General features: G+C 40.0%; 1 protein-coding gene across 7 annotated transcripts; it reads left to right on the top strand.

The window, feature by feature from the left end:
* Positions 1-29,080: 29,080 nt before the first annotated feature.
* LOC143021505 (serine/threonine-protein kinase TNNI3K-like) lies at positions 29,081-65,981 on the top strand. 7 transcript variants are annotated; one of them, XM_076179075.1, is made up of 17 exons: positions 29,081-29,111; positions 30,495-30,657; positions 30,973-31,351; positions 36,430-36,639; positions 36,986-37,118; positions 39,906-40,050; positions 42,515-42,695; positions 43,161-43,289; positions 46,405-46,588; positions 51,134-51,249; positions 51,495-51,656; positions 52,445-52,642; positions 52,780-52,896; positions 55,870-55,994; positions 56,177-56,279; positions 59,807-60,011; positions 64,648-65,981. In XM_076179075.1, exons 2-17 carry the CDS (start codon positions 30,509-30,511, stop codon positions 64,842-64,844), a joined length of 2,733 nt encoding a protein of 910 aa, XP_076035190.1. In that variant the 5' UTR covers positions 29,081-29,111; positions 30,495-30,508; the 3' UTR covers positions 64,845-65,981. The 7 variants fall into 7 exon arrangements, with proteins under 7 accessions (XP_076035190.1, XP_076035193.1, XP_076035192.1 ...); XM_076179078.1 differs by lacking the exons at positions 29,081-29,111; positions 56,177-56,279 and adding exons at positions 29,122-29,415; positions 58,940-58,985; XM_076179077.1 differs by lacking the exon at positions 29,081-29,111 and adding an exon at positions 29,122-29,415 and having other exon boundaries at positions 59,807-59,984.
* The last annotated feature ends 6,108 nt before the right edge of the window (positions 65,982-72,089 follow it).

Below are 72,089 nucleotides of genomic sequence, written 5' to 3'. Positions count from 1 at the left end.
GTTAATATTCGGGATTGAGGAAGTTGGTGACAGAGTTTGGGAGAGTGTGATGAGATGTACAAAGGGTGAAAGTGGCAGTACACTGGAAGTGAGCATTAAGGAAGAGAGACTGGAGGAAGTGGATAGTTTTAGATACTTGTGTGCGAATGTGGCAAGAAAGGGAGGAGTGGAGGTGGAGGTAGAATGTAGATTGAGAGAAGCGAGTAAATGCCTTGGTGGATTAAAAAGTGTAATGAGAAATAGACATTTGGGAATGGATGCTAAGAGGAGATTGTATATAGGAGTGATTGTGCCAACAGCACTGTATGGGGCAGAAACATGGAACATAAGAGAGGGAGAGAGAAGGAGTTTGAATGTGTTTGAGAAGAGGTGTCTGAGAAGTATGACAGGGGTTACTAGGATGGATAGAGTGAGAAATAAGGAGGTGAGGAGGAGAACGGGGGTGGTAAGGAAGTAGGGAGATGGAGTGGATGAAAGAGTATTGGGATGGTTTGGACGCATGGAAAGAATGAGTGAAGAAAGACTAGTACAAGAGATATGGAACCCAGATGTGGAGGGAGTGAACATGAGGGGGCGCCTTAGGATGAGATGGATGGATGGGGTGAAAGGGGTTTTGGGGAAGAGGGGAATGTCTGTTGAGGAAGGACGGGAAAGGACAGAAGACAGGGGTGAATGGAAAATGGTTATATATAGATAATGTTGTGATGCATGAGGTGGAATGGGTGGGAGGATGGTGGTGAGGAGTATGTGCGAGAAAAAATTGACGCAGCCCGAAGGGATTTCTCCCCGTATTCTCCTTTTCTGCATGAGGGGACGGAGAGGGGGGGTCGCTGATTTAATGAAGTGGCCTTGCTGTGGATGTGCTGTGCCTTGCGACACTGCTTCTGACCCAGGGCAGTGGACAAGATACAGGGATGACACGTCATCCAGGAGGTGCCAAGATAAGAGGGAGGGTAGAGGGTGGAGGGAAGTGGAGTGTAATTGGGGATGGAATGGCTGGGAATGATTCTTATGCCTTTGTTTTTTGGCTACCTCCCTTGTAAGGGGGAAAAGCCCTTGGTATATGTATGTACCTTTGTAAATCAGTTTGCACTATAACATATATTTTGACATAGATGCATTGATTACTCAAATTCTATCTCTAGCAGCTCCTAGTGATTACCACTTTCCCCAGCTGTCCGAGCTCATAGGACAATGATTACTCCAACTTCGATTATCTTCCTCACCAGAAAGGGGCTATCACACTGGACTTCCACGGGTTTCACTAGCGCCGACAGTTGAGTTCGTTTGAGTAAAAACGACTTCGGTTACAATATCTTAGGTTTCAAATCTCCAAATATAAAATTATTTATCCGTCATATATAGCAAAGCTAAATGATGAACTAAAAAACTGTAAACCTGTATGAATGTTAGACACACTGTTGAAATGTTCTCAGAGAAGTCTAGATTTCCGTAAGCGAAGTCATATTCTAGTTATTCATATAAAAGTTGGAGGTAGGATGTGGGAGGAAAAATATCCCAGTGTGATAACCCTTTAACACAAAATAAGCCTGTCTTTACAGTAAAATGATTTATATATCTTACTACGTATTCCAGACTATTCTATTCTGCTGAGTGCCGAACCAGGGCAGAAAGAGTTCTTCATCTCCAGTGACCTGAGTATACTAGACAAGGGCTTGGGCCATAACTAGGCGTCATCTAGATTGCTCTCCTCACTAGTTTCCATAATCTTAACTTAATGCGGATCGGATGAAATTACATAACCCTCTGATATGTACCACAGAATACCAACCCTAACAAATTGGAAATTTGACACATTTACATAGATTTGCCTTTGACATCTATAAAATGATATACGAAGAGGATAACTTCCATATGCATGTGAATGAGGAAAGAGGGGTGGTCAGATGAGCTCTTGCTTGAAATGTCTTGGATAAACGTGTTCATCCGATCTTAAGATGTTACAGACATCTTGGAAAACGCTGAGACGGAGAATGTCAACAACCTCGCTTTCCTACGATTCCATGCAGACAGAACATAAACAGCGGGAAGAATTTGCAAACGACAACAGGATCTCCAGTTCTCGGGAGATGTAACACGACTGAGGTCAGTGTTTTCCTTATCCATGTCAACAGAGGATCTCTCTCTCTCTCTCTCTCTCTCTCTCTCTCTCTCTCTCTCTCTCTCTCTCTCTCTCTCTCTCTCTCTCTCTCACTCTCTCTCTTCCTCTCTTTCCACTCATTTACATACACGCACACACACACACACACACACGCACATGCACGCACGTACACACACAAACAAATTAGATGGAGATGTAGCCCAAGTTGGAAAAATATATGAATCCAAATCTAAGTATGATAAATGGAAAACAAAAATACAGACCAATATGAAGCCATACATGAATTTGAAATTGTCATAAAATGGAGGGTAAGAGAAAGGAATTTAGGAGCGCTGCTTCTTTACTTTATACTACAATTACGAACCCACACACACACGCGCGCGCGCATGCGCACACACACACACACACACACACACACACACACACACACACACACACACACACACACACACACACACACACACACACACACACACACACACACAGAGTTCGTAGAGTCCCGGACTGTCTCTACGGCGGTCCGGGTTCGAATCCTGCCCAGGGCTGAAATAATTTCAGTATCGCTGCGCTTCGACTCGTTACTACAACTCTCGTGGGCGGGGAGTTGTGTGTGTGTGTGCGTGTAAGGTCACAGCATTACCCATAGATCGGTCATACGAGCTCTGAGCTCTCTTCTGGGAAGGAAATAGCTGTCGATCACGAGTCCAGCACGTGATCCAAAGACCAAGGTGAATACACACACACACACACACACACACACACACACACACACACACACACACACACACACACACACACACACACACACTGCACGATCCTGTATCCGTTGTTACCATTTATGCTTGCAGTCTTTCCCCTTTCGAGAACGTCCAATAAATATCTACTTGGTAACCCACTGCTTGAAGTCCCTGTCAACCACAGGTCCCTGCCCGGCCTACTTAAGGCGTTATCACACTTGGCTATTTTTCCTACAAATATTGGAACAGATTTGCAGCCCACAGCTTTCGGGAAGGAATCCGATAACCTGGAGGAAAATATTTTTCCTCCAGCATATCAAATGACATTCTATGTAAATTGTTGAGAAAACAAAATAGTTTACAATAGCGATTCTACGGCGGAAAAACTTCATGGAGGCGGGGGGAACCACCGATTAATCAGAAGTTGAAGGAAAATTAGCTCAGTGTGATGACCCTTCTAAGTACAAAACTGTTAAATTCTTTCGTTACACTGAAGCTTCCGGGACGAAAGGCAATTATATAACGAAGAGAAGGATCGACGCCTTTCGATGATGTGCTTGTTTTCAGGCAAAAATTACTTACGCATCACCTTAGCAAAGTTCATTAATAATAGAGTAATTGCATGAAACCTGATACTTATAAACCGACTATTTAGCAACAAATGAACCTAGAAATGATCAAGAGTTAGAAACGTTGCATAGCCAAGCCAACTTGTCACCCTTTTGATAAAAGCCCAAGTTTCACCGAATGAAATTGTTGTTGTTATTTTTATCACAATCATCACTACCATTATCATTATCATCATCATCAGGAAGTGGGTATACTAGTAGTGTGCAGACTCGTGCCCGGATCTCCAACAGGGACAAAGGTGGCGAGAGGAAAGGCGTTTTCACACTGAGGTATCATTCCTCCGCAGATTTCGGGAAGGAATCTGATATGCTGGAAGAAGAGTTTTACTCCATCATAACAAACTATATTCTATGTAAATTGTTGAGAAAACAAAATAATTTGCCATAGTGATTTTACGGTGGAAAAAGTTCTGGAGGCGGACAGTACTTCCGGTTAATTGGAGGTTGGAGAAAAAGTAGTCGCTTTCACTGTTTGGAGGTGATATTTCTCGTGAGAGACCAAGATGCTCGTTCACTCGCTGACTTGTCTTCGTTTCTTTTCTTTTCTTTTAAGTTTCCACTACCACATAAACTGCCTAATCTTTGCTCAGCGTTACTGTTGCTTGAGAAGCTCGGCAAGAACCGTCGACTACGTCATTAACCGAGATTATTATTCATTAACGTCATAATCGCTTTTCGATACTGCGAGGTGCTCCTGCCCAAGGCAAAGACGCTACGCTGAAGCCAAGAAGGAGCATTTCCAGTGTAAGGCCAACATTACACATGCATGTTCAACTGACAGTTTTAAGTGAACAGGCGGCTTGAACTATGAAATAGAGAATCAAAAGGAACCATCATACACTTTCTTTTGTTGTTTCATGTCGTTTTTTGATGTAGAACATGCAATCAAAACTGTGCATGTAAAGTCGGCCTAAGACACCGACATGACGTCAATAAGTAGGAGGAGCTTAGCGCGGGAAGGGAACGAGCTGATAAAGTATAAACAAAATTGTTACAAAACAGACATATAGCTCAGATTTACACCATTTCCTTCCGAATAAATAAATCAAAATAGATGAAGAAGAGGCGAGAAAGAGGCAATGTCATGTATGAGGGTAAAGGGAATTTAAGTAATCGTCATGAAAACGAATCGCTCTACTCAAGTATCATGTATATCCACACCCCTAAGTAAACTCACAACCACATGTAAATTCGTACCCACGTAGATTTGTCAATATATACGAAAGGGTCATTGCTATGACAGTATCACAATTAACCTGAGTTAACCTGATTTAACTTGAATTCTACCCTGATTCTACCTCACAAATCTCCTTTGTTACTACAGCTAAGAATTAATCTATAATCATAAAATTACATAGAATCAAATTTTTGTTTCTTTTTACTTTCTTTTATTTTTACTTTATATTTTCTAGTTAATGTATACATTCTAAGGAGATTGTTACTCCAAAGACTATTTTTTTTTTTTGTAAATAAACATTAGCCAAATAAGAATATGATAAATAAAAGTACTATTATATCCATCTCTGATACCTTTGACCCAAATATCGACAAGCGCAACTCTTCTATTTCGGACAGACATTCGCAGAATCCTTCTGCAAGGGTTCGAGACCATTTTTTTTTTTTTTTTTTTCTTCAAGAGCCGACCGGCGGCCGCAATCGGAGTCCCTCTTGAGGTCTGCGGACAAAACAAGATGACTTCGGGGCTTCTAAGAACTGACCTATTTCTTTCCAGCCACCACCATTAGACTTCGACATAGAAACTGTCTTTATATACAGTATATATATATATATATATATATATATATATATAATACATGCATATATATATATATATATATATATATATATATATGTGTGTGTGTGTGTGTGTGTGTGTGTGTGTGTGTGTGTGTGTGTGTGTGTGCGCGCACGTGTGTGTATGTGTGTGTGTGCGCGCGCACGTGTGTGTGTGTGTGTGTGTGCGCGCGCGCACGTGTGTGTGTGTGTGTGCGTGCGCACGTGTGTGTATGTGTGTGTGAGCGCGCGCGTGTGTGTGTGCGCGCGCGTGCTCTCGCGTACCAGTGAGAGTGCAAGGAGATTTACGTGGGCAGGTAAGGAAGTAGGTAGGTATGTGAGCGACTTCATCACAAGTACTTCCGATATCTGAAACGTCTTTTTCCTTTCCACAAAGGACACTAATGCTCCTCTCTACTTGTGTCGTCTCCTACTCCCTCCCTCCCACTTCCACCAGGACTCAAAGAAAAGCATCCCCAAGCCAGACAGCACCTGAGTAAGAATAGTTACGAGGTCATATTCTTCTTAAGAACAAAAATATCGAGGCCACGATTGGTATCCGATTGTGCTAGATTCAGTATCGATGTGAAATGCCCCGTGATGGACTTAAGAAAAAAAATCGAGTATGAGAACTGACGTTCTTTTGGGTGAGCGAGACACGAAAACGGGCCTGCCCTAAGGAAAATAGTTCATTGATTATCACCCCCCCCCTCCACCTCCCGGCAGGAGATCCCAAGGACAGAATTCTTGGAGAGAGGGAAATGTACCTATACAGGAGTCCTGAGGATGATCCACTTAAGACGGAGGAAGAGGAAGCGAGGAGAGAGGGAGGGGAGAGGTCTTTCAGAAAAGTCTCAAGGTCTTCGATGTAGAGATCCATAAGACGAGGCTTTAGTAGGAGAAGACAGAAAATGTTCCTGCAGGATCCTACTGAACCAGAAGCAAGTGTCCTTCGGATAAGTCTCATGGGAAGCTGTTCTTTACGAGGGGCCCTGGAGGACTCTGCAGACGGACCCAAAGGATAGCATGATTAATGGCAGTTGGTCCTCAAGGGAATGTCCCTCAGGAGCTCTTTCTGAACTTTAAAAATATTGCTCTGGCTAATACCAGGCGATATCATTCTCATTTTTTTCCGAAGATAAACAGTGAAGAAATGATGGATAAGTATTTTTATCAAGGAGGTTAAATATGAAGTTATGGCCCATTTAGCTAACCTAATCCTCCGCAGTATAGTGACGCAAACTAGAAACTCTATTGTGACATATGTCGTACCCGTGTCTGAATAAAATCTGGACCGAGCGAGACCCCATTTCGGTTGGAATCCCAACCCTCATTTGAATGAAATCATTTGACGCTTTCCAAAAACAGTGTTCATGAATAGGTTCACCGTACTGAGAGCTTAAGGAGAGTAGGCACCAAATGTCTCCATCCACACAGAGAACGAACTACCAAATACCCAAACTTCGGAATGATATCAATGACATGATATGTCCCAAAGACACAAATTCTTGCACAATCTGACGATAAAAAGAAAATGGATAAAGAAATCCCTCCTCGTCCTCAAAAAGAATTTGGAAATTGGCAAAGTACCACGTGATACTCACAAGTGGGACAAGTACCAGATCGCTAGGTCGTTCGGCCGGGTAAACCCTCCAGAGGTCAGCCAAAGAATGCAAATTCGAAATGTGAGATTTGCAAAAGTTATAGTTGGAAGTCCTTCGCTAACAAGGAAATAGCAATCCATAAGGAAGAAGTTCTAAATTATATAAGGCCCAAAGGCGCCTCTTAACTAGAATAAATCACCTGACATCAACTAAAATATCACCAGCAAAGTAGCTTCGTAACCCCCAAAAATAAAACGAAACAAAACAAGATTAAACAAATATAAAATAAGATGAAATGAAATAGAATAGAATAAAATCGATATATAGAAAATGGGTCTCTGGATACTAAATCTTCACTCCATTTCTGCCGATTGTAGTTTATACTAACTGCTGGTAGTCTATTTTATTCAGCATAAGGGAACCCCCATCGTAGTCTAAGGGGGATAAAATTTGAAGAAAAAATCAAAGACGGGGAGATCTTGTACTCAAGAATCCGTAAGAGGAAAATGAAGGCACTCCGAAGTAGAAGACGTCTCATAGAAGAGGCTTAAGATCGATTGTGGTAGAAAGCAAGAGCCGGGAGGTAGGGAGGAAGAAGTGGAGGAGGAGGAAGGGGAGGAAGGGGAGGAAGAGAAGGAGGAGGAGGAGGAGGAGGAGGAGGAGGAGGAAGAGGAGGAGGAGGAAGAGGAGAAGGGGAGGAAAAGGAGGAGGAAGAGGAAGAAAAAGACGACGAAGAAGAGGAGGAAGAGGAGGAAGGGGAAGACCCAGAGGGTATCTTCCAGAGAATGTCTTGGGGCATAGCAGCAGGTGTACCATGAACTATATAACGACCCAAGGACTTGCCTTTGGGCCGACGCCGCCGGGTGTGGTGGTGGATGGTGGTGAGGGGAGGGGGGGGGAGACAGTTTGTATCAATTGATGGTTTCTGTGCAGGGGAATGGAAACCTTGCCTCGGGGGCGAAAAAGAGATAGGGGAACGAGAATAACCGATAACAAATGACGTAATCGAAAAGGAGACGGACTGAGAATAAAATAGTGAAACTATGTAGAATCAATGAATGCCTGTATGAGATTTAACAAAGGAGGAGAGATGAAAATAGGGTATTGTGGTAGAACAGGATAGGAGAGAGAGAGAAAGGAGGTGAGATGTCCGCGCTGTAGACGGAGATATAGAGACAGAATCGAAAGAAAGGGAACAAACTAAAGGAAAGGCAAAGAGGAGGAGGAGGGGTGAGTATAATGGGTTGTAATATAAGATAAGGTGGGAAGGCTGGGTGGAACCTGTCTTGTATTCGTACACTGAGAGAAAGGATAAGGATAGAATCATTAGAAAGGAATACAATCTTAGGAGAGAGAAAGGAGGTGAAACGGGAGGGAATAGTGGAGGCATAACGAGTGTTTCAATGAAGCCTCATAAAGCTGAAGGAAAGAAAATGAAGTATAGTAAAGGGATCAGGTGGGATAGAGGAGGTAGAGCCTGAGCAAAAGGATAAGGAATAGGAAAAATGGACGGAAGAAAAGAAGGAGAAGTGAGGAGAAGGGAAGGGAAGGGAAGGGAAAAGAAAGTGGAAAAAGGGAAAGGAAGGAAAGGGAAGGGAAAGGAAGGGAAGAGAAGGAAAAGAAAGTGAATTGAAGAGAAAAGAAAAGAAAGTGAAAAAAGGAAAGGAAGGGAAAGAAAAAGAAGTGAAGAAAGGATGAGGAACGATTACGCGAGTACAAAAATTATAAATGAGAAAAAAAGGAAAATGAACTACAATGGTGTGAAAAAATGGGAGGAAGGGGGACGAGTGAGTAGGGAGGACCTGTGCTGTAGAATAAGGATGAGAGAGGACCGGGCAGAGGGACCAATGAAAGGACGCCTTGCTCCCGAGGGCGCTTGGGACAAGAGCGGCCAGGAGAGCCCTGGGCCTCCTCCTCAGGCTCTTCATTAGCAGCCGCGGGAGACGGAGTGCTGGCGGGGGAAGGGGGATGCAAAAGAGAGGAGGAGGAGGAGGAAAAGGAGGAAGAGGAAGAGGAGGAGGAAGAGGAAGAGGAGGAGGAAGAGGAGGAGGAGGAGGAAAATGAGGAAGAGGAGGAGGAAGAAAAGGAGGAAGAGGAGGGGGTGCAATAAAAAACGACGAGGGGGTGGTGATGGAGAGGTTGAAGGTGGGGTGGGGGTAAAGGCATACAATGATAAGAGTGCACGAGGAGAGAGGGTGCAATGGGAGAAGAGGGGGTGATGGTAACGGGGGGAGGGAGGAAGGGGGGGTAAAACGTACTTCCAAGAAGTGGAAGGGTGAGGGTGGGGGGAAGAAAATAAACGGGTATTTAGTGGTTGACTGATTATGTGTTTCGTAGTATACCTTTGTGTTACTTTGAACTTTACAATAACTTAGACCATGCTGGTTCGACGACCCCCCCCCCTCCATCCCCACCCCCAACTTGTCCCATTGGCTACTAATAACTACCACTTGCTCTGGCTACGCAAGTGCATAGGGTAACGGTGATGGCTCATGATGTAATTTCCTTTCCGTATGTTCATAGCATTTTCATTTAGCTGTTATAATCACATCGGACCCTCTTTCTTTACTCCCTGTGTGAACGTGAGCGTTTGTGCATGTGTGTGTGTGTGCACATGTTTATGTGTGTGCACTTGAGTGTGTGTGTATGTGTGTGTATGTATTCATGTGTGTGTGTGTGCGTGTGTGTGTGTGTGTATGTGTGTGTGCGCGTGCGTGCGTGTGAACATGGGAATACAAGTATAGGAAGACTATGTATGGTTGCGTATTTTGTATTTCTTCTGCAACAATTAATTCAGGGTATGGTTGTTGATGTGTGGGTGTAATTGTGTGTGTGGATTAGGTTGGAGTGTTCATCTGGACTATGAAGGTCTGGATGATGGGATGGGACGGGTGTTGGTGTGGGTGCTTTCGTTTCTCATATTTTGCAGTTCTTTCTTCCTGTGATTGTAGATGCATGGAAAATATATATTGTTTCATAAGAATAAGTTGCCATTTTGAATTACTGTCTTCCGAGTTTACGATTCTGATATTCAAAATCTCTTAATTAACGAAACTTCCATTTAACTGAATGAAATCATCTGGGTTTGGCTAGGAACAGTTACTGCAGCAAGGATTCTCTGTAGTAGTGAAAAATGCGGTTCCTCCAACACTAGCGCGTCTCATTTCATATTTATATTTACAATTACAAAAAATAATTTCGTCATTCAGTGTTCACTTAATGAAAATATATATTTCCTCGTCTCTCTGCCTCATTAACGTTGTCTCTCGCCACTACCTGATACTTTAACCTGAGTTTGATTTATGGTGTCGACATGTCGACAATAACAGTAATTTGTTTACTTACCTCGTTTTCCTCAACAAATCCATGACACAGTTACATTCTCGTTGCTCCACTTGTCTTATCAGACTTCCTCTTGACTTCCAAGTCACTATTGAATTCACAGTTCACACACACACAAAATAAATTCTACGAAGCGTACACAACCACGAAAATACACACAAAACAAAACACTACCCGTTCGTATTTAACTAAATACCGTAATTTCAAGAAATCACGAACTGAGTCGACGGTTCCTTCCCACAGTCGCCGTTTTCGAGCTGCTAAAAAATAGAATGTACAAAATAATATATGCAGTATTTCTTCACCTGCTTCCTAACTATAATAAACTAATATGATATATGTGCTGTGTTTTCTTCATCCCAATAAATTTTCCTTTCCAATTCAATACATAATTCTAAAGTAGATGTGATTAGTTGGAAAACGTCATTAATTACGTATACCAACAAAGCTATGACGTAATGTCGTCTTTACCGATTCTCGAGTGCACAGTTGCCAATCAATATTATTTTCATTAATGACAATAGATTTAGTGTGCGTTTTGTGTTTATGAGTGCGTGTATGTATGTGTGTGTGTGTGTGTGTGTGTGTGTGTGTGTATTTACCTAGTTGTATTATACGGGAAGAGAGCTATGCTCGTGGTGACCCGTCTTTGTATCTTTCAGCATCAAGTTTATTTTTAAAATCGTGTGTGTGTGTGTGTGTGTTCGTGCGTGCGCGCGCACCTAATTGTATTATACAAGTAAGGAGCAACGCTCATAGGGTCCCGTCTCCTATTTTCCAATTTATCATACCTACTCTCAAAGTCAGATGCAGCTACTTGATATATATCTTTGGTTTCCAATCATCATATTTGAATTTGAATTCATGTGTTGTTCGAGCTTGGTTTATATCACCTAAGCCAGCGTTTCCCAACCTTTTCCGACCATAGAACCACCTCTTGTCATGTCTAAGCAGTCCAGCACCCCTATCTTGTTATTAGAAGGATAAAAGAAAGTGAAGTGAATTGCTTGATCATTTATAGTCTTGATTCCTTAGAACTGAAACAAATTGACAATATTGTTTGTAGAAGAAATAAGAACACCCTAGAAAAATAAATAGCATGGAAAAAGTCAAATATGCACAACTACGTAATCAACGATACATATATCAATGTGACTTTTGTGTACATCACTTCCCAGCACCCCCTATAATTGATTTCAGCACCCCAGGTTGGGAAACTGATCTAAGCTATTACAAGTGCACACACACACACACACACACACACACACACACACACACACACACACACACACACACACACACACACACACACACACACACACACACACACACACACACGACTCGGTGACGTGGTTGGTAGAGTCCCCGACGGTCCGGGTTCGAATCTTGCCCAGGGCTGAAATAATTTCAGTATCGCTGCGCTTTAGGCAGGGATGTGTGCTGTCTCCTTTACTGTTTAATCTTGCACTGGAGAAAGCAGTCAGGCAGATTACCAACCATCCAGGTGGAGCTAAGTTATCCAATGGTCAGATAACCCAACTGGTGGCCGAGACTGTGGAGGAAATTAAAGAGATCTTTACAGTATTCCAGAGAACAGCAGAACAGATAGGCCTAAAATGCAATGAGCAGAAAACGGAAATTATGAAACTAAGTAGAAATGGGATTTATACACCAGGAGAAGAGCAAGTTGGATCACTAAGGGTGAAGAAAGTGGATAAGTTCAAGTACCTGGGATCCATTGTCAGTGAGAGAAATGAATTGGACATGGAAATAAACGAACAAATAGCTGTAGGAAACAGATGTTACCATGCCCTGGCATCTGTAATGAAGAGTCGGACCATCAGCAGAAGAACTAAGTTAAGAGCATATAACATTGTAATAAAACCAACAGTCCTGTACGGATGTGAGACATGGACACTGACAAAAGAAAGGGAGAAGAGACTGGAATTTTTTTTAAACAATATCCTGAGAAGAATCCTCGGCCCAGTATATGATGAAGAAGAAGGGAAATGGAGACGAAGACATAACAGGGAAATTAGAGATCAGACTCGGCAACCGTACATTCAGGATGAAATACGGGGAAGAAGAGCAAGGTGGGCTGGACACTGCGTACGAATGGAGGCAGACAGACTACCAAAGAAGGTGATGGAAGGAAGAGTGGAGGGCAGACGACCAGTAGGGAGACCCAGGTACAGATGGATGGATGGAATAAAGAAGGACGTGGAGAGGGTGGCACCAAGAGAGGACTGGAAGGAGTTGGCAGAGGATAGAACCATCTGGAGAGGCATAGTGAAAGCGGTGAAGGGCCGTCCGGCCTGACAACCAACAGAGTAAGAGTAAGTAATCGCTGCGCTTCGAGTCGTTACTCCAACTCTCGTGGGCGGGGAGCTGGGTGTGTGTATGTGTGCGCGTAAGGTCACAGTATTACCCATAGATCGGTCATACGAGCTCTGAGCTCTCTCATACATACATACATACATACCTACATACATACATACATACATACATACATACATACATACATACATACATACTTCCATATACCAAAAAGCCTTTTCCCCCTTAAGAGGGGAATGGCCATATACACGTACACACACACACACAAACACATGAACACATCCTCGTGGTGCAGTTGTTAGAGTTCCCAGCTGCCACTATGGCGTTCCGGGTTCGAATCCCGTCCAGGACTGAAATAATTTCAGTATCGCTGCGCTGTGAGTCGTTACTCCAACTGTCGTGGGCTGGGAGTTGTGTGTGTGTGTGTGCGTGTAAGGTCACAGCATTACCCATAGATCTGTGCTCTGCGCTTTCTTCCGGGAGGAAAATAGCTGTCGATCACGAGTCCAGCACATGATCCAAGACCATGGTGGTGAATCTCACGCACGCGCGCGCGCGCCCACACACACACACACACACACACGCACGCACGCACGCACGCACGCACACACACACACACACACACACACACACACACATACACACACACACACACACCAACTCCTTGTCCACCAAAACTGGAGTGCCGGCCTGGAGTGTTAGACCGCAGAATTAGCAAACGAGCGCGGTGCCACTACGCCAGCAAACAGTTTTTTTTTTTTTTCTATGACAGGATAAAATAACATTAATAAAGAGGTTGGGGCTCTCTCATCCAACTCCTTCACTATTTACTGACACACTTGATGAAGTTTGCAATGAGTGAAGCACCAAACGATTTTATTCAGCTGAGGGGATGATGGTACATCCACCCACACACGCACGCCCATTCACTCGCTCATTCACACACATATGCACACACATTCCCTCACGCATTCACTCGCCCATTCGCACACAGATACACACACATCCACCCACGGATTAACGCACTTTGACTCTCTCATCCGCTGGACACTTCGAGGGCGGTGCCCCGAACACAAGTCCAACACCTCCGGTCGAGGAGTCCTTCTCCTCCAGCCAACGTCGTCACGAGGGACCCCGAGATCCCCTCGAACTTCGACCACGGGCACTCCGGGCACTTAAGCAAATGCTGCCGACCGAAGTGGTGCTCGTCTCTTCTTCGGCCTCCGTCGACGAACAGCTTCGTTGGTTCCTGTGGGCTCTCCAGGTCCCGTGGAAGACTGTCTTGACGAAGGCGCCTGTCGAGAACGGGCGAGCACCCCGAACACTTGCGCTAAGTGCTGCTTTAAGGAGTGTCCCTCTTCTGCCCGCGGCTTCCGCTCGAGGAAGCTCTCGACATCAGTCGTCGCCGAAGGTATCCTATTCTGGATCCGGCATTCCCCGGGTCGTCGGTACGGGTCAAGTGCTGCTGGCCGGGGTGGCGCCCCACGTCGTGCCCAATTGGGCCAGAGCCCCGTGGGAAGAGACGTCTTCGGCCCACGAACGGAGGAAGGATCCCGGATATGAGGCGGCAGCGGCAAGCGTCGGACTAAAACCAACATTAAAGAAAACACACACACACACACACACACACACACACACACACACACACACACACACACACACACACACACACACACACACATATATATATATATATAATATATGCTCATTCTAAGAAATATATATATATATATATATATATATATATATATAGTGGTGGCGTTCGCAACTGCTAACTCAGCGGTCCGAGTTCGAATCCCGCCCAGGGCTGGAATAATTTCAGTTTCGCTGCGCTGCGAGCCGTTACTCCAACTCTTGTGTGTGGAGAGTTGTGTGTGTGTGTGTGTGTGTGTGTGTGTGTGTGTGTGTGTGTGTGTGTGTGTGTGTATTTACCTAGTTGTATTTACCTAGTTGTATTTTACGGGAAGGGGAGCTATGCTCGTGAGGTACCGTCTTCATATCTCATTTTATCTAAACTATTTTTAAATTCATGTATTGTTTTTGCACACACCACTTTCTCATCTAACTTGTTCCAACTGTCTATTACTCTGTGAGGAAAGCTGTTCTTTTTCAAATCTCTTCTATAGCTGTCTTTTTTTATTTTCTTTCCGTGTCCTCTTGTATTTCTGTCATCCCATTTTATCAGATTCTCTCTATCAGTAATTTCTATGCCTTTCATGATTCTGTAAATAGCTATCAAATCTCCTCTCTCTCTTCTTTGCTCTAGTGTCTGTAGTTCAAGTTTTTCTAGTCTCGTGTGTGTGTGTATGTGTGTGTGTGTGTGTGTGTGTGTTTGTGTGTGTGTGTGTCAGTTTGGATTACTCATAGATCAGTCAGGATGGTAGTAATTGTCGATCACGAGTCCAACACATGATCCAAGACCATGGCGAATTGCACATCCAATATGTGTGTGTGTGATTTGTAACAGACCAGAGTGCAAATGTTGTCTGTGTATATTATGAACATGAATCTTAATTTCTTCGCTATATGTAGATTTTTAAATAAATGCACATCTTTTAAAGAGAAATATGTAATGTACAAAAGTGGGACGCCAATTACAAAGTCAATAGATCATAACTTTTGACTGGATAATAAATTTTACGAATTATCACAGTGGAATGTTTTCACAATCAGTTGTCTCCTGCTTTTCCTGTGGATCATATTTTTTCCTTACTTTATATGTCGTACAACTTCGTTCTATGCACATGAAAAATGTAATAATTGCGAATAGCATATCTTACATTTTTACCTTAATGCACGCAACAGATACAAAGTTTGTATTTAAAGAAAATGGCATAGTGATAGTGAGTTTTACAGAAAATTGTAGAGGAGTAACATTATGAACTTTGCTTGCTTGTGTATATTTGTGCTTATTCTTCATAACATCGTTTCTGTTCACAGGGACAATGTCACGCCAAAGAGATGAATCCATAAGGATAGCAAAAACATAAGAATGGAGGAGACTGGATATAAAGTTATTTAATATTTTCTTAAAACAACCAATTGTTTCACTTCTCGCTACATGGATACCGAGTCTATTCCACTTGTTAACCAGTCTGTTAATAAACCAGTTACTGTCTATTTCCTTCTTAAACCTAAATTTGTTCAATTTGAATCTATTACTACGAGTCCTACCCTGCTCACTGCTGTCTTAATACGGTGACCTTCGCTGTATCATCTTTACTTATTTATTTGCTTGGAATTACTTGGAGATGTCTAGAAGACCTCTTCACAGCCACGGAGATCCACCACTGTTACCATTCCTGGCGTCCAATTCCTTTAAGGCCACCTGGTCTGGTATGGTGTTTGTTGACCGGCATTCGGCAGTGTAGCCTTGTACAGGTGGTTCATCAAGTACTGATGATAGGAACTTATCAGTCCAGCCTTGAGTCTGTCTACTGTACAGTTGGTGATGTCTCATATATCCCTCGGGAGGGCATTAAAGATCTTTGGACCCCCATGGCTCGGGCTATTCACTAGCAGTGTCTTGATACTCTCAGGAGCTCTGGTTGGTATGGTTTTCCTTGTTATTTTCCTCCCTGATCTTTCAGTGCTATAAGGCTGCAGGGAATGGGGTGCTGGGTTGGGTACCTTTCCTTTAATCACCTTCCACACGTAGATGGCACGATATCGGTCTCTTCTTCGTTGTTGAGAGTAGAGCCCCAACTTTTTTAGACGTTCTCAGTAGTTTAAATCCCGCATTCCTCTGATTTACCTGGTGTAAGACCGTTGGACAGCCTCCAGCTGCTGAATTTCTCTCCGTTTTTGAGGGGACCACAACTGGCTACAGTAGTCTAAGAGTGGCTGTATCATGGTGTTCCAAAGGATCAACATTATTTTGGGTTCCCTGGCAGAGAAGGTTCTGACTTGGGGAACGAAGTGTTTTCTGTGATGACTGTGGGGTATGGGATACGAAATTGTCCAGCACGAAAGTTGTTCATTTTGTGGATACCGGTAACAATTCTGTGGAGTTCGTGAACAAAATGAGCGGTAGCTGGTGCAAGGGAAAAAAGCTGCTAGAGCCGCAACCGGATAAAATGAATGTTTGGACATTACACCGCTTTCATGCAACACTTAAACGTGACAAGGGATATAGAAAACGTGTATCATGGATAGAGGATGGGCCGACGATAGCTGTAGTGGAATACATCGGGACATTTCCGACTACGAGGAGTAGGGGAATATGTGAGAACGGACGGAGCTGTGAGGGACGCAATTGTACGGGCGGTGAAAACGGGAAAGGCACCACAAGATATATATCAGCCATGGCACCAAGGGACAGAAAACAGGTGGAAAATGTTAAATAGGCGTTTAATAAACAGGGTGACGAGATTGTTTCATTGCTAAGGGATGTAAACGGACGTGAACACGAAATCATCAAAGAAGAGCAGCGCGACCCTGCTTGACCCAACTTAACCTGACCCAGTGCAATCATGTAATTACGCACCACAGGCGGTATATATCGCGGATCCCGGAAAAATGTAATCCTGCGAGTGTGACCTAATGTCGCCCCTCTCTCATTAGTGGGACGCATTGACCCTTGTCACCTGACCTACCGCCTTCCAGGGGGTAAATATCCTCTACTCTTTTGCAAACAGTCCTTCTACCTTTTTCATGAATATATATATATATATATATATATATATATATATATATATATATACATATATAAATATATATATACATATACATATACATATAAATATATATATATATATATATATATATACATACATATACATGTATATATATATATATATGTAAATATATATATATATATATATATACAGTATATATATATATATATACATATATATATATATATATATATGAAAGCGCTCTGCTTCGTTAGTTTTTTTTCCAAGTGGGCTACTTTGCATAATACGTACAATGTATGTAATGTAATGTTTCATAGCCTACAAATTTTGTATAGCCTATTTCAAATAAATTTTAATGAAAATTTTGTATCTAATTGTATGCCATATTTACGTAATCTTGGTATTATAAAGAAATAAACAACAGTTATTAAAATAACATAATTTTTACTTTAGTTTCATCCAAGATAGTATGCAAATATGCTCCACATGTTCGAACCCCACAAGAAATCCTAAAAGTATTATGTTTTTGGCCAACTCCATCAACCACGTTCATTGATGATCTGCACTTGCCAAGCATAGATGGCGGACTAGTCGGTAAATTCGTAACCACCAGTCGGTAATTTTGCAGAGGCTAAAAACATAATTTTTCTTTGATCAAATGACATGAAAATGACACATTTTAAAGAAAATAGTTCAAAGAATTCAACTATAAGCTAATTTTACATAAAATTGTGCATTTGAGCAAAAACCGTCCTTAGTCGGTAAATTTGTAGCTGTGGTCGGTAATTTTGCAGAGGCTGAAAACGCATCTTCTCTTTGCTCAAATTAGATGAAAAACACACATTTTAAAGAAAATAGTTCAAATAATGCAACCATATGCTAATTTGTTACAGTATTCGTAGCTGTGGTTGGTCATTTTGCAGAAGCTAAAAACATAATTTCTCTTTGGTCAAATTACATGAAAATCACACATTTTAAAGAAAATAGTTGAAATAATTCAACTATATGCAATCTATTACACTAATAACACAATAGTAAGAAACTTTACCCTGGATTGGTAGACCTGTGCCAAATGGATACACACACTTCGCAGTTAAATTTTCGCGGGCTTTGGTGTCCACAAAAATCCCTAAGTGGTAACTTTAATTGCTTGCGTTATCAGTACTGGTTCTACTTCCTTCTAAAAAGGACGTAATTACCCTATCTGCATATTCATACAGCCCCGATAAGGTTTTGTGTATCCATTTGGCACACGTCTTCCTTTTACGTTACGATTGTTGAAATTAGATAGGGAAAGTGACGTCATTATATTTCTACACGTGGTAGTTTAGAAACAAAAATTGTGTGTTGTTTAGGTATAAATGAACACTGTGGTTGTATACACGACTCGTATGATAGAGAAAGAAGTGTCATTATATAGTTTTTTCAATTTCATTTTAGGTTGTGGTGACTAAAAATGAAACGCACTATATACTACACCGAAGATCAGTTAGCACAGCTTGTAAACTCTGATGAGTTTCAACGTGGTTGTGATACGGTGGAGACGTTAGATCAAAGTAATCTAACCATCGCGACTGTGGATGAGGGTTCTACTTAGTTTACTTACTTACTTAGTTTACTTAGTGAAGTTCCGAGGTCGATCCTCACAGCCGTAGTGGACTACCGCTGCTGCCAGTCCTGTTGTCCCTCCTCGCGAGGGTCAGTTGGTCTGGTAGTGAGTTTGGAGAGAACCTACTGATGGCGGTGTAGCCTGGCACTGGAGGCTCGTCTGGCACCTTCCGCAGGAACCTGTCCAGTGCATGTTTGAAGCTCTCCACCGAGCATTTAGTTTTCTCTCTCACCTCTTTTGGGAAGGCGTTGAAGGTTTTTGGACCCTCATGGCCTAGGCTGGTTGCCAATAGGGTCTTAATCCTTTCCGGGGCTCTTGATGGGAGAGTTTGTCTCTCACACTTACGCCCATGCCTTACACTGTGGTATGGCTTGATTGCTGAGGGCGTGGGGTCTGGAACAAGTCCCTCGAGGATTTTCCATGTGTAAATGGCCCTGTATCTTTCTCTCCTCCTTTGTTGAGAGTATATACCTACTGCTCCCAGGCGATTCCAATAGTTGAGATCTTGCATCCCTTTGATGTGCCTGGTGTAGTTCCTTTGGACAGCTTCAAGCATCTGGATGTCTCCGCGTTTTTGTGGCGACCAGAGTTGGCTACAATAGTCCACGATCGGTTGAATAAGCGACACACAGAGGGTAAGCATCACTTGAACCTCTCTTCAGGAGATTGTCCTTAGGACCCAGCTGGCCATCCCTCGTGCTCTTTTCACTGACTGCATGATGTGGTGCTGGAAAGTGCCATCATCACTTTAGTGAATGCCCAGGCATTTTACATGGGCCTTGGGTGTGATTTTCATACCTCTTTCTGTGTGCAGTTCAGTGTTGTCTTTAATGCATTGGTTTGTGCCATATCTCAAGACCTCGAACTTCTCTTCGTTGAATTGCATGTTTCTGTTGTTGACCCATGCATAAACTGAGTTGAGATCGTCTTGTAGATGTTGCACGTCCCCAATTTCTCGCACTGCACGGCTGATGTGGGTATCATCGGCAAAAGACAGGAGGGTTGAGTCCACCCTCCTATTTATGTCATTCATATGGACTAGGAATAGGAGGGGGCCGAGTACAGATCCTTGTGGTACTCCGCTTATTACCTTGGATTCGATGGAGTTCACACCATCAACTGCGACTGTTTGTGTACGGTCTGTCAGAAAGTTGTGAAGCCAGACTCCTAGCTTCCCTGAAATTCCTAGATCCCTTGCCTTGTGGAGGAGGACACCGTAGTCCACCTTGTCGAAGGCTTTGGCAAAGTCTAGGAATACTACGTCAACCTTTCTCCCCTCCGACAGGTTCCGTAGTAGCCAGTCGTAGCGTGCCAGTAGGTTTGAGAGGCATGACCGACCTTTCCTGAAACTATGTTGATTCTCTTTAATGAGTTTATTCACTTCAAGGTGTGTGAACAGCTTGTCCCTTACACATTTCTCAATTACCTTGACAATGTGAGACGTGAGGGCGACAGGTCAATAGTTCTTTGGGAAGGTCTGATCTCCTCCTTTGTATATTGGGCTTATGATGGCTTGTTTTAGTAGTGCCGGGATCTCTCCTTTGTCAAAGGAGGCTAGCCACAACATATGGATTGGGACTGCAAAGACCTCGCTGCATTTTCGGAGTAGGATTGCCGGAACGCCGTCTGGTCCAGCGGCCGAGTTAATCCTGAGCTCCTTTATTGCCTTTTTGATGTCCCCTACTGTCACTTGAATGTCGGTAAGCTGGTTCAGGTTCGTAGTCACCTGGTTGAAAAAGGTTGTGGGATCGAGGATTTCCATCTGTGTCTTTGGTATGCTGAACACACTGTTGTATTGGTGTGCCAGCATCTGGCAGGTTTCCTGTGGGACATCTGTTATGGTGCCTTGTTCAGTCACTAGGGGTTCAATCTGTGACTTGGTTTTGAGGAATTTCTTACAGTAGCTGTAGAAGAATTTCGGGTTATGCCTTATGTTTTCTATAGCTTGGTATTCCTCCGTTCTTCTCTGCTCCTTGTGTGAGTGTTTGATTTTCTGCTCTATGTTCTCTATTTTTGAGGAGATTGAGAGCCTTTGGGTCTCATTGCTACTTTTAATGAGTTTTAGATTGAGGTTGGCACGCTTTCGCATGAGGATTTTCCTGTCGCGCGGGATGGAGTACCTGCGATCCTTTTTGTTGCTTTTTCGTGGCACATAGGCAGTACACACCTCCAGCAAAATCCTTAATAGTGTGTTGAGAGTGGTGTTGGGGTCAGTTTCCTGCAGTGCCAGCTTCCAGTCAATCTTCCTGAGATCCTGTTGTAACTGTTCCTAGTCTACCTTTTGACTGAATAAGTTGAAGCTGGCGAAGGGTGTCATGTCCGGAGGAGTCAGGGATTCCTTCGGTGTCTTACTTTTGATGTAAGTTGTGTTGATGTGGATTATATTGTGGTCAGAGAAGATTGTTTTCTCTGACCTACAATTGCTAACCGACTCTTGATTATCAGTATTACTAAAAATCTGTGGCCCGATCGGTTTTCCCAATCCGTCAGAACCCGGCAAAATGCGGACATGCTGACCCCTGTCCGAGAGTAAAGGTCTATTCGATTTTTTTGGCAGGGCCCGACGTGATATCAAGGGACGACTCACACAACCGGGGCCGGAGGGGACGTGTCCCCTTGAGGGATTTCCGGTTTCCGGTCCGATTACAGGAATTCTTTTATTAGTACCAGGGGCTCCCCTGAGAGATTCCAAGGGGTTCCACATGGACTCCCCAGGAGTTTCCAGAGTGCACCTCAAGGGCTCCACAAGTGCTCCCCTTGAAGTTCCAGGGGGTTCTTAATGGGTTTCTCAGGAGTTCCTTGAAGGTTTCACAGAGAATCCCTACAGGGATTCTTAGAGGTACCCGAGTGACTATCCAGGGTCTCCCAAAGGCATCCCCGGGGGCTTACGAACGTCTCGCTCTTAGCCAATCAGTCGTCTCCGTTGTCGAGACGTCACCGCTCTTCGCCAATCAGTCGTCTCCGTTTCCTTGACGTTACCACTCTCTTGGCCAAACAGAGGCCAGCGTTTATTCCTAGAAGACGTTACGCAGCCATATTACTATGACAACTAAACCCGGCGATGTCCTCTTTTCGGCGGAACTGCCAGTCCGACCATTTCGACAACAATTTATTTTTTAGAACATAGATATATGTATGTATGTATGTATGTATGTATGTATGTATGTATGTATGTATGTATGTATGTATGTATGTATGTATGTATGTATGTATGTATGTATGTATGTATGCATGTATGTATGTATGCATGTATGTTTGTATGTATGTATGTATGTATGTATGTATGTATGTATGTATGTATGTATGTATGTATGTATGTATGCATGCGCAATCAAGAAGAGAAGTGAACTTGCAAAGTTGTTAGAGATGGCGTCTTTAATTGTGTGGGACGAAGTCGTAATGGCAAACAAGAATACGTTGACCGCACTCGATATAACGTTGAGGGATATTCTTGAAAATTATAAGTTTATGGGAGGAAAAGTTTTTGTTTGTGCTGGAGATTTCCGACAAATTTTACCCGTTATACGTGGTGGCGGTAAGAACGATGAACTCGAATACTGTATCAAATCGAGTTACATGTGGGGCGATATAACAAAACTGGAATTAACCGAGAACGTACGCCTCAAGAAAAATGACACAAACAACATTAAATTTGCACAAAAATTATTAGAAATCGGATCACAAAATGACGGGCCTTTGGAACTTGAGGAAGGTTTTGGTGTTCAAGTAAAATCCCGTGAAGAATTGATAAATAGTATCTACGGGGACTTGGAAGACAACCATCTCAACGTTTCATATTTTGAACAACGAGCTATAACATCACCTAAAAACGACGATGTTGACAGTGTGAATCTCATGATCTATGACAAATCAAAGGAAAAAGAAGTAATTTATTACAGTACTGATAGAGCAGTGGAAGAAGGGACCGATATTCAAACTTCGGTATTTAATGCCATGATAAGTCCTTCTCTGCCTTCTCATCGACTTCAAGTGAAAATTGGAAGTGTAGTGATGGTTGTTAGAAACATTTGCCCTCCGAAACTGTGCAACGGAACGAGGCTTTTAGTTACTAATCTGAAGAAGAATATTATAGTTGGTAAAATTTTAGGGGGTAGTTATCGCGGTGAACAGGTTATGATCCCTAAAATAACGTTAGAAGCTCAAGACACTCCAGTTAGCTTCAAAAGAAACCAATTTCCAGTCAAATTAAGTTACGCGATGACAATAAACAAGTCACAAGGGCAAACGTTCGAACGGTGTGGAATACTCTTGGATACAGTTCAGTGTTTCGCTCATGGTCAATTCTATGTCGCCTGTTCAAGAGTAACGTCGTGGAATTTTTTGTTCGTCTATACTGGCTGGCATAAAGTAAATAAAGAATACCGGTTAAGACCTGCCACGAACTGTGTATATAAAGAACTTTTCTCGGATAGCGTAGTGAACATTCAAGCGTCACCTCCTGCTTCTGCAGTAACAGGCGAAGAAACAGAAGAACTTATCCCCATAGCTGAAGAAGAACCCGAATTAGGTGTAGTTCCAATACCAAAGGACGCTTATAACATTTCAGAAGAAGACGCCGTCAAGATGATCTTACCTGATTTTGCCTTCGAAGAAAACGTTTCAAATGAAGAAGAAAGTAACAGTAGTAATGAAGCCGAAAACCCTGTCACGAAAAAAATGGAAGAATTAATTATGGGTCTAAAAGAAGAGATGACTAAGAAAATGGAGGAAATCAAGGAAACGGTCAAGCGGCAAAGCGACGACGAAGATATTGCATCGTCTCCGCCTCGAAAAAAGAAGAAAGTTGACAATGGAATAGAAAAGAGCGACGTCGAGGATGTCTCATCTCCTTCGCCTCAAAGCAGTAAACAAATTATAGACGAAACTAAAGTTTCTGATGTAAATAAAAGTTAAAATGATAAAACCTTCTTTTATTTCAAACACATTCAAGAGGTAGAACAAAGTGTGCATTTTAAACCGTTTAGAGGTATAACAAAGGGGGCGCCACAGGCCAAGACCCCCGGCGTAGCCGGGACTGGCGCAGCCAGTGGGCTTGTTGGTAAAAAAGAGGTCCAGTATGTTGTTCCTTCTAGTCGGCTCCATTATATGCTATTTTAGGAACAGTTTATCAGCGGTCTCTAGAAGGAGTTTGGCTTGGGCTTGGTCTTCTAGAGTGCCCCCACTGGTTCTGCCATCAGGCCAGCATATAAAGGGGAAGCTGAAGTCACCACATATGATGGTATCTGTCATGGCATGTGGGGTGGTCTCCAGCGCTTCGTTCAATTTTTCCAAAGCTTTCGAGAAGCTTTCGAGATTGCACTGAGGTGGGCGGTAGCAGTTTATAATGATTAGATTTATGTTGGTGATATGTAAGGCTAAGAGTTCTATCACCCCGTTTGAGTGGGATAATAGTGTATTGGTGTGGGCGGCTAGATCGTGCACTACCGTGGCTTCTTCCTTCTCTATCAGCTCTAAATGGGGTGTAGTTGGTTATTCCTATCTCAGAGTCTTTTATGTCGGTAGCCAGGTGAGTCTCCGTTAGGGCAATGAACATTGGGTCCTCTTCTACCATTAGTTCCTTCAGGAAGGAGACTTTGCTTCTGTTGCTTTTAGGGTATAGGCCCTGTATGTTACCCATTAGGATGGACTCTAGTTGGTGTGAACGACGGGTGTCCAGGGGAATGCCGGATGGGCCTGAAGTGGTGACCAGTTCCTGTGACTTCCTTGCATCAGGGAGGACAGTATTAGGCCCTGGGACTCTACAGCTTTGGTCAGCGTGTTCTTGGTGGTCTGTAGAGCTGTCGCTATCTCTAAAAAAGGTGAGCTAACGTTTGTGTGTGTGTTTGATGGGGAGCCTGTGGGTGTCCCTGGTGTTGCCTTGTGTCTGGTATTTCCTGGTTTGCTCCCAAGGTTACCAGATTTTTTGTTGTTGTTGGTGTTTGATTGTGCGACTTGGGTTTTGGCGTCATTTGGTTTCTACGTCCCTTTGACATGCGTGAATTTGCAAGACTTGACTCGGCATATGCTGTGCCTTACAGAATTCTTACACATGAGTGGGTGGAACTGAGGGCATTTATCCCTTCCTAATTTGCAACCACGATCATCTCGAGTACCATGCGTCAAAAGCTTGTGGCATGGTTTGGGGTGTCTGTAGTTGCATTCCTTGCCCAAGTTGCCATGTCTGCATCGGCCCATCTTATAGTATCTGCAGATGGGGGTTTCCTTGCCCTGGTCCTTGAGCCTAGCCCCGTTCTGAGGGTGGTTGGCTGGGCTTAGACTTATAGGTGGGTTTGCCTGAGGGGGTTGGATGAGGGCAGGGGCTTGTTTCGTCTTGGCATCCGAAACCTTAGCCTTGGGAATTGTCCCGGTAGGGTGAGGTACTTTCGTCGCTTTGTTTTGGACAGGGTTATGAGTCTCCCCTGTCTTAGTGGCGACCGCCACTGTGGCTGTGGCGTCAAGGGCCTTAGCCTCGGGAATTGTCCCGGTGGGGTGAGGTTCTTTAACTGAGTTGGTGTGGTCAGAGTTTCTAGTTACTTGCCCTTTCTCTATAGAGAGTGCCATGGTGGCACAGTGCTTGCATCACCACCTATAGTTTTGGCGTCTCCAGTGTCTCCTCTTTCGCTAGAGACATTTACTGAATGCTCAGAAGGTCCTCATGAGGATCTGAGTGCTGTTATTACACCACGTAATGAGCAGGGTTGGCAAGATATTCCGTCAACATCGGGTTTTACAGGACGTGCGCTCTTCACCTCCACCCCAAAATCCAAGCGCCGTTGCACTGTGATTACGGAGGAACCGAATGACGATTCGGATTCAGACTATGCTCCGGATTATGTGTTTGAATCCCTAACTCGATCAAGTACTTCGAATTATAGTTCAAGCGCTTGGCCCGAGGCAGCTGCGTCATCATTATCACCAAGCCCTGCACATCCGGTCACAACCTCTCTCCCTCACAGTCTATCATCAGTGCATAGGCCTACACACCCTGCCTCCCCCTCTCCCTCTCACACTCCTCCAACAGTGCCTCCGCAATGGTTTTATTTTTCACACACATAACCATTTCACATATAAACACAATGATAAATAAAGCCAAAATCACTATTGGGACGGTACAATGGGTGAGTACTAAGTTGGCACTATATTTATCGGAGTGCCATGTAGTAATATCACCCTAATAAATCCCTGTGAATTGCCATATTATGACGAGACTCACTTTCGTCATGTGCCACGAACACCGCGAATAAGATGGTAGGGGTGGTAGGTTGGAGGGGATAGAAGGGACGAGTGTCACTCTTCCTGCTCTCAAGTGCCTAAGTGATTTTGGAAATGCATTTTTATGTATAATACGTAAAAATTATACCTGTAATTATTTTTCTTTTATGAAATTGTGTTTCTATGTAAAAAAAATAATTATATGTATAGAATAGTGCAGTCGGCTCGTCGAAACTAAAGAGCACGGAGTGCCTCCCGTGTTCTCTAGTGCCTATGTAAGGGCAACTACATCATTTCATACACAGAATATTTTTTTCACATAGAAACACAATTTCATAAAAGAAAAATAATTACATGCATCACTTTTACATATTAAACTTAAATATGCATTTCCAAAATCACCCATTTCCATTTATTCAAGGCAATATGTGGTCTGTACAATTGAGGTTTTATAGGCTTGATGTGAAATGAATTGACATATGTTGGTCATATTTGTAATGTTATTTTTACCAAGTTCCTCTTATATTAGGCTCAGGAACACGTAATCTTAATACTTTGATTTTCTGTCAAAGTTTTTTTTAGTTGTTCATAGTTGTCATTTTCATATTGGAATTACGTTAATTTTGAATTAGCAGGACTCTACGAGCCCTATATTTGTATAACAGTACCTTTATATGGACAAAAAAACACATGTATATATATATATTTTTTATACTGTGTATCCATTTGGATACAGTCTTCCGAAATCGCCATCTTTTACTACGTCTACCAATCTAGGGTAGAGTGTAGTTTGAGCCATACCACCAGTCAAGATCTAAGAATATAAGGTCTAACCACTTCCGACCGAATTTCGAGGGAGTTGGCGCAGCGGGCCCGTGAACGTCACCTGGCTGTTCAAAGTGGGGTTGGCGGGTCCTATAGCTGTCAGTTGAAGCTGGTGCGTCGTTTGGAAAAGACGTTCCCTTTGACACAAATTCCTGGACAGTGGAAGAAGGTGGTAGATGAGGTGGTGTGGGTAACACGTACCTTAAGTGATTGATGAAGGGAGGGGGAAGATAGCTGCAGTTGGGGAACCGAAGTCCAGGCGATTTGTATCACATCTCGGGACCACTCGCCTTCCCTCCAAGGCAAGCGTGAGAGTAAATCAAAGAGGGGGGAGGGGTAACCACATGAGGGAGGATAGGGCGCGAATGGGCTCTCCAGGACGTGAGCGGCCCGAACCTCCCTGATTGACTTTAATGGGTAGACTGACCTATGTCTCGCGGCATGTGAGGTCGTGATGCCCGCTAGCCGGCTTCCGACGTTGCCAATAGTTCTATGTCTCCGTCCCTAGTTGCGAAGGGTACTACGAATAATGTTCATGCGGGAGGGTGACACAGTTCCAAGTGTTCTTTGAGGTAGACACTGTTCACGAGCGGGTTAGACACAATCCTAATTATTCTAATTGCCTAGCTTAAAACAAATATGTGGCAGAGCGCAGGGGGGGGAGGGGGGTGTTTGGGCGCTTTGTTTGGGCGCGAAAACCGTTGAGCTTGGCTCTGAGAACACAAATCAAAAAGGGGGGGGGTGATTCTAGATAATTAGAAGTCTCTCCCTTCGTTAAGGCACTGAAATTGATTGTCAAAAATGGCATGACAGATGAAGAGGATAACGAGGAGGAGAAAGGACAGGATGTAGCTACTAGAAGTCTTAAGGACTCTGGTAATTCCCCCGAGTATAGGGAATGAAGGGCTGAAACGGTGAGAAAACAGACGAGAAAATGGGAAGGGGAGACAGCGAGCCGGGTGTCACAATTTCAAAAATTGTGACACCCTTCGCTCGCACCGCTCCACGCAATTAGTTATATTCTGACAAATATTATATAAAATATATATATAAATATATATAAAATATTATAGTTCCTGTCTATATATATGAATATATAATATGTATGATATATAATATATATATATATAATATATAAAATATTATAGTTCCTGTCTTCCTTGGCGTTTCAGTTTTCTTCAGTGTTTCACAAAGAGAAAATGGACTCAGCCTAATGACGTCAGAAGCTGCGCAGAAGAATTCAAACGGTCTGACCTGTATATTTAGACCTTGCCACCAGTGATCATAGATGGCGGGCTGGACGAATCGTAGCTGTGGTCGGTAATTTTGCAGAGGATAAAAACGGAACTTTTCTTTTGTCAAATTACATGAAAATCACACCTTTTAAAGAAAATAGATCAAATAATGCAACCATATTCTAATTTTTATATAAAATTGTGTATTTGAGCAAAAACCGTCCTTGTTCGACTTTGGTCGGTAATTAGTGAGTCGGACGGTATTCGTAGCTGTGGTCGGTAACTTCTCTTTGATAAAATTACATGAAAATCACACATTTAAAGAAAGTAGGCCAAGTAATGCAACCATATGCTAATTTTTTATATAAAATTGTCCATTTGAGCAAAATCCGTCCTTGTTCGGGTTTGGTCGGTAATTAGTGAGTTGGGCGGTATTCGTAGCTGTGGTCGATAATTTGGAGAGGATAAAAACGTAACATATCTTTGATCAAATTATATGGAAATCACACATTTGAAAGAAAATAGGTCAAATAATACAATCACATGCTAATATTTTATATAAATTTATGTATTTGAGCAAAAACCGTCCTTGTTCGGGTTTGGTCGGTAATTAGTGAGTCGGACGGTATTTCGTAGCTGTGGTCGGTAATTTTGCAAAGGTTAAAAACGTAACTTCTCTTTGATCAAATTACATGGAAATCACACATTTTAAAGAAAATAGGTCAAATAATGCAACTATATGCTATTTGATTGTGCTTTTGAGCAAATACCGTCATTGTTTGGGTTTGGTCGGTAATTAGTGAGACCGGATGTTGTGAAGAGCATCCTAATGCAGAACAAATGTATGGGAACTTAATCATTGATGATGATGATGATTATTCTAAGATTGTGGAAAATATAAAGGCTAACGATGATGATTAACGTTAAATGTTTGTAAAAATCATATTACATGAAATTGATAACGAAAATAAGTAATACATCTAACTAGCGGATTCTGTTTATAGCAATGTACAACAGTATACATTGTTTACACTTTACAGCTGATGCCGGTACGTGACTACAGAAATAAATCGCATATACCTAAGCCATAAAAAGTGAAATATAGTGCAATAGCGATGAATTATTCCAATTAGTTCTGTTTATTTTACATTTGGTGAATACATGGATACCCCTCAGTGACAATGTTGTAGCAGTGACGATTGTTACAATTATAGTGTTTGGAGAATTCAATTATTAAATTTAAAGTTCAGGAATTCCATAGATTTTTATTCTTTTATTTATTTATTTATCGTTTCCTTTAAAAAGATTTGCGGGGCCAGCTTGGGGTACGTGTACACATTGGTCTTACCAAAGGTAGGTTAGAGAGAGTTGTCTTATTGCCGCGCATTTTCAGAACCCGTGAACATCCACATCTGTTTGGAAGTACAATCCTAAACTCTAAAGTACTAAAGGGCTGACACTCGTGACTCGGTCACTGGACCGAGTTCATGATATCCCTCTCTCTGTTTCAGTTTCAAGTGTATTTTCTCTACGTTTTATAAAATTTGAGGGCTGACAGCTAGTAACTGTTCCCCTCCATCCATTAGATTATGAATCTGAAACAGAAACAGTTACAATGACTTTACACTCCCACATTCATACAACACAGACAGGTCCAGTGTGAGTGTTTCTACCTAGAAAAGATCAATGGAAAGATCGGAGAACTGGTGCCAGCTGTTGCAATAGACTACTATGAGTGACGTCACTACGGGAAATAAAAAGTACACTGCCATATATATTGGAAGACAAATGTGGAGGCAAGAGTCGATGAGAGGGAGAGTGTGTGTGTGTTTAGGAGCTGCTTTATCAGTAATATAGATTTTTTAAGTGAGTTATTAATGACTGTCTGGGTAAATATGGTAAATTTTTAGAAGTGCACACCTACGTTAAATAGCAATAGAAAATTAATTATTAATTTTGTAAATTAAAATACATGAATGTAATATGCAATTTTCATGGTGGAAATCAATAACAAAAGTTGCTAAAACCGATTTACTTACAAACAAAGTCATGGCAATTGAATTACAAGCCATATTTGCTTTGATAGATGCCGAGGTTGAAGAAATGAAAGGATGATAAATTTGTCTATTCTAATCTAACCTAATCTAACCTACCTAACTAACCAATGTAACCTAATCTCTATTTAGTAATACGGTGCCTCAAATTCTGAAGATCCTCTGACATGTTACCTGAGTCTTTTCCTCTGTTCCCCTGTTCTATACCCAATCTTTATGTATATATTCTTGGACTTTGCCTTTTGTAGTCTATCTGCTGAAGAGGACCAGAGAGAGTGGTTGAAATATACAGAAAAGAAATCTTTAATTCCTAATCTTATTTTCTGATAGTGGGTTTTATGTTTAATATGTATATATATATATACTTTCTTTTTTCAGAATTCAAATTCACAATGGGAAATTACAAAACACGACCCAAAATAACCTGTTCTCAGGAACTGCGTCATAAAATTATGCGTAGTTATTTGATGCTGAATGAAAAAATATCAGAAGACCTCCGTTTAGATATATCAGAATTGACAGAAATTCAACAAGCTTGCTGGTAAGGAGAGTGCTTCATATCAGTGATTTGTAGTGACATATCAAGTGGCAGAGAAAACACTATTTGAAGATGGAGCCTTTATTATTTGTACATTTTGTTCAATGGAGGTTCTTCAGGTAGAAAATACTCCAATTAGCAAAACATTAATTATTGAAGTCTTCATTCTCAAATAGTGTTTTCTCAGCCAATATTGTTGGGAATTGTTATCTTTAAATGTCATGTTGAGTCTTTTATAGCTTAGCCTATTATATGTTTGTAATGCAAATGCTTTTTTGAATTATTATATCAAGGAAGTCTTTCAAATTTGCATTTCAGCTCAGCAAATGTTGATAAGATTTCCTCCCTTCTCTCGGCTGAAACTCTTGGGGAGAGAACAGAAACAGGACTTACACTGCTACATTTAGGTTGTCTTAGTAAGCCTGAAAAACTCTATGATAAAGATGCCAAAGAATCAAGGATTGATGACAGAGAGGATGCAGATGGACACAAGTCATCAAAGTCACCTGGTGTTCTTCAGCTGGTTAAATTCAAAGAGTCAGAGGAAGGAAAAAGCAGATATGTGATTCATGAATGCTGTGACAGGGAACGTATGCGAGACACCAAACCTCACATCAGATTGCTTCTACAGAGAGGAGCAGACCCAGCCATCATCAGCAAGAATGGGTTTTCTCCACTTCATTTGGCATCATTTAAGGTTTCAAGCATTTGGTTGAGATGCCTGGAATTCATACTAGATGCATGGTGTGTATCTAACAAGTGCAGACCTATTATAGTACAAATATTTCAGCCATTATCCCTGCAAAGGGGTTAGCAGTTTTAAAAACATATCCTCTTACTATTATTCTATTAATTACTGATAATTTTGTTTATCATTTATTTTCAATTTTAATTAATAGAGATTGAGATTATTAGGCCATATTAACAAGTTGAATTTGAACCAAGAATCATTCAAGTAAATTATTAACAAAGTTGGCAACTTGGCTGTATATTTAGTATATGTACTAACAGATATTCAGGACAAGAGTAATAAGTTTGATATAATTTCCATGTGGATTAATGTGTGATCATAGCTGTAAATAGACAATTGCAGTGCAAAAAAGTTTTTATTAAATTCTTTGTACATAATTTTCAAGTCATATTGACCTAATATACCTCCATAATATGAATATTTATAGGACTTTTAATTGGTTTCTTGTGGGCCTTGGTATATAGATAGAAAGATTTTGGAAATGTTATCTAGTGCCTGATGTTTTTCAGAAAATAGCTATAGGAAGCTGTGGAATTATGATCATGCCTACACGATCCCATCTCCATCCTTACCTCCAGGAGAAAAAGAAAGAAATTTTTTCAAAATTAGTTTAGAATGTGAGAATGGAACCCTTATGCCATTAACCTCTACAATTAAAGTCAAATTCTTGCAGGCAGCATCAGCAGCCTGATGTATGATGATTCGATGGTGCATCACAATACTCACTTTATTAAATATAAAGTTACAGCTGTAGTACTCATTCTCTTTCACTCTGAATATCAATAACCACAGAAAATATGATCAAGTCTGAGTAATCATTTAATCCATTGGGTTGGGTCTCTTGCCCCAAGTGAATAATAGCATAAGGGCTCTATACCCACATTGTGACTAGCCTTTGCCTATTCCCAAATCCTAGCTCCTATCTCATCATTACATAGGACATATGCAACTAAATGTGTATATTTCATATTCACCATTGCTATTGCTTCAATTGACAACACTTTGGCCACATTTGGCAGCAGTGTGTCGCCACCCTACTGGTGTATGTGCACTACTTCCCCTGCATGTAATTCAACCCCCCCCCTACCCGACCCCAATGTTCCAACCCTGCCAAGAGTGCTAATTGTAGGAAAAACTATGCAGCATCTTGCTTGCTGCATGGGATATTACGTTGAATGAGAAGTTCTCTCCCTCTGAGACTGAGGACTTATCAACATCCAGGAGGCTCAAGCCTGCATTAGATCCATGATGGGTCAGCCCAGATTCACTCATGCAAAGGTTTTGCCGTCTGGTCTCCCACTCTGGCATAACTCCCTCCTGACATTTCCACCCTTGCAGCCCTACCAAACATTGTGACAAGCATTGTATGAGGGCCCACTACACCTTCCACTCTCTTTAGTCCTCTGTATCCCACTATGCAAACAACTCCAACTCTCACCAGTTCACATCACCCTTACTCTATGAAGTCTTTTTATCTTCTTTCCCATCCATCTTATTACCCACAATCTTATCCTCTCCACTGAATGTAAAAAAAAAAAACCACATGAATCACAGTGCATAGAGAATACTGCATTTGCTTCCTCTCCACCATAGAAGCACCATCAAGATAACCCCATCTCAATAACAAATTATGATACCCTAGAAATCTCCCCACACTTCCCCAACCTCCATACTCACTGGGGCTTGTGCTGCCTTGATGTACACCTCATCCCAGTACCAGTCCCTTGCTTGAAATCCAGACATACCCTCTCCAGTAACAACAAACCAAAGCCAAAATAACTCCTTTTTTTTCTCATTACTGGTCATATCCTAGTGTCTTAGATTTGCCAATACCTTCAAACCCAAACAAAGTGGACAGTTTCTGGTCAATTTCTATATGCCCCATATCTGTACACCTATCTCCACTCCCAGTGCCCCCACACACGACTAACTTTCCAGCTCTTACTTACTTATGGTGTTTAAGTCATCAGTCTTATTTCCATCCTATACTATTCTAATTTTTCCAGTTAAAGAGAACAGGTTATGGCACCTGATTTCCCTTGTCTTCTGCAAGCTGGCAACACTGAACCTTGTCTTCTGCAAGTTGGCAACACTGCAATAAACCCAGTCTTTTACACATGCCCCCAAGTTCACAAGACTCATCACATACAAGAGAGATGGTTGGGCAGACTGTGCCTTTCTGGACCTACAAAAGGCATTTGATAAGGGACCACACAAGAAACTAATAAGGAAAATAGAGTCAATAGGTGGCATCATAGGAAAATTATTGGAATGGATGAAAGACTTCCTAACTGGGAGGAAAATGAGAGTAGTAATTAAAGATAAATTCTCAAATTGGGAAGAAATGATAAGTGGTGTCCTGCAGGGATCAGCACTGGCCCCAATTATGTTTGCCATATACATAAGTGACATGGATGAAGGAGTAGAGTGTTATATGAATTTCTTTGCAGATGATGCAAAAATACTAAAGAAAGTAAGAACGGAGAAGGATTGCATTTTGTTACAACAAGACTTGGACAAGATCTGTAAATGGACTCAGAAGTGGGAAGTGAAATTCAATATCAAGAAATGTAGTATAATGGAATTTGGAAAAAGTAAAAAAAGAATATCAAGAGATTATAGAATTGGTGAAGAAGAGTCAAAAAAGTAAACTTGGAAAAAGACCTTGGCATGATGATCAGCAAAGACATGACAATGGACAAACATATTAATGAAATAGTTGGAGAAACCTACAATTTATTAAGGTCAATAAAAGTTGCATTTGTCTATTTGGATGAGGAAATGATTAAAAAAATATTTAACTACACTAATAAGACCAAAACTCAAGTACGCAGCAACATTATGGACACCCAGTACCAAAAAGAATGTAAAAAAATTAGAATACAAAGAACAACAAAACTGGCACCAACTCTTTCCAAAATGACATATGAACAAAGACTGTCCAAATTAGAATTACCAACCCTGGAACAAAGAAGGGAAAGAGGAGACCTACTAACTATCTATAGAATTATGAAAAGAATGGAAATATTAGATAAGAATAATTTATTGAAATGGGACAAAGGAAAAATAAGAGGACACAAAAAGAAACTCAAAAAAGATAATTACAGAAGAGATCTGAAAAAAAAAAAAATGCTTCTCACACAGAGTGATAGATACCTGGAACAAATTAGACAAAGAAACAGTATGTGCAAACACCATTCAAGATTTTAAGAAAAAAATTAATGCTGAAAGATACAAAGAAGGGTCACCACGAGCATAGCTCCCTTCCCGTATAATACAAGTAGATAAATACATCCACACATCTTTCTAATGCAACAATTGCCACTCTTGGATCCACTTAGAATGTACCACACTTATAGATACAATGCACAATAAAGAGGTGCTAAAATGGGAGGGGCAATGAATGTGTTTTGGATAGATGTGGGATGAGTGTAGGGTGGGTGTATGCTTTTACTCAGTTACCCCACTTATAATGAGGAAAATGCCTTTTGGTATGTATGTGTATACAATCCTTATTATCAATGGAGGAGACATGCTATCCAAAGGGTAACAGAAATACAGCTATGGCACTATTTGAGCACACTTGATGAGGATATATTTCTCATAAAACAACCCATAATCTTTTTTAAACAGGGCTTTATTTTTTTACTTGATTTTTATACATACATACATATACCAAGGCTTTTTCCCCCTTCCAAGGGAGGTAGCCAAAAAGGGAAAGGCATAAAAACACTCCCACCCATTTCATCCCTAGATACACTCCACACCCCTCCCACCCTCCCTCTCATCTGAGCACCTCCTGGATGACGGGTCATCCCTGCACCCTGCCCACCGCCCTGGGTCAGAAGCAGTGTCGCAAGACACAGTACATCCACAGCAAGGCCGCTTCATTTAATCGGCGACCCCCCCTCTCCGTCCCCCTCTGCATATAAGGCGAGGACGGGGAGAAATCCCTTCGGGCTGCGTCAAAATTTACTCACACATACTACCCCGCCCCCCCCCCCCCCCCGCCTATTCCTCCTCATGCAGTCACAACATCATCCATATACAACCATTCTCCACTCACCTCTGTCTTCCGTCCTCTCCCTTCCTTCCTCAACAGACATTCCCCTCTTCCCCAAAGCCCCCTTCACCCCATCCATCCACCTCATCCTAGGACGTCCCCTCATGTTCACTCCCTCCACATCTGCCTTCCATACCTCTTTTACTAGTCTTTCTTCACTCATTCTTTCCATGTGTCCAAACCATCCTAATATTCTTTCATCAACCCTATCTCCCAAATCCTTTTTCACCCCTGTTCTCCTCCTCACCTCCTCATTTCTCACTCTATCCAGCCTAGTAACCCCCACCATACTTCTCAGACACCTCATCTCAAACACATCCAAACTCCTTCTCTCTTCTTCTCTTATATTCCACGTTTCTGCCCCATACAGTGCTGTTGGCACAATCACTCCTTCATACAGTCTCCTCTTCGCATCCATTCCCAAATGTCTATTCCTCATTACACTCTTTAAACCACCAAGGCATTTACTCGCTTCTCTCAATCTACATTCTACCTCCACCTTCACTCCACCTTTTCCTGCTACACTTGCACCCAAGTATCTAAAACTATCCACTTCCTCCAGTCGCTCTCCCTTAATGTTCACTTCCAGTCTACTGCCACTTTCACCCCTTGTACATCTCATCACCTTACTTTTACCCACATTTATCTTTAGCTTTCTTCTATCACATACTCTCCCAAACTCTGCCACCAGCTTCCTCAATCCCTCCTCTGACCCTGCCACAAGCGCAGTGTCATCCGCAAACAACAGCTGGCTCACCTCCCACTTTTCTCCATTTTCTTTAACCATCTCCAATCCCTGACCCACTACCCTAGCATTCACCTCTCGCACCACCCCATCTTATTATAATGCATCATCCTGAAAATGAAAAATAAAGTAATTTGATTAGCATCTTCAATAAGCTGATGGTAATTCATGTGATTCAGCTGTTTAGGATGATTAATTTGAATGAATTTGTTACAGGGAGATGTGGAAATTGTGCGGCTATTTCTGGAAAACTGCAGTCACTTAGACCACACAGGAGCAGGAAGTGTGACTGCTCTACATATCTCATGTATGGCTGGTCATTTAGAAGTGACACAGGCTTTGGCACAACGTGGTGCTAACATCGAAGCTAGGGATGCAGTGTCATTTTCACCGTTGCACATAGCAAGTTTCTTCGGACATGATGCAGTCAGTATCAAGATGATTGTACATATTACTTTTTCTTAGAATTTAAATGTTTTCTTATCTGTCTTTAGTGTACTCCTATTGTTTCACAATCCACTTACATAGAAATGTACAGTTAAGTGTATTTTTGTTTCTCTTCTTTAGACTTTACTTGCAGGTAAAATTATTTATGTGCTATGATAAGATAGCAAGGAAAATGTATCATTTGAAGACTATTTCTAGTCATTTGAGTTTTTTCTCTTTTTTGGGGGGGGAGGGTCCTTTGATATTCATTGAAATATCTTTAATTATTATTATTTTTTTCAACGTATTTACAAGTTATATCAGGTCACTTTTTGTATGCTTTCAGGTAGTTGAGTACTTGTTGTCAAGAGGTGTTGATGTCAACATTGCTGGCACTGTTGGTGACCGACCCATTCACCTTGCAGCTTCAAAAGGATATTTTCACATAGTAAAAATGCTCTTAAATAAAGGTGCTAGAGGTATGTAATCAAAGTAGCAAGGAATTTAAAGATAAAGTGTCATGTGTTAATATTTTTAGTTTTGTGTATAAACTAATGCTCGAAATTTTCTGTTTTGCTTTGATAGTGTTTCATGTAATTTGATTGCCTTTTATTACACACAGGGGAATACAGTGGTAATGCATTAGTTCCCCCTTACACAAAGACTAACCAGAACCCTATTTATTGGATCTGAATGTATGTGGTTGTGGATTGAATGAAAGTAAAAGGGAGGAGCTTGGTTATATGTTGGAAAAGAAAGATTTGTTAGGGTTGTGAAAGAAAGGTGAAAGGTAAAGGTAAAGTTGAACTTGTAAATGTAATAGATTGTTTTGAGTAAAGAGCAGATGGGGAAGAGAAGAAATAGTTTTGTTGGTGAGTAGATGAAATTCAGTGTCAGTCAGCCCACATCAGTAGATCATATCCCTGGAGTTGCAAAGCAAATCAGTTGCCTTCTCAGGCTATTGCAAGAGAACCACCACCCCAGTTATGTTATGGATATATCTGCACTGTCAGATTTGAACATTTTGTAAATATGTGCTGTATGTATTTTGGATGAGTCTGGGTGTGTGCAGGGTGGGTTTATGCTTTGACACAACCACCACCTTATAAAGGAGAGAAAGCCTTTTGGTATAGGTACAAGACCCAAGAAGTTTAAAGTGGATCAGTGGGTTAAATAGTCCACATGTGGATTAGAATAATCTTCAGTATGTGATGGCCAGTTCGGATAGGGCATCACTACTTGTGGTGAAAGCTGGGAGTGGAGTCAGTTTTGAGTTCTGCTGAGCAAACAAGTTTATAGCAAGGGCAAACCATATTAGATTTACTGCTTCAAAAAGTCTTTTTTTTTTTAAGGAAGTACTGTCTTTGCCTTCTTTGAGAGGAGGAGTTTGTAACTAGGGGTGTGCCAATTTTTTTTTTTTTTTTTTTTGCTGATGCTGATTCCTATTTACCATTAATTGCCAATGCTGATACCGATGCTGAGTCCTATTCACTCTTAGTTGCTGATGCCGATGCCGATTCTATTTTATATAATTATGGTATATCAGTTTTAATATAAAGTAATTGAACTATGATTTTTTCTTGCTTTTTAATCTATGTAGATTTATACACTCCAGATTGGGCTACTTTTTGACTTTTATTATGTATCTACTTTTTATTATGTTCTTGTTTCCATCAAAAATTCCTGTTTACAGATATTTTTAAACCAGCATCACTAAGCATAATTAATTAGAGGTTTTATTCTATAAGCCAATAGTACATAATTGCTAAAACAATACATAAATGCATAAAAAAAGAATAAATAATACTTTTTATTATGTTGTTGTTGATGAGGTGCTAAGATAAGAGGGAGGGTGGAGGGGAGTGGAGTGTATTTAGGGATGGAATGGGTGGAATTGATTTTATGCCTTTTTCTTTTTGGCTACCTCCCTTGAAAGGGGGAAAAAGCCTTGGTATATGTATGTATGCTGTTGATGAACACCAACAACTTCTTATTAGACAAAAGAAACCTTAATATAAACTTAAAACACTAATAAAATACATGTGATACTATTTATAAAGATACCAGATGTTTTTAATTTAGTGATTTTTAAGCCTCAAGTCTATTTACAAAATTTTTATTTTTGAATAACAGAACTATTAAGCCAAAATGCATAAAGATGTATGATTATATATTTACTTGTCAACATGCATAAAAAAATCTTTATAAACAATTTGTTTGGCTATAAATTGCTGAGGAGTAAGTGGGAGTAAATCCGTCCGCCCATTTTTTGCACATATAAATGGGTAAAATTGACTGAGTCCATGGACACCTGGATGATTTACTTATATAATACTCTTGCTTAATTTCTGTTGTAGAAACTTTGCTGTTTCAAAAAAACATATATATTTTTAATTTAATTTTATATAAGAAATACAAAAATAGAATTGAAAATTAATATAATTTGCTCTAACATTTACTCTGGCTTGTGCTGTTATTTTAAAAGCATCAGCAAAATATTGCCGATGCTGAATCCCATTATTTACAAAAAATGCCGATTCTCACCGACGCCAATGCTGATTCACAAAAAAAGTGCCGATTCTTGCTGATGCCAATTAATCATTACACCCCAATTTGTGACATTAAACTGAAATATTATTATTATTATTATTATTATTATTATTATTATTATTATTATTATTATTATTATGAAGAATGGTTGTATATGGATGATGATGTGATGCATGAGGTGGAATGGGTGGGGGATGGGGGGTGAGGTAGTATGTGTGAGCAAAATTTGACACAGCCTGAAGGGATTTCTCCCCGTCTTCTCCTTTTATGCATGGGGGGACGGAGAGGGGGGGCCGCCGATTTAATGAAGCGGCCTTGCTGTGGATGTGCTGTGTCTTGCGACACTGCTTCTGACCCAGGGCAGAGGACAATGTGCAGGGATGACCTGTCATCCAGGAGGTGCTAAGATAAGAGGGATGGTGGAGGGGTGTGGAGTGTATTCAGGGATGGAATGGGTGGGAATGATTTTATGCCTTTTCCTTTTTTGGCTACCTCCCTTGTAAGGGGGAAAAAGCCTTGGTATATGTATGTATTATTATTATTATTTTTTTTTTTTTTAGCTAAGGCTTGCAATACAGATTGTTTCATGCAGGTGACTAGAATTTTCTCAGAAATATGTAATGGCGGAAGCACCAAGTGTGGACTTATGCTAAATCTTAAAGGTCAGTGTACTAAGTACAAATCACTAATTATGTTTTTTCATCTTGGTGTAATAGCAAAAGTGCAAGATGAAGAAGGAAACACACCCCTTCACCACTGTGTCCTCAAGGGTAGTGTAGACATACTCAACCTCCTGTTGCAACCACATCACAAGGCAGATGTGTATATGCAGAACATTTACATGGATACACCATTACATATGTATGTATTTACTTCACTGTCTGTAATACTAAATTTTTAGAACATGAATTAGGATTTGTAAGTGTAGTTGAAAGTAACCACATCTTATAGATATCATCTATTGTTGATTTTCACATTATTATGATTTGCATTATTCACATCAAGTACTTTGTTGCACATACTCATATATTAGACTATTTTATGGTATAAGGTATTTATATTACAGTAAAAACACTTATCTAGTGTTAATAAGGAAATATATTTTTGAAGGGGAGAAATGTTAGAAGAATGACAGAGATGGGATTGGAAAATGAGGAAGCTATAAGAAAAAAAGAATTACAAGCAGTATTAAAAAAGATGAAAGCTGGAAAAGTACCTCAGTTGGATTGTTATTATATAAAATGTCTGATGATAAAAGGTAGAATAGTAATAGTGTATTGGCTGGTGATATTGTTCAGTGTGTGTCTAAAGAAAGGAGATGTACTGGTGGACTGGAGGTAGTTCTATCATGCAAAAAAAAAGCAGACAAGTATGACATTACTTGTTATAGAGGAATCAGTATTAAGTGTGGTTGGTAAGGTGTATGTGTGTTGTGAAATTGCCAATCAGTCAATTTGTTGCCCCAGATCTCTTGTGCAGGTTGGATCCCATGTAACTGGCAGTGGCCACCAGACAGGCCCATAGGTCACTCAGGGAAAATATCTTGTTGTCTAAGGATAGTTAGTGTGGGGCTGTGTAGGATGAGGTGATCAGTATTTTTTTTGTGATGGTGTCACCTAGGGCAGCTTGATTCTAAGTTCAGGCCTATTTTTCTAGTCAACCTGTAATATTCAGAAATTTAACACTCGGATTTTATTTTATTATTCATGAGTAAAGCCATGGGTATAATCAAGTAAATTATTTGATTGTTCATGGATAAGGCTGCAAATATCAACAAGTGATAAATTTGGTTGTTCACATGTTGATTCACCCTACACTGCCCACATGTTTCTGCACCACCACTGCTCTCCCTCACAAACATTTAGCAATGGCAGTAATAATGACTCCACTTGGTGACACCAGGGAGGAGAGAAAGGTAAAGGTACACAGGAGAGAGAGAGAATGAGCCTCTGTGTATGATTCACCATGATCTTTGATCACGTGTTGGACTCATGGTCCAACACCCCAGTGAATCACACATGGAGGCTTACATACATATGCATTTATGCAATCATAGTTTAAGGATTTATCTCAGCCTTCCTCTCCATCTCCATAAGTGTGTGTGTGTGTGTACATTTATGTAATTATATTTACCTGTCTCCTAGTCTCTAATTTTTTATCATACCTAGCCTCAAATTCATGTACAGTACAGTTCCATCTTAGTCTATTTCTAGTTATCATATTTAAGTTTTAATTCATGTGTTGTGTGAGCTTGGGTTATATCACCTTCTAAACTATTCCACATATTCATGCACCTATATGGAAAACTGTATTTCTTGACATACTTTCGACATGTAGTCTTTCTTAATTTGTTCCCTTGACCTCTGAGAGCCCTCCCATCTTTAATCAGGATATCTCTTCTTTCAGTCTATCCCCTTTAGTGACCTGAATACTGTAATCATATCACCTCTTTCTCTTTGATCGTTCAAATTTGGCAAGTGTTTGTGTGTGCGGGTAGCATGTGGAGCAGCAGAGCAAATTTGAAACTTTTAGTTTACATTGAATATTAAAGATCTAAATAAGTTAGCAAACAATTACCTGTGGCAATAAAAATGGTGGCATCATATAGGAAAGAATGAAGATTAGAGGTGATCAGTGAGCAGGGAGAAATGAGAGGTGAAGGGTTGACTGTACTTACTCACCCGCCATCCAAGATAATCCCCACTTGTGTAACCATCCCCACATCTTTATAACATTGATGTATTTTCATAGAATATTTTGAAGGATGCACATAATGGGTTTTCTTTAGTTATATACACTGTACATATAAATAGGAGGTCTAGGGGTGTTTTTAAATGGAGCAGCAATTATTTATTATTTTAATTCTTATCTTTTTTGACATCAATGGGGATCTCTGTCCTCTAAACTGTGCAAATGTGTATGTAACTCGAGCATACAAATATGTAAGAAAAGTTATGCTCCACTTACATCTTTCTTGATAGCGCATTCAGTTAAGTCACTGTCACTTGTTATGTGCTAGTGGAGGTTCAAGTCCTTAGCTGTACCACGTATCAATTTCTGCATGTATGCCTCCTTGAATTTCTTGATGTTGATGGCTTAGAATTAAAGTGAATTGTGGTTGACATATATATATATATATATGTATATATATATATATATATATATATATACATATATATATATACATATATATATACTGTATATATATATATGTATATATATGTATGTATGTAGATATGTGGTGATACATATATCACATACTAGCAAAACATTGTTTGGCACACAGTTTTATTTTATACAATTCATAAGTATATTTCATTTGCAGTGCATGTTATGGTGGTCACTATGAGTGCTGCAAGATTATTTTGACATATGGGGGTTCCAGCCTCCTACTGAAGGAGAATCTTTGGGGTGAAACACCACTCCATGCTGCATGCACAAGTGGTGCTAGCATTGAGTTGGTCCAGTTTTTGTTAAATCAGGATGCAACATTCATCAACTATCAGGTAAGTAGTTTAATATTGACTTTGGTGATTTCTTCCAATAACTAGATATTTATTATTGCAATTTTATAACTTTCCATTCCACATTCTATGTTTGTAACATGGTTTGCATTCCAAAGACAATTTATTTTCTGGATCATAATGGGACTGACTACATTAGTTTTTGGATTTTTAGTATTTTCTTACAATGTCAGTCTTATCAAAAGTAGGGACTATAACACCCTCACACAATGTAGGAAGCAGTCCAACATTTCTTGCAAGAGAGATCATTAAGAGGAACCAAGGAACTCTACCTGCTGCAGTGGGTCCTTGGTCAGAGAAATTTAAGACAACAGTTGATTAATTGATAACAGTCACTGTTAGGTTGCAGTGATGATTGTATTCCAGTATTTACAGAACTTTCACCAGATATGAAAGTGGTATCATAGGTTTCCTTGGAATGGTAGTAATGTATGGTTCTTATTGCAGAGTCCAGACGGACATACACCGCTCCATTCAGCTTGCTATCATGGACATTTTCGTATTGTGCAATTGCTGGTAAATCATGGGGCAGATATCAACATTCCAGCTCGAGAATTTAGTACATCAGATAAAAAGGTATGGTAGTGCATGCAAAAGAGTTGTGTTTTATATCTTTTCCTTATTAGTTGTAAAAGGCAACTAAATGGGCTGAAACGAGGTACTATGGATCTTTTCATAATTTTTTCCCTTGTAGAGTCAGGGCATCAGGTATTTTTTAATTTAGCCTGCCCTTTATAAGGAGGGTGATTAAAGATTTTGTGTATGTATGTAGTAGTTGATGTATACTTAACCACTTCAGTACGATGCCTACATGGGCATCATGAGGCACAAGTGGGTACACAATGATGCTGGCGGTAACATCTTGATTATATGTTTTTTGTAGTTGTACATGAGTTACCCCCAGATTCTGTGAACTGGTTTGATCGCATTTTCTGTGTTTATTATTACTCAGAGTAAAAGGAAAATGGAGGAGAAATAAGGAAGGATGAGGTGAAGGCAGTTGTAAAGATGATGAAAGCAGGTAAGGCACCTGGTCTGGATGGATGTCATGCAGAATGTCTGAAAAAGGGAGGTTCAGTGATGGTGGACTGGTTGGTGAGGTTATTTAATGTTTGCTGGAGAGAGGGTAGAGTACCGGAGGACTGGAGTAGTGCCTGTATAGTTCCTCTTTACAAGGGAAAAGGGGACAAGTGTGAATGTAGTAATTTCAGAGGGATTAGCTTGTTGAGTGTAGTAGGGAAGGCTTATGGGAGAATCTTAATTGAGAGGATTAGGAGAGGAACAGAAGGAGTAATTGGTGAGGAACAGTGTGGATTTAGGACGGGTAGAGGTTGTGTAGATCAGATCTTTGTGGTAAGACAGATATGTGAGAAAGCTATAGGAAAGGGGAAGGATGTTTTTTGGGCTTTTATGGATCTGGAAAAGGCTTATGATAGGGTAGACAGAAAGGCACTGTGGGAGGTTATGCAGATTTATGGGATAGGAGGAAAGCTTTTGGGAGCTGTCAAGAGTTTTTATGTGAGTAGTAGAGCATGTGTTAGGATTAGAAATGGAGAGAGTGAGTGGTTTGAAGTAAAGGTGGGACTTCGTCAAGGATGCGTTATGTCGCCCTGGCTGTTCAACTTATACATGGATGGGGTGGTGCAAGAGGTGAATGCTAGGGTAGTGAGTCAGGGATTGGAGATGGTTAAAGAAAATGGAGAAAAGTGGGAGGTGAGACAGCTGTTGTTTGCGGACGACACTGCGCTTGTGGCAGGGTCAGAGGAGGGATTGAGGAAGCTGGTGGCAGAGTTTGGGAGAGTATGTGATAGAAGAAAGCTAAAGATAAATGTGGGTAAAAGTAAGGTGATGAGATGTACAAGGGGTGAAAGTGGCAGTAGACTGGAAGTGAACATTAAGGGAGAGCGACTGGAGGAAGTGGATAGTTTTAGATACTTGGGTGCAAGTGTAGCAGGAAAAGGTGGAGTGAAGGTGGAGGTAGAATGTAGATTGAGAGAAGCGAGTAAATGCCTTGGTGGTTTAAAGAGTGTAATGAGAAATAGACATTTGGGAATGGATGCGAAGAGGAGACTGTATGAAGGAGTGATTGTGCCAACAGCACTGTATGGGGCAGAAACGTGGAACATAAGAGAAGAAGAGAGAAGGAGTTTGAATGTGTTTGAGATGAGGTGTCTGAGAAGTATGGTGGGGGTTACTAGGCTAGAAAGAGTGAGAAATGAGGAGGTGAGGAGGAGAACAGGGGTGAAAAAGGATTTGGGAGATAGGGTTGATGAAAGAATATTAGGATGGTTTGGACACGTGGAAAGAATGAGTGAAGAAAGACTAGTAAGAGAGGTATGGAAGGCAGATGTGGAGGGAGTGAACATGAGGGGACGTCCTATGATGAGGTGGATGGATGGGGTGAAGGGGGCTTTGGGGAAGAGGGGAATGTCTGTTGAGGAAGGAAGGGAGAGGACGGAAGACAGAGGTGAGTGGAGAATGGTTGTATATGGATGATGTTGTGACTGCATGAGGAGGAATGGGCGGGGGGTGGGGGGTGGGGTAGTATGTGTGAGTAAATTTTGACGCAGCCCAAAGGGATTTCTCCCCGTCCTCGCCTTATATGCAAAGGGGGACGGAGAGGGGGGGTCGCCGATTAAATGAAGCGGCCTTGCTGTGGATGTACTGTGTCTTGCGACACTGCTTCTGACCCAGGGCGGTGGGCAGGGTGCAGGGATGACCCGTCATCCAGGAGGTGCTCAGATGAGAGGAAGGGTGGGAGGGGTGTGGAGTGTATTTAGGGATGAAATGGGTGGGAGTGTTTTTATGCCTTTCCCTTTTTGGCTACCTCCCTTGGAAGGGGGAAAAAGCCTTGGTATATGTATGTATGTATGTATGTAAAAGAGAATGAGTAATACAACAGTGACTTTATATTTTACAATGAGAGTAGTATGATGCATTGTACATATGGCAGCCAATGCTGTGTGCAAGAATTTGACTTGTACTGAAGTAGTTAAAAGGAGTGGTGGAAAATCTCACACCCACCCAAAACTCATTTATTGCCCCTTTCATCTTATTGTATTATAGCAATATGTGATTCTCCTGTACCTTCATATACAGGATAATTACTCACACACTCTAGTCCTCTTGTAGAACCCTGACTACTTACACAAGCTTTTGCCATCTTTCTCTGTCTTGTGCTATGTTCCTCCAGTTTTGCCAACCTGCTACCTTCACCTTCTCCAGTTCACTCTTTACATTGTCTTCCCATCTTTTCTGGGGTCTTCCAGGTAATCTTCTGCCATCCATCCATCATTCTATTATGGAAGCAGTCTTCCAGCATTCTAGCCACAAGCCAAGCCCATCTCAGTCTTCAGGCTTTCACAACTCCCATCAGACAGGGCTTAGCATACATCTCTCTTAGTTCTTAATTATGTCTCCTTCTCCACTGTCTCATTTCTGGATCACGGGTTGGGCTCAAAATTTTTCTCAGCACAACATTTTCAAAACCTTCAACCTTTGTTTCATCTCCACAGTTATTGCCCATGTTTCACATCCATACAAAAGAACTGGCTTATAATGGTATCATATATCTTATACTTCCTCTTTCTGCTTATGTATATTTTTTCAAAATATTTTCTACATTATAGAAGCATCTGTTAGCTGTTGCAATTTGTGCTTTAATTACTCTTATCATTCTTATTGTATACAGGATGATCAGACACCATTAATGTGGGCCTATGACCGTGGATATGATGATATAATCAACTTACTGAAGCATTTGCGACGTCCAGGGATGCATGATGATTATGCAAGGGGAGAATATCTCTCAGGACTGGAAACATCATATTTTCCTGTACCCTCCCCAATTGGGAAACTACGTACCATGATACAAGGTTAGTTTCATTTTGAGTTATATTGAAAATGTATTCCAGAGATGTCAATGAATTGTGTCTTTATGTGTTGATACTAAGGTGGTGGAAGGAGAGTCAGTTAATCTGTTGCCCCAGGTCTGTCTTCCAGGATAACCACAACTCTCAAGTAGCTGTCTGCAGTCACTACTTCAACTCCCAAATCACTCATTGAAGATATTTTATTATCTGTAGAGAGTGAATCAGGAACAGTGTAGTTTTAGGTGTTCTGTATCTTCTTCATGGTGGCTGCATCTTAGACAAGAAATAGGGACCATCAAAGGATAGGAACCAACCATCAATCTACTGTCCATGGGAACTTATCTATGCCCACCCCCACCAAGAGGCATGGCCCCAAGGGAATTATTCTTGATTTCCAGAACAACCCCAGTTTTCATTCATTCTTTCAGAACATTTCAACTTTCTTCCATCCTGTACCTGTTTTTCTTTTATGATAAGGAGAGGAGCACATTGGCAGTTACACTCCTTCTTCTTCTGCAAGCCAATGACATTAACCACTTCAGTACGAGTCAAATTCTCACACGCAGTATTGGCTGCCTTATGATGCATCACACTACCTGCATTATAAAATATAAAGTCACTGCTACATTACTCATTCTCTTTTACTCTGAGTAAGAATAAACACATGAAACATAATTAAACCAGTTCACAGAATCTGGGGCTAACTCATGTACAACTACAAAAATATATAATCAAGACGCTGATGCTGGCATCCTCATGTACCCACTCATGCTTCATGACACTTACATAGGCATCATTGTACTGAAGTGGTTAAGACAAACCCAGGCTTGACAGTGTAGTGGTACTGCTCTTGATTACTAATTCTGTGATCTTAATTTGAGTCCCACCCAGTGCTGAAAATTTCAGCATCACCACACTGAGGACTGGCACTCCTTCTCTGGTGGGCAAAGAGTTAGGGCGTGCATGTGTATTTACCTAGTTATTTTTTGTGGGAAGAGAGCTATGCTTGTAGTGACCCACTTTTGTATCTTTCAGCATCCAGTTTGATCTTAAATTCTTGTATAATTTTTGCACTCACTGTTTCCTCATTCAGTTTGTTCCAGATATCTATCACTCTGTGTGGGAAGCTATTCTTTTTCAGATCTCTTCTGTGTGTGTATTTATTTACATACATACATATACCAAGGCTTTTTTCCCCCTTACCAGGGGGGTAGCCAAAAAGGACAAGGCACAAAAACATTCCCACCCATTTCATCCCCGAAAACACTCCACACCCTTCCACCCTCCCTCCCATCTTAGCACCTCCTAGATGACGGGTCATCCCTGCACCCTGTCCACTGCCCTGGGTCAGAAGCAGTGTATTTATTTACCTACAGTAAACCCTCGATATAACAGATGATATGTGAACAGGGGTCTGTCGTTGTATCCAAAGATCTGTTATAACTGAGGATCCATTATATCCGATGGAAACACCAGACAGATCTATTATATCCCAAAGTTTGTCTGGAATTAGAAATTACAGTAAACCTTCAGTGTAATGGACGATATGGGCACGTGTCTGTCGTTATATCCAAAGATCCGTTATAACCCAGGATCCCTCGCTATAATGGATAAAAATCCATTATAGCAAGGGTTTGTTCGGTCAAATTTTTTGTCGGTTATATCCGATATCTGGTATATCAAGATCCGTTATATTGAGGGAGTTTACTGTAGTTGTATCTTACAGGAAGGGGAGCTATGCTCATGGTTTTCCGTCTTTGTATCTTGCAGTATTTAGTTTGCTCTTAAATTCATGTATGGTGTTTGTACACACTATTGTTTTGTCCAATTTGTTCCAGACATCCACCACTATATGGAAAGCTGTTCTTTTTCAGGTCCCTTACATAACTGTCCTATTTTGAGTTTCTTTACATGTCCCCTTGTATATCTCTTATCCCAATTTAGTAAGTCTTCTCTATCAAGGGCCTCCATGCCTCTCATGATTCTATAGATGGTCAGTAGGTCACCTCCTTCTCTCTTTTGTTCCAGAGTAGGTAATTCCAGCTTTGACAATCTCTCCTCATATGACAGTTTTGAAAGTGTTGGGGCCATCATTTCTAAGTTTCCCAAAGTCTGTTTTGTTATACATCAATTTTCCTTATCTGTATTTCTCATTTCTCTCCATTTATGTATTTCCTCTTTAAGTTCAGACTCAAGTAGTATGTGGTCACTCTTCCCAATTGGTGTTTTGTATTAAATTTTATCCACAACTTCAGGTTCTGATGTAAATATTAAATATACTCTCGACAGTCCATTGTGTCATTGTATGTTCTCTAGTCATGTCAAATAATATATTTCCCCAAAGGTTCTCTCCACCTTTCACTATCATCTCTTCCCAACATATTTCTTTGCAGTTAAGATCTCCCATAAGTACTATGTTTCCTCCATCCTTCAGCATCTCATTTAATGAATGGTTTGTATCTTCTAATATTGTAGAATAATTGCTCTCTATTCAAGAACCCACTTTTTGGGGCACATAAATCACCAAAAACTTTATACTTTTCATGTCACTATTTTCAACTTACCATGATCATTTCTACACTTTTTTCTCCATCTGTAGCCTTTGTCATATTTAAGTTTTTCTTAATGAAAAACATGACTCCTCCACCCAGTTTTTCCTCTCTATTTTTCAATCAGAGATTATATAATCCTTGTCCAACACTATTTGGTGGTAGTGGACCCCTGAATTTTGTCTCCACAATTCCCATTATATCTGGTTTTTCTTCTGACAGATAATCATTTAGTTCATTTAATCCTGAGATCAAACCATCTATGTTAGTATAAGTCACTTAATTTTTTTCCTTTTCTATCTTGTTCTCTGTTCCTTTTGTTTCTTTTTCTTGAATATACCATTTTCTCAGCCTCATGTCTAGTACTCTCCAATAGAACTTTTTTTTTTTTTTTTTTTCCTCTACCTTCACTTCTTAGTATCTTCTCTCTTTTTCCTCGTTATTCATTTCTTTTTTTTATCCATATACTTTTATAGTTTTCACTGTTTATCAACTTTCCTGCTTTTACTAATACTTCTGCTACCATTTGTGACCTTAATTTGATCTTTATAGGTTGATTTTTTCTTTTGAGTATTGCCCCATCCTATGCATTTCTGTTTCTTTTTCTATTTCTTGCTCATCGTCTTGTACTGGTTTCAGGATTTTTCTTGCTATTTCCTTCTATTCTTTTTCGCTCAAGTACTTAACTGGGTTATGTTTTGCCTTTATGTCATATAGTACCATGCACTTTGTTTTGTCTACTGTATCTCCAACCCAATTTTCTTTCACTTTGATTACCTGAATAAATGTGTCTTTGGTATCCTCCTGCATTTGTTGTTGGATAATTTCTTTGAAAGCTATATTTTGGCTTTTTTGGTCCTTTACCATTCTTCTCTGATTTTCTGTAAGCCTTCCTCTCCCATATTTCCTCCAACCTTCTCAGTCACCATCTTGATTTGTTCATTCACCTCTTTTTGTAAGGTTTCACTATTGGTGGTATTTTTGTTTTTCATCCTTTCATTTTCACTTTTTACTTTGATTAATTCTTTTTTCAATTCACTTTCCTCATTATTTATTTCTGCATTTTCTTAAGTCCCACACTTCTTTGTTGATTATGTTGTACTCATTCTTTAGGTGCATGATTTCTTTCTTTAGATCCATAATCTCTTGATTCCATGAAATCTTCCTAGATCTCATCTCCTTTTCTATGTCTATAATTTTACTCAGTCTTCTGTCATATTTATTAAATCCAGAAAAAAAATTCATCTTCACTGTACCTTAAAACACCCAATGGTTTTTCGATGTTTTCATTATGCTTTGGTATTGTCCCAGTAGAGGTCTCTGCTTTCCAATGTTTACATTGGGTTCAACTCCATTGCCATTTTCTGGTCTGTTTCCATTCCTTTCCATTTTCTTCAATACTCACTATTTCTACTGTATTAAATCATCTTGGGCATCCACAAATATTCCTCTTCCCATTTAATACAAACTAGTTTTGCTTTTATTTTTATAGTTGAGTGGCTCAGTTATTTCTTGGGAGCTCTAGTTGAGACATCTTTACACTGACAATCGATGTGTGTGTGACTTTTGTGAGAAAGCAAAGTCACAAAGGTCACACTGGAAAGGCCTCTCCTGTGTAGGTCCTCATATGTTTTGTGAGAAAGCAGAATCACACAGGGCATACTGGAAAGGCATCTCTGTAGTGTGGGTCATCACACAATATCTAAGTTGACTCATGATATAGCTGTGCTACAGATATCACACTGGATCCTTATGACACATGGAATCTACAGATAGTTCTTCCAAAGAAATGGTGATAGGTACTTTCATCTACTATATGATTTCATGAATTCAAGAAGGAACACTTGTTTGGCTTGTACAATGCACAGGTCATAGCATTATCCATAGATTGGGCCATGTATGAGCTCTGAGCTCTCATCCAGGAGGGTAATAACTTATGATCATGAGTCCAGCATGTGATCCAAGACTGGTGAATTACACATTTCCTTTCTTTTCACAGATAAAGCTGATGTTCTTCACTTGAGATCTGTTCTCCCTCCTCATCTGCATCTCAGCTTAGCTGAGATAGAAAACATAGAAACTATTGGTTCAGGATCCTTTGGTAAGGTGTTTAAAGTAAGTTAACAGGATTCTTTCTTCTATGATTATTTGTTAGCACTAGAAAATCTGCCTCTTAATTTGTGTTAAAAGATGAACAGAGGAAACATCCAATCATTGATGGTTTGCAGTAGCATTTGGGTAGAAGGAAGTAATCATACTTTTTATTTTTGTTAAAATAAACTCATGATGTAATTCATGTCAAATTTTTACTTCAGTTCACCTAGAATGATTGCATTATTTTTTAGTTTCATTTTTTCTAGGGGAAATACGATGACAAGATAGTTGCAGTTAAACGATATCGGGCCAATGTGTTTTATGGAAAAAGCGATATCGAAATGTTTTGCAGAGAAGTGTCCATTCTTGGATCACTCGACTCACCCTACATTGTCAAGTTTCTTGGTGCATGTTTGCATGACCCAAGTGTAAGTTGCTGATGTACCTTTAATTTATTTGATCCTATTAGATCTGTGATTTCTTTGATTCAGCTGTGCGTGAGAAATTGGTGAAACTAAATTTTTATATATTCCTCAATAACTTGACCCATTTATTATATTGAAACCTTTACAAAATATCTATTAGTTTGTGGGAATAATAATAGTTGTTGGCTTGAGTTTCTATTTGTCTTTATACCAAGGCTTGTTCCCCCTTATATGGGAAGTAGCCAAGGCAAGGCATGCACCCACTTCCACCCACTCCACTCCCATCCAGCACCCTTGTTTCTGTATCTTAGCTCTTAGTGTCACTTACTGGAAATTCAAAACCCCACAGTGGCTGGCATCAGACCCTGGACCCTTCTCTAGATCTCTGGGAAAGGGAAAAACCCTACATACATATACCAAGGGCCTTTTTCCCTTACAAGGGAGGTAGCCAAAGCCAAAGGCATAAATCCACTCCCACCCATTTCATCCCCACATACTCCACTCCCATTTACCACCCCTCCCTCCCTCTTTTCTTGGCTCCTCCTGGATGGTGGGTCATCCCTGCATCTTGCCCACTGCCCAGGGTCAGAAGCAGTGCAGCAAGACACAGCACATCCACATTTAGGCTGCTTCATTAAATCAGTGACCCCTCCACTCCCTCATGCAGAAAAAGAGATGATGGGGAGAAATCTCTTTAGGCTGCATCATACATACATACATGCATGTGTACAGGGTTGAGAAGAGAGCTTTTCTACAGTATTAATGCTACTATGCAATTTTTCCTTTTATAGCAATTTGCTATAGTGACTGAGTATGTTAGTGGTGGCTCCCTCTTCAGTACTCTCCATGAACAAAAAAGATCTCTAGACACCGTAACCAAGTTTGAGATAGCATTGGATGTCGCCAAAGGAATGTACTATCTTCATACTCTACCACAGCCAATCATTCACAGAGATCTTAACTCCCACAATATACTTCTGAATGAAGGGGTTTGTAATCTTTTAAGTGACTGTTAAAAATGTTTCTGTTGAATATGATAGGATAATAATTAATGTTTCTCTGCTTTTGTAGGTTATTTTTGTAGAAATGGATAGAAATATATCATGATAAGATGAATGTATTTCAGTGTCATGCAATGGTGGCAGATTTTGGGGAGTCACGTCTTGTGCAAAATATCTTTGAGGAAAATATGACTAAACAACCTGGGAACCTAAGATGGATGGCACCTGAAGTTTTTACACAGGTATAGAAAGTGTGTTGTTGTACATGAACTTAGTGTAAACATTTTGGAACAAGGCACTAAACAAAAGTCTCTAAAGAGGCATAATTATATATACATACCAAAGACCTTTTACCCTTTATAAAGGGGGTAGCAAAGTTAAAGCCAGGAGAAGGATCTCTTTAGAGAACTCGTGACTTTTTAAGGAATATCTAGATTATCAACAGAGGTAGCATGGTTTAACTGGCTACCTCCCTTATAAGGGGGGAGAAGCCCTTGGTATATAGATAGATAGATGAGCAAAACCACCCCTTCCCTCCCTCATCCTCTCACCACCACTTGCACATTGTCTACCATGCTCCCAAACTCTAACTCACCTTTTCCTTTCAGTTTCATCTCATTCAACACTAACACACCATATTTTCATTCTAAACAGAAAAGTCATGATTACCTCTCATTGCATAACTATAATAAACATACACCAAAAGCTAGCTTCCCTTTTAGTGATCACAAGACTCAACAATGCTAAGGTATTATTCTATGGAAGAAGTGGAGAACATATATATTTGAAGTCACATGTGGCAGTGAAAGAAGTGGAGGTGGAGGTGAATTAAGGAGTAAAGGAGGCAAGTGAATATCTGGAGGAGTTAAAAGTGTCATGAGAAATAGGTATCTAAGGATGAACACTAAGAGAAGGTTGAATGAAGGAGTGATTGTGCCCATGGTACTGTATGGAATGGAGATATAGAATTTAAAAGAGGCTGAAAGGAAGAGCCTAAACATTCTTGAGATGAGAAATGTGGAATTGAGGTAGAGCACAGGGGTGAAAGGAGAACTATTGGATAGGGTAGATCAAAATGCTGAGAATGAAAGAGGAAAAACTATCAAAAAGATTGTGGATAGTAGAAATGGATGGAATGAACTCGTGAAGAAGATCAAGAATGAGGTGGAGAGTGAATAGGGTAAAGGGGGATTGGGATGTAAGAAAGATGTTTGTTGACTTAAGAAGAGTGCAGAAGATAGGAGTGAATTGGGAATGATTGTAAATATATGAATAATCAATGTATCTTGAAATTATGTTCTTGTCTGCTCAGTAACTATTGTATTTATATATTTATTATTATTATTATTGTTATTTATTAATATTGATTAATTGCAATTGTTATTGAATAGTAAAGCCTTTGTTAGAATTAGAAATGGAGAGAACGAGTGGTTTGAGGTAAAGGTGGCACTGTGTAAAGGATGTGTCTTGTTGCCATGGCTGTTCAATGTGTGTATGGATAGGGTGGTGTGGGAGGTAAATGTGAGAGTAATGGGTAGGGGACTGGAGATGGTTAAAGAAAATGGAGAAAAGTGGGGGGTGAACCAATTGTTATTTGCTGATGACACTGTGCTTGTGGCAGGGTCAGAGGAGGGATTAAGGGAGTTAGTGGTGGAGTTTGAGAAAATATGTGATAAGAGAAAGTTGAAAGTAAATGTGGATAAAAATAAGGTGATGAGATGTACAAAGAGAGAGGATGGCAGGGAGTTGGAAGTAAGTCTTGAAGGAGAAAGGTTGTAGAAAGTGGATATCTTCAATTATATGGGGTCTCATCTGGCAGGAAAGGGAGGCATGGAGGTGGAGGTAAATTGTAGACTGAGTAAGTAAATGCCTTAGGGAATTAAAAAGTGTGATGAGAAATAGGCAACTGGGAATGGATGCAAAGAGGAGATTATATGGAGGGATAATTGTGCCGACAGTATTGTATGAGGCAGAGACTTGGAATTTAAGAAAGGCAGAGAGGAAGAGTTAATATGTATTTACCTAGTTGTATTTTGTGGGAGAAGAGCTATACTCTTAGAGACCCACAGTTATATCTTTCCGCATCCAGTACTTTCTTAAAGTCATGTATAGTTTTAGCACTCACTGTTTTCTCTTTCAATTTATTCCATGTATCTATCACTGTGTGATTGAGATGAAATGTCTGAGAAGTATGGTAGGGGTTACAAGGCTGGATAGAGTGAGAAATGAGGAGAGTGGGAGTGGAAAAGGAGATGACAGATAAGGCTGATGAAAGAGTGTTGGGATGGTTTGGATTCATGGAAAGAGTGAGTGAATAGATTAGTAAAAGAGGTGAAAGGTAGAGGTTGGTGGCATGAACATGAGGAGACGACTAAGGATTAGATGGATGGAAGGGGTGAAAGGTGTATTGAGCAAGAGGGGAATGTCTGTTGAGCAAAGAAGGGAGAAGGCAGGAGATAGGGGTGAGCAGAGAATGGATGTGTATAAATGATACTGTGATACAAGGAAGGGAGTGGGTCGGGGTAAGGAGTGGTTATGTGTGAAAGATATTTTTGATGCAGCCTGAAGGGATCTCTCCCTGTCTTCTCTTTTTCTGCATGAGGGGACAGAAAGGTGGATTTGCTGATTAAATGAAGTTGCCTTGCTGTTGATGTACTGTCTCTTGCTACATTGCCAGGGCATTGGGCAGGAAATAGGTATGACCCATCATCCATGAGAAGCTAAGTTGAGAGGGAGGAAAGTTGGTAGATGGGAATGAAATGGGTGAGAGTGGGTATTTGCCTTTTGACTTGGCTATCTCCCTTGTAAGGGGGAAAAAACCTTGGTGTGTGTGTGCATGTGTATATATATATATATATATATATATATATATATATATGTGTGTGTGTGTACTGTATATATATATATATATATATATATATATATATTTATATATATAATTTTTTTTTTTTTTTTTTTTTTTTTTGTGGATGAGGCTGTTCATTATATAAAGGAATGGTAGGGTAAACCAGCTCCATCCATTGGTGCCTGCTGTGGAAGGAATGTGTCTCATTGTATTGCTAAAATGGGAGGGTTTTTTAATGGGTTTGGATGAATGTGGGGTGGGTGTAGGTTTTGATTCAACTACCCCTTTTTTGGGTGAAAGTCTTTTTGTTATATGTGTATATGTTTGTAAAGCAAAGAACTAAATATTTGTATATTATGATTTTTTTCAGTGTACAAGGTATTCCATTAAGGCTGATATATTTTCCTATGCATTATGCCTTTGGGAGCTGCTGACATCAGAACTGCCATTTTCTCACCTCAAACCAGCAGCAGCAGCTGCTGATATGGCTTATAAGTAAGTGTTTATATTGTAATGTGATTTGATGAAAATGTGTTCATCTATCCATAAAGCAAAAACTTTTCCCCTTATGAGGGAGGTAGCCAAATCATATGTGTTCATATCTGGAATAAGAATATTGTTTTTATTTTCAGTGCAATTAACTTCTAGATTGTAGAATTATTTTGTGATTTTTGTAGACACAGTCGACCACCTTTAGAGATGGCATATCCTGTAGAGATCTCAGCAATTTTGGAAAGATCATGGCATAAAATTCCAGAAGAGCGTCCAAATTTTGCACAGGTTTACTTGTGTTTTTCAAGTGATGCATGTAGTTCTTTAGCTAACATGTGTGGACTACACTAGAATATGTTGGGAGTGAATTGGTAGATTTCCCATGATTATTTTACTTCCATAATCTAGTATTTTCTTACCAAACTCTCCACCTTTACCTATTTTCTGTATTCATTCTTTACAATAACTGAAGAAACTTACACCCTGGATATAGCAAAAACCATTTGATGTCAGAAAAAAATATCTAAAAAACAATATATCATGAGTATCCTTTGAGTATAAGCACAGGACATTCTTATTTTATATACCTGTGGTGTTTTATTCTAATTTCACTTTGATATTTGGGTTTGAGTAGTGGTCAACTTTTTCACACCAGAAATATAATTGGCTGTGTGACTGCTCTGTAGGAGTGCCTTTAAAGTCCCTAAGGTATTGACTGCATGTAACTGTGCAGTTTGTGTAAGAACTGCTGTAGCCATTTGTGTGTATTTGTGATTCAGTTTATTTTAAGACATTACAAAAGTATGAGCACATAATAGGCTTGACCACAGAATCAAACTGCCCTAGATGCAACCACCACACAGAAGACACAAAGGACCTCATTCTATAATGCCCCACATTAACAATCCCTAGATAACAACACAATATTTCTTCCCTTAGTGAAGTATGGTCTTGCCTGGTACCCTTTGCCAGTTACCTAGGATTTATCTCCCTCCTATCTATCATATCCACTAATGGACAGACAGGTCTTGGGAAGAATGAAAACACAACTGCCTATCTCTAATAACACAAATTCATAGAGAGCCTATCCTCCAACAGGCTACCATTAATGTCTCTCAATAAGTACTAGAGAAATGTAGAAAAAAGAAAGAAAACGAAAAAACAATAGAATGCACAATAATGGTGGCATACATACATATACCAAGGCTTTTTCCCCCTTACAAGGGAGGTAGCCAAAAAGGAAAAGGCATAAAATCATTCCCACCCATTCCATCCCTGAATACACTCCACATCCCTCCACCCTCCCTCTCATCTTAGCACCTCCTGGATGACGGGTCATCCCTGCACCTTGTCCACTGCCCTGGGTCAGAAGCAGTGTCGCAAGACACAGCACATCCACAGCAAGGCCACTTCATTAAATCGGCAACCCCCACCTCTCCGTCCCCCCATGCATAAAGGAGAATACGGGGAGAGATCCCTTCGGGCTGCTTCAAAAATTGCTCACACATACTACCTCACCCCCCCATCCCCCCTGCCCATTCCACCTCATGCATCACAACATCATCCATATACAACCATTCTCCATTCACCCCTGTCTTCTGTCCTCTCCTGTCCTTCCTCAACAGACATTCCCCTCTTCCCCAAAGCCTCCTTCACCCCATGTAAATAAGGCATTTGATACTGTCCCTAGACATATAAAAACTTGAGACTGACATACACAACAGTGCCAAGAATTGGATGACAAACTTCTTGGCTTGTGTAAAGTGCAGAACAGCCAACTGTTATCATGGAATAACACATAGGAGTATGATACATCCATGTCATGTAAACAACACATCACAACCATAAAGACTCAATGCACTCAGATCACTTGCATGTACAACATTCAGACACAACAAAGAAACTAATACTACAGTATATAAACAGTATATTCACTCAATGATGAATTATGCGAGCCCCACATGGGCCCCTAACCTTACTAAGACACTCCACAACACCCTACAGACTATACAGAACAAAGCCCCAAAGATAAGTACATACATACATACATATACCAAGGCTCTTTTCCCCTTACAAGGGAGGTAGCCAAAAAGGAAAAGGCATAAAATCATTCCCACCCTTTCCATCCCTGAATACACTCCACACCCCTCCACCCTCCCTCTTATCTTAGCACCTCCTGGATGACGGGTCATCCCTGCACCTTGTCCACTGCCCTGGGTCAGAAGCAGTGTCGCAAGACACAGCACATCCACAACAAGATAATTACAGGCTGCAGAAATACAGCACCTACACACCATTTACACCATGAAAAGAAAGATCACCTTGACATGAGAGGCACACAAGCACTTGCCACAGCCTCCACAAACAACCCACCCACCACACTAGATAGAGAACATCCACATATGCCAAGAAACAGAACAACACCCAACCTATATTGCTCCTTAACACCAGACACCCACCTCCAGAAGCATGTCCATAATTGTATCATTCACTGCTCCATCAACAGACTGAAAGACAACACACTGCTGCATGGCTGACCCCCTAATATCCATCCCTCTGAATCCTCTCTCCCCAAGAGGACAGAGTCTGTCTGGACATGCTATGGTTCACCCACCATCCAGCTTTTATAAGTTATCAGAGGCAGCTGGATGACCACATTATGGATAACTGTCCAGGATGTAACACTTCTCCCCATACTGTATAACTCATTATAGAAGATTGCATTGTACACAGTTACACATGCCAATAACACAACATTTATTCTATAAGGGATTTGTGGGAAAATCCTGTTCCAGCCATGGCAGTCCTCAGGGAGACGGGACTGCTTGGGAATGACAACAACAACAACAAACTATCAGGGACCAAAACATTGTGCAGTGAAGCCTCCCAAGGAGCAAAACCATTATCTGGACTGTTTAACCTTTTCACAAGTGACCTTTCCATTCTAGACTAACCCCCAGGCTCCATACTCCATCTGACTCCACCACACATCAGGTAAACTGAGAAACCCTTCCTGCAACAAGCAAAAGGTTGCTGGCATGACTGTTTAGGCCACCATCTAGCTTTTAAACATGCTTTGGATGGTGACCTGTATATGGGGGAAGAAACCTTTTGTATATAGACTAACATAGAATAGGCCTGGCCACAGCATCATACAGCTCTGGATGCAGTCACCACACAGAAGACACAGAACTCCACATCATACCCTATCATACTCTCACCTTACCCAGACATCAACACAATATCTCTTCCTTGAATGGCTTGTGGTCCAATCTGGTGGACATTGTCATATACCTGGGAATTGTAGGTCATCTGAGATAGGAAACTAGGGTAGTGGATTGATTACTGCAGCTTTTGTTCCTAAAATTACCTGCATCTACATGTACCTGAAACTGTGGACAGTTTATCTCAATGGACCAACCCCCACCTCCTTTATTATGTTAAATGGAGGGTCGAGTGTACATATTTGAATGTATGAGTGTATATATAAGAAGAATGTTATGATTTTCATTTAAAGTGTTGCTGAAGTTTTTCTTTACATTTGCCAGAAATAATTTTTCCTGTTAATGTAACTGTGATAGAGGGCTTTCCATCTTTTGTTTTCTGCTGTTAGCACAAACCATTATTCTTTATTTTACATATCCATTTCCCTCTTTGGCAATTTCTAGTCATTCCTCGTGATCCTATTTAAGGAGGAGTAAATCCTAACAGTAATATGTTGATTGATTATGTGCAAGTGTATTAGATTTATTAGGAGGTCCTTTAAAAATGTGATTTTTTCCTCAGTGCAATAATATATATTATTGATTTTTCAGATAATAACTGAACTTGAAGAAATAAAAAATAACCAGAATCTGGCAGTACTTGATAATAATTCATGCCTTCATCACCATCGATACTCTCGTGCATGTTCTTCAGGCCCTTCTACTGGTACCATCTCACCCTCCGACCCAAATATGTCTGCTGACCCCAACAGCAATTCTGAGCTCTCTGGTAGGGCCCTGCGATATTATTGGAATGGTATGTGGCATGACTCACCTTGTAGCTGTTCCTTGCTAGGATATAGATTTAAGAATGACATTTTCCGGTTTGCCTCACTTGTTTATTATTTGTTTTTGTCATAAGAATATTGAATGTAAATGTTTATAAGGCCCAGTAAGTTAAATTCTGTTATGAATGTCTAGTGATGACTGCTGATAGCATGATAAGACTATAAGACTATGACTTGTAGTGACATTTTACTCCAAGAAGTATATATATTTAATGATTGTTGCCCGTAAGAACCTGTGCAGAATTTTATATCTTTGCCATTCCAATGAGAAAATGAGATAATAAGAATATATGCAACAACCTTTTCAACCATATTGTTAATAACAAGTCTCAGAATAGTTTATGCCCTTGGTCTGCAAGGTTTGTCAACTTTGATAGAGCTATTCTAACCTAGTAGTGCAAGTAAAGTTATTCAGCAGAGAACATAGGCAATGCAAGGGACAGCTACAGCCTACGCTTGGTATTGTAAAGCCACTGTAGAAATGAAATAAGTGCATTTAGTGCTTGGTGTTTGGATATGCACATTTGTCTTTTGGTGCCACATGTACATGTCCAAACATTGTGCACTAAATGTGTTTCTTTATTTTTTCTTTCTTTCTGAAATGCCTTTTATTTGCTATTTTTTTAATTAAAATTTTTCATATAAAAAGCTTGTGCCTTTTGTGTTGCTATTCTTCATTCAAAAATGCTAATAAGAAGCACCATAATGTTTTTGAATTCCATGTGAATGAAGTAAATATATAAACAAAGCCCTTTCTTCCTAATAAGGGACAAGACCAATTCAAAACAAATTAGGTCAATATGAAATAATGTATAATCCTCATTTTCAGTTTTTTAAGGTGCATAGTTCCCACAAAGTGATAAAACCTTGTTATATGTTTTCGTTTTGTGTGTCATCTTGATTGTGTGAATGTACACTGGTATTTTTAAACCCTTTGAGATGAGAGGTTTCTTTCTTTGAACTGAATAAGATTAGCTGGGATTAACCAGAACAAAATCACTAAATGGGTTACAAGGTTGGAAAGGGAGAATCAAGATGGACTTTAACTTTCTGAGGTCTGAAAGTTTCTCTGGAATTGATAAAGTTGTCTGGTTTTAGCCACAACAAAATCATTGAAATACATACTGGGCCTAAAAAGGTTAAACCAAGGTAATATGATTAAGGCCTGAAATCTTCATTTTTATGCTTACCTTATCTAAATGTTATTAATTTTTTGTGACCCATTGTATAAGGAGTCCTGTGTCCTTTCCACCAATGCATTCTGTCCATTGTGTGACAAACTTGAACAGCAGCTTTCTTGTGTAACCAGTAACCATTACTGATGATAAGTCTTTGATGATGGTATTATTTTGACCAGTTGTAACTTGTAACCTGATATTTTATACAGTGAAGATAGATGAAGAACAGTGTAGGTTTTGAATAGGGAAGGGTTGTGTAGGTCAGATTTTTACTCATAGACTACTAGAAGCTGAATACAAGAGAATTGTGTGGAAGCAGTTGAAATGAAGTGTTTGTAGCTTACATATGGAGTTATGAAGGATGTCAAAATAAGGAACTGGAAGATTCATGAATGAACTGGGATATAAATTGGATAAAGTGAAAGAATAGGACAGACCAACCTAAGGTTGCATGGTCATATGAGAATGGATGGAAGTTTTCAGCTCTCTTTATTTGAAAAGATGGAGGAAATACAAAATTAATTGGGGGAGATGTTGGGCCTGGATGTAGGGTGTTGACAAGGTTTGAAGATAGACAACAGGGGATGATTCTCTCAGATGTTAGTCTTGCAGATCCACCTCTTAAATGTACTTTTCATTAGTCCCCACATGGAGGGAGGGACCAATAGTAGGTACTTAAAAATGCCCCTGTGAGATGGGCATCAGAAAGCATCATTTCCCTACTGCCCGTCTTCAGACCCCATCAATACTCTCATCTCCATTTGGAGGTGTAGACCTCTAGCATAGAGCTGGAGGTCTTGTCAACTGGGACCCCATCATTACTAAGTCCACTCCACAGCTCTGTGAAATTGGCTTTCCTTAACTAGAACAAAATCTGTCAAATGTATCATTATGTTAAATGGATTGATGATATTCTGATTAGAATGCTTTTAGTAATGTTATACATATTTGGAACTCTTTCATTTTTTAACTCATTAGAAAACTAATACATATACCAATTGTTTTTTCCCCCTTACAAGGGAGGTAGCCAAAGTCAAAAGGCATAATGCCACTCCCACCTATTTCATTCCCACCTACTCCACTCCCATTCACCACCACTCCCTTCCTCTCTCCCTCCCTCTTTTCTTGGCTCCTCCTGGATAACAGATCATCCCTGCATCTCACCCATTGCCCCAAGTCAGAAGCAATGCACCAAGACACAGCACATCACAGCAAAGCCACTTCATTTAATTAATGACCCTCCCCCTCTGTACCCTCATGCAGAAAAAGAAAGACGGGGGGAATCTTTATGGGCTTATGATATTGGGAAGCTCACTGCCCAAGTGGTTTAACACATCACCACTTGGGTGTGAGGTTGAAGTTGAGACATATCAAGGCTGCCTGGCTGCTTGAGTTTGTAGTAAGGGTACATAGATACATATACCAAGAGCTTTTTCCCCCTTACAAGGGAGTTGGCCAAAGTCAAGAGGCATAATTCCACATCCATCCATTTCATCCCTGCCCACTCCACTCCAGTCCTATTCACCACCCTTCCCGCCCTCCTCTTATCTTGGCTCCTCCTGGATGATGGGTCATCCCTGTATCTCGCTCATTGCCCGGGGTTAGAAGCAATGCAGCAAGACAAAGCACATCCACGGCAAGGCTGCTTCATTTAATTAGTGACCCCCTTCTCCATCCCCTCATGCAGAAAAAGAGAAGATGGGAAGAAATCCCTTTGGGCTGCATCAAAATAACATTTACACATAACCACTCCCTAACCATCCCCATCCCCTTCCATGTATCACATTATCATCCATACAAAACCACTCTTCACTCACCCCCTATCTTCTGCCTTCTTCCTTCCTTCCACAACAGACATTCCCCTCATGCTCAATGCTCCTATTACCCCATCCATCCATCTCATCCTTGGTTGCCCCTTTCACATTCACTCCATCCACCTCTACCTTCCACACTTCTTTTACTAATCTTTCTTCACTCATTCTATCCATGTGTCCAAACTATCCCAATACTCTTTCATCAACCCTGTCTCCCATCTCCTTTTCCACCACCACTCAACATACTGAATCCTTTGAAACTTCTACATTCTATATTATATTAAATTCTGTGCTTCAAAAAGTTCTTCATAAGGTTGCACCATCCTAGCCTTCTCTGAGAGCAGGAATCTGTGACATAATTGAATCATTGTTAATATTAGTAGTTGAATTGGGCTTGCTGAACAAAAATAAGCTTTATGATAACCATTTCAGGAGCATTTTTTACCTGGAAATCAGAGGATCACATTGATAAATCAGTAGATATTTTAGTAATTTCTCATTAGTATTGAATTTCAGTACATGGATTTTATCAGAAAGGATTTAATAAAGCAAGTATGGATACTTTTCTTCTTTGCTCTTCCATTTCTGTATTCACCCACTGGCATGCTCTTTCTTTGCTCATAATCTCCTTGGCTTTACTTAATGTGAAGTTTGAAATATGCAAGATATGCTCCTTCCCTAGTAGTGCAAGCATCTCTTTTTATAGCTAATATGCCTACGTCAAAATCCTGTCCATTATCACATCTTATAATTTTTCTTAAGCAATATCTCATTTCTAATTTCTGATGGGTTTGTTTTGCTTTGCTTTAAACATGCCCCAAGCATATCAAGGTTATTAGTATAGTTTGTAGATATTGCTTGAATTTCCAAGTGCCTACTATATTGATTTTACTCTAATTATGTTGTCAATGAATAACTACTTTCTTTTTATAGAATCCTTTTTATCCAATTTTTGGCAACAGTTACTTTACATTGTGAGATGATATGTAAAGGAACCCAGTGTGGAAACTAATAAAAATTATACAGAGCAATGCCAGACTTCTTAAAAGGACAATTTTAGATTTGTGATATTTTAAATGGACTAATAAAGTAAAACTGAAATTGTCATTGTATTTGATAATGGTAGATAACTGCACTGTGGCAAGTTTTAGTGCCTTCCTTTTCTGCCAAATAGTAGTGTTGTTCAGGACATACCTTTTAATATAAATATTGCCTTTTGTATAACATTGTAGTTAATATTGGTAAACAATGTGCATTATTCTAAGAAGACTAAGAGATGTAATTTTTAGAGATATTCTAACTATGAGGACACATACATTTTAGATTGCTGAATTGTTGCCATTCTGGTTTCCTAAATAGTAGGGTCAAAGGAAATATTTAAGTAGCAGTAAAGCCAAGATAAGCAAGAAATACTCTCAGAAATAGTAATGAGTATTCATGGTAAATGTGTTTTAAGTAGTTTTGGTAATGGTATTGTTTACAGAAAATAGTTTCAGGAAATATTAAGAATTTTCTTGTAAGCAGTATCATTAGTGACATTGGTTTTGGTTATCTCTCAAGTAACTGGGTTGTATTTGTTTGCACTTCAAATCTATCTTTCTTTTATTTCATAGGTCATGTAACAGCTTTAAGAACACGTTGGGAACAGGAAGCCATAAGAGGCCAGACAGCTTTTAAGTCCTGCCCTCCTAGTATTGAAGAATTGAGAAGTCGAATGAATAACAATGGTTATGTGGAAGGCAACACGTACCAATATCGTATTGCTCCAGTTATCAATAAGCACCGCAAATCAATGCTGCAGAATTTTTGATGTGGTGTGCTGTATACTGTGAGGTTATTGAAGTTCTCTTTTTTAATTTATTTATTATTATTAATATTTATTTATTTATTTACTTATTTACTTATTTATTTCTAATAAAATTAGGATTCTAACTATTTTCAGTTTGAAGTGCATTGAATTAACCATTCAACACCATGTTCCACTGTACATATTGTGTCAAGGCAAATACCAAATGGTTTTTATTTAGCCAAAGATCAAACTAGGTTGAAGTTAAGGACCATTGAGCTTAATTGCTGCATCATCATTTCAACCTGGAAATATGAACCTAGATTTGTCTCAAGATAATTCTATTTGTGTACCTGTAGTGGGAAAAAGCCCATGGTATATATAGATGTATAGATAATTTGCTGAATTGTATTACTGATGTGAAAAGTAGACTATATTTGTTTATGGTTTTCCATGAAGATTATACATATGTATACCTAAAGGCCTTATAAGGGAGCTGACCTCCAAGAAGTTTACTTTAGAACTTGTCCTCTAACAGTATGGGCAGATCACCAACAACAACTGATGATCTTGTGAGGTAGTTTTGGAAGTTTATATTTCATGTATTTTACTTTTTTTTTCCTTTGTAAGTATAGGTCTCTTTGGTAGTAGGTTGATCACCTATTGGTTGTGATATACAGGTAGTTAAGATTCATAGTCAGGGTTTGTAGTTACCAGCAAGTAGTATGATCATAATCATTTTCATTCACAGTTACCACAGAGTAGCGTGTTGATATAGAATTCATAGTTGCTACTTAGGACTTATTGTAAAATGAGTGTTTAGAAAGATGCGTAAATCATTAGGAAAATAACATTATCTAGTACATTAGTAAAATTATATGAGGAAATAAGTTTCTGTGTTCATCTAAGTTAAAGAAGTGATGTTATCCTCATGTGATTGCAATTGAAATTTGTGCATATGTTGAATATTCATCAAGAATGGCATGTGGCACTTGCATTTATTATCTGGAATTAGCCAGTGCAAGACTTGCAGAGAGGTATTTTATCAGCAGACTCATCTGTTATTAAGCTATCAATTATTTCGTCAAACTTTACATAATTTAAGAGACATGACTTTTGTAGAAACGCTGATTACACATTTGGACTAAATAAATATTTTAAGAATAACGAGGCTTTCTGCATCCATTTTTGTGTATGCTTTTGAAAAGAAGGTAGGGGGGCAATGATCAGTTCCTGTACAAGATCCAAGATGCAAGAGAGAATAACCTGAGTGGCAGGGTGGTGAGGTAAACAGAAAACATTTGGAATTTTATTCACTGAAGTTCCATCCTCACCAGGATTTCTTCAGAGTGCATGAAGAAGTATTGGTAAGAGACTTAGGTGAATAGAAATACCCAACTGTTTTTTGTATTTACCTCACCACCCTGCCACTTATCTGTCTTCTATATATCAGAGAATTACGTCCCTGCAGCCCATTCCCAAAGTTTCACCTCCACCCTCGGGGCTGCCATGTATACTCCAGACTATTCCAAAGATATTTAGTTCTCACAACTTCCATTATTTATCTAGTTCCTTTTCACTTCATAAGGACTGATAACTAGTGTCTTCTCTCTTCCTCTCTTTGCTACCAGTTGGTCAACCAGTCAATCCGTTACTTCCTGTTTCTATTGTAGATCTACAGCCCCCAGGTAATTAGCAACAGATTGACCCAGGAGTCACAGCTTACTCATCTGTATAATTACTTAACCAAGAGGTCTCTAAGAGGGAGAAAAGGGTGGTGGATGGGAGTGGGTAAGTGCTTGGCTACCTCTCTTATAAAGGGGTAAAAGTCCATGGGATATAGATAGAAGAGGTCTCTGTGACAAATCCATACATGTTGCAAAGTACATGTACAAAGACCACAAGTCCATAGAGTTAAAGATAAGATAGGATTCGGGGAGCTCACGTCAGGAACCGCTTTGCAGGACCCGTGACTGTCACATATGCTCTTTGTGTTTGCACAACTTGGGTCGGTGGCAGGCACTGACTGTCGAAGGGATTCAAACCTCGGCCCAGTAGGTTAGTAGCAAGTTAGGAGGAGCTCGGTGGGCTTCGGCGGCACAGTTTGAGGCGACTTGGGAATCGATATGACAAAGATGTTCAGTATGGAAGAGGACAATTGATAAAGGAAGGCAAGGGAAATGAAAAAGGGCGTGGTCGACGACGGAGAAAGGAAGCATTCGAAACGAGAGAAGCAAATGTATGACAAAGTGAGACATAGTGAATGTAGAGAGAGATACCAGAAATGGGACAGAGAAGTGAGGACAAGAGAAAGAGAGGTAAGAAAAAAAATACAAAGGAGAGTTGGGCTTGTATATTAAGAAAAGAAGAAGAAAAATCCTTTGCATCGAAAAGGCACGATTGGTGTTGTGCCATCCGAAATTCAGCCTCCACCATTTGGAGCGTCAGTTTAAGCTCACTTGGGATATATTCCACATACCTACTCATTTTCCTGTATGTGCGCGTGTATGTATACACACACACGCACACGACGGCGCAGTGGTAACATTCGAGGCGGTCGGAATTCGAATCCCCCCAAGGCTGAAATAATTTCAGTATCGCTATGCTGTGAGTCGTTACTCCAACTCTCGTGGGCGGGAATTTGGGTTTGGGTGTGCATGTAAAGTCACAGCATTACCCATAAATCAGTCATATATGAGCTCTGAGCTCTCTTCCGAGAGGGTAATAGCTGTCGATTACGAGTCCAACACGAAATCCAAGACCATGGTGAATTGCACACACACACACACACACACACACACACACACACACACACACACACACACACTTTCAACGAACGGACGGCTTGAAGAACGTTCTGAAGAAAAGTGCCGATTGTGGATCCCAACGCAAAGAGAAGTGCCTTTTTGTATTTACAGGGTGGGGGGGAAATTGCTTGTGGGGTAGTGGGAAAGTAAGGAAAGAGGAGAAGGGGAAGGATTGCTGGGGAAATGGAAGGAAATGAGGAAGTAGAGGACTTGGCCCAAGCAGACCGCCGAAAAGTAAACAAACGACCGCAAGCCCAACTGGAAGACGACGAAATGTATAATAAGAATGTAAAGATTAGAAGTATAGATAGGAACAATACAGTAGAAAGTGATGAGAATATTTTCAAGGGATTTAAAGAGGGTGGGGGGACACAAACCCCCCCCGACTGACAAGACTAGAGGAGAAGGTTGATAAGGTGATCGAGGACTTGGAGAGTAGGTTAGGTCATATGAACACCATTTTACAAAGGGTTGAAAGATTGGAAGAACTAGAAAAGGCGAATAAAAACTTAACTGATGAAATAGAAGACCTAAAAAGACAGTTAAGAGATGTAAAGGTGGAGAATGAGGAATTGAAGAAGAATAGTAAAGAAAACAGAGAGACAATAGCTAAAGAAGCTAAGAATTGGAAAACAACCCAAGAAGGAAATAAGGTTTCATTCACTGACATAGTCAAACAGCAATTGAAAGAACATACTGAAGACTCAGTTATTAAAGTGATGAGACAAAAGGAGAATATAGTAAGAGAGTTAGCAGACAAGAAGAAATGTATAATTATATTAGGAATGGAAGAGAAACACAACCCAGATAGAACCACAAGAATCAAAGAGGAAAATGAAAAAGTAAGCCAATTACTAGAATCAGTTCAGGAAGATGAACCAGAAATTATGAAACAAATCAAAGAGAAATTTAGACTCGGAAAGTATAGCACAGACAAGACCAGACCAATTAAGATTAAATTCAAATCACAAACAACGGCAGAGAATATCTTATCCAAAACAGGGAAACTAGCAACAAGTGAACAATATAAAAAGATATGGATAAAAAGGGAAATGAATAAAGAGGAAAGAGAGGAAGAAAAGCAGAAAAGACTGGAAGCTAAGGCAAAAAACGAGAACAGAACGGAGTCAGAGAAAGAGAGATTCTATTGGAGAGTAGTGAACATGAAACTAAGGAAGTTCGACATACAAAAGAAAAACATAAGGGAAACAGAGAACACAATGGAAGTGGCAGAAAACTAAGAGTGTCTTACACAAATATAGATGGATTAATAACAGGATTGAATGAGCTGAATGATTATTTGAAGGAAAAAGAACCGGACATATTGGGAATTGTAGAAACAAAATTAAAAGGCCCACTACCACCCAACAGTGTAGGACATGATGCATACAATTATTGGATTAGAAACAGAGAGAAAAAGCAAGGGGGTGGAGTTATGTTCCTGACTAAGAAGGATATAAACGTGAAAGGTGTCATATATGGAAAGAATACAGTAGAGATGATTATGATAGAAGTGGAAGACAGAGATAAGAAGAGCAGAAAATTTGTGATAAATTATGTGCCTCCAAAAACAGCCTCATGGGAGGAGAGTGAACATAAAAGTATGTTAGAGGACACAAAGATAACATTAAATAAAATAATGGAAGATGGAGGAAGAATAGTTATGATGGGCAACTTTAATTGCAAAGAAATCTGCTGGGAAGAAATGACAGTAAAGGGTGGAGACGACTCATGGGGAAACGCTCTACTTGAGATGATTATTGACCACACAATGACACAATGGATACAGGAGAACACTAGGTATAGAAATGAAGAAGAACCATCGAGACTAGACTTATTAATTACATCTGAACCTAGAATAGTGGACAAGATTGAATATAAAACACCAATAGGTAAAAGTGACCACATATTGATTGAACTGGAACTTAATGAAGAAAAATATATGAAAAGAAATGAACAATATAGAAAAGGAAGAATGATGTATGAAAAAACAAACTTTGATAAAATAAGAGAATTCTTTCAACAAGAAAACTGGGAAGAAATATACAAAGAAGAAACATCAGTGGAAGAGAAATGGAATATTTTGACAAAAATTTACAAAAAAGGAGTGGAAAAGTATGTCCCAAGACAAAAACAAGAAAAAGAATATGTAAAATGCTGGTACAACAAAAGTTGTAGGGAGTTAAAAGACAAAAGAGACAAAGCCTGGACCAGATGGAAAAAAGACAGAAGACCTGAAAAATGGAAAATATATACCGGTTATAGAAATGAATATGTACAAACGTGCAGAGAGGAAAAGAGAAAATATGAAAAAGACGTCATAGAAAAATGTAAAGATCAACCAAAACTATTCTACAGATTTGTAAACAACAAACTGAAAAACAAACAGGACTTGGAGAAATTAAGACAAGGGGGAGTTGAATACACTGAGGAAATGGAAATGGCGGAAATTATGAACAAACATTTTAAATCAGTGTTTACAAGGGAGAACATACAACCTGAAGAGATTGAATGGAAAGAGAAAGTCCCCCCTATAGAAGAAATAGAAGTATCAAAGAATGAAATATTGATACACTTGAGTAATCTTGATGTCAGAAAATCGCATGGACCAGATGAAATAGCAAACTGGATTCTGAAAGAATGCAGGAATGAACTGGCAGACAAAATACATAGCATAATAAGCAGTTCCTTGAAAGAAGGAAAAGTTCCAGAAGATTGGAAAAAAGCAAATATAGTACCTATATATAAAGGAGGAAATAAAGAAGAACCTACCAACTATAGACCAGTCTCTCTAACAAGTACAATAGCAAGAATTTGTGAAAGAATGATCAAAAGTAGATGGGTAAAATACTTGGAAAAAAACAACGTACTAAATCCAAGGCAATTTGGATTCAGACAAGAACGATAATGCGTCACCAATTTAATATGTTTCTATTCAAGGCTAATAGATATAATACAAGAAAGAGATGGATGGGCGGACTGTGCATTTCTAGACCTAAAAAAAGCTTTTGACAAAGTACCACATAAGAAGTTGCTTAAGAAACTAGAATCTGAAGGAGGAATACGAGGTAAATTATTAAATTGGATGGAAGACTTTTTGCAAGAAAGAAAAATGAGAGTAGTGATCAGAGACCAACACTCAAAATGAGATGAAGTAATAAGCGGTGTTCCACAAGGAACAGTTCTTGCCCCAATAATGTTTGCTATATATATTAATGATATGGATGAAGGAATTGAAAGCTATATGAGCTTCTTTGCAGATGATGCAAAACTATTGAAAAGAGTGAACACGGAAGAAGATTGTGAATCACTACAGAGAGATCTAAATAAAGTACAGGAATGGAGTAGGAAGTGGGAGATGGAGTTCAATACAAAGAAGTGTAGTATAATGGAATTTGGAAAAAGTAAAAACAGAATAACAGGATCATATAAATTGGGAGAAGAAGGAATAAAAAAAGTAGAAAATGAGAAGGACCTGGGAGTCATTGTTATGAATAATATGTCACCTGAGAAACATATAAATAAGATTTTTGGAGAAACCTATAGTTTAATAAGAACAATCAAAGTGGCATTTACATACCTGGATGAAGAAATGGCGAAGAAAATTCTAATCACCCTGATAAGACCAAGATTGGAATATGCAGCAACGATATGGTCACCAAGTACAAAAAAATGTATAACAAAACTTGAAAGAATACAAAGAGCAATTACAAAATTGGCACCTACACTCTCAAAACTATCATATGAAGAGAGACTAGCAAAACTTGAACTACAGACACTAGAGCAAAGAAGAGAGAGAGGAGATTTGATAGCTATTTACAGAATCATGAAAGGCATAGAAATTACTGATAGAGAGAATCTGATAAAATGGGATGACAGAAATACAAGAGGACATGGAAAGAAAATAAAAAAAGACAGCTATAGAAGAGACCTGAAAAAGAACAGCTTTCCTCACAGAGTAATAGACAGTTGGAACAAGTTAGATGAGAAAGTGGTGTGTGCAAAAACAATACATGAATTTAAAAATAGTTTGGATAAAACGAGATATGAAAACGGGACTCCACGAGCATAGCTCCCCTTCCCGTAGAATACAAGGTAAATACAACTAGGTAAATACACACACACACACACACGTTGGACAGACGGCGAGGATTGACGTCCTGAAGAAAAAGTGAAATTTTCGTGGATCTCAACGCAAAGGAAGTACCTATTGTATTTGCAGGGAAGGGGATTGCTCGTGGTGTAGTGGGAAAGTGAGGAAAAAGGAGAAGGGGAGAGATTACTGAGGGAAATGGAAGGAAATGAGGAAGGAGAGGACTTGGTCCAGGCAGGCAGACGCCATGTAAACAAACGCGGGCCGGATCAATTTAGTGACGATAAAGGGTCTAACAAAAATGTAAAGATTAGAAACATAGATATGAACAGCACAATAGAAGGTGAGGATAATAATTTCCATGGATTT

The sequence above is a fragment of the Oratosquilla oratoria genome, chromosome 42, assembly GCF_046742065.1.
Source record: "Oratosquilla oratoria isolate Oo_2021 chromosome 42, ASM4674206v1, whole genome shotgun sequence".
Classification (NCBI taxonomy): Eukaryota; Metazoa; Arthropoda; class Malacostraca; order Stomatopoda; family Squillidae; genus Oratosquilla; species Oratosquilla oratoria.
This window is presented reverse-complemented; position numbering and strand designations above follow the sequence as displayed.

Coding starts and splice junctions, on each gene's coding strand:
- LOC143021505 (XM_076179075.1), top strand. CDS start 30,509: ATGGGAAATTACAAAACACGACCCAAAATAACCTGTTCTCAGGAACTG. Junction 40,051..42,514: donor ATGGATACACCATTACATAT/GTATGTATTTAC, acceptor TTTCATTTGCAG/TGCATGTTATGGTGGTCACT. Junction 51,657..52,444: donor CATGTTTGCATGACCCAAGT/GTAAGTTGCTGA, acceptor TTCCTTTTATAG/CAATTTGCTATAGTGACTGA.